At 38.2% G+C, this 69237-nt stretch overlaps 2 protein-coding genes across 5 annotated transcripts; both read left to right on the top strand.

The window, feature by feature from the left end:
* The first annotated feature begins 17406 nt into the window (after nt 1-17406).
* Nucleotides 17407-42255, top strand: SLC33A1 (solute carrier family 33 member 1). Of its 3 annotated transcripts, XM_047875664.1 has the most exons (7): nt 17411-18775; nt 30899-31089; nt 36091-36275; nt 36549-36666; nt 39124-39339; nt 40414-40609; nt 41954-42255. In XM_047875664.1, exons 1-6 carry the CDS (start codon nt 18001-18003, stop codon nt 40579-40581), a joined length of 1653 nt encoding a protein of 550 aa, XP_047731620.1. In that variant the 5' UTR covers nt 17411-18000; the 3' UTR covers nt 40582-40609; nt 41954-42255. The 3 variants fall into 3 exon arrangements, with proteins under 3 accessions (XP_047731621.1, XP_047731620.1, XP_047731619.1); XM_047875663.1 differs by having other exon boundaries at nt 40414-42255; XM_047875665.1 differs by lacking the exons at nt 30899-31089; nt 36549-36666 and having other exon boundaries at nt 17407-18775; nt 40414-42255.
* Nucleotides 42256-53130: 10875 nt separating this feature from the next.
* On the top strand, nt 53131-67926 carry CC2H3orf33 (chromosome C2 C3orf33 homolog). 2 transcript variants are annotated; one of them, XM_047876368.1, is made up of 5 exons: nt 53131-53263; nt 55622-55681; nt 60044-60191; nt 63493-63653; nt 67111-67926. In XM_047876368.1, exons 1-5 carry the CDS (start codon nt 53150-53152, stop codon nt 67510-67512), a joined length of 885 nt encoding a protein of 294 aa, XP_047732324.1. In that variant the 5' UTR covers nt 53131-53149; the 3' UTR covers nt 67513-67926. The 2 variants fall into 2 exon arrangements, with proteins under 2 accessions (XP_047732324.1, XP_047732325.1); XM_047876369.1 differs by lacking the exon at nt 53131-53263 and adding an exon at nt 53322-53553.
* The last annotated feature ends 1311 nt before the right edge of the window (nt 67927-69237 follow it).

The raw sequence follows: 69237 nt of genomic DNA, 5'->3' as shown, positions 1-69237 counted from the left end.
GGTAAATTACATTGATGAGCTGATTTGTAAATGTCAAACCAGCCCTATATTCTTGGGACAAGTTTGAAGGAATCATGATATATTTTCCTTTTTATGTATTGGATTTGTTAAATCTTGATTTCAAATTTTTGTATCTATTTTAAAGAAGAATATTAGCTTGTAGCTTTCTTTTAATGTCTTTGGATTTGGTATCAGGGTAATGCTGGCCTCAGAGAATAAGGTTGAAAGTTTGTGTAGAATTTTATTTATTTTTAATTTTTTTTTTAGCATTTATTCATTTTTGAGAGACAGAGAGAGATGGAGTGTGAGTGGGGAAGGGGCAGAGAGAGAGGGAGACACAGAATCTGAAGCAGGCTCCAGGCTCTCAGCTGTCAGCACAGAGCCCAACACAGGGCTTGAACTCAGATCATGACCTCAGCTGAAGTCAGACTCTTAACCCACACTGAGCCACCCAGGCACCCCGAGTTTATTTGTTTATTTTGAGAGAGACAGAGACAATGCAAGCAGGGAATGGCAGAGAGAATCCCAAGCAGCCTCCACACTGTCAGTGTGAAACCAGATGTGCCATTTGAATCCTGAACCATGAGATCATGACCTGAGCTGAAACCAAGAGTTAGACACTTAACCGACTGAGCCACGCAGGCACTCCCTGAAATTTTACATAGAATTATTATTTCTAAAAGAGTTGGTGTGGAATTCATTTTATTTCTTTCTTACATGTTTGGTGTAATTCACCAATAAGGCCATCTGAGCCTGAAGTTTTCTTGGTAGTAAGGTTTTTAACTACCAAATAAAATTTTAAAAAGACCTAGGGCTGTTCAGGTTATTTTTTCTTGATTGGTCTTTGGCATTTTGTGTTTTTCAAGGAATTTGTCAGTTTTGTCTAAGTTGTCAAATTCATAGGCAAAGTGTTATTTGCAATATTCTCTTATTATCCTTTTGATATCTAGACTCTGTAGTGATGTCAAATTTCTCATTCCTGATACTGGTAATTTTGTTTTCTGCTTTTCCTCAGTCTGGTTAGATAGCAGTTTACCAATTTTATTAATCCTCTCGAAGAACAGCTCTTAGGTTTATTGTCTTTCTGCTTTCTATTTCATTGATTTCCACTTTAATCTTTATTATTTCCTTTCTTCTTCTTACTTTGTGTTTAGTTTGCTCTTTTCCTATTTTACTAAGTTGGAATCTGAGATCATCAATTTGAGATCTTTTCTTTTTCTTTTTTCTTCTTCTTTTCTAATATATGTAGCTCTATGTCTCTCCCGAAGAACTGCTCTACTGATATCCCACAAAATCTTATATATGATATTTTAATTTTCATTTGGTTCTAAATAGTGTCTAATTTCTCTTTTGAGTTCTTCTTTGACCCATGGCTTATCTAAAAGCCTGTTATTCCATTTCCAAACATTAGAGGATTTTTCAGAGATCTGTTATTGGCTTCTAAGTTAATTCCATTGTGGTCAGAGAATATATTTTGTAATATATTTTGTATGATTTGAATCCTTTTAAATTTATTGAGGTTTGTTTTATGGCTTAGAATATAGTCTATCTTGGTGAATGTTCTCTGTGTACTTGAAAAGAATGTGTATTCTGCTGTTGTCATGTAGAGTGTCCTATAAATGGCAAATAGGTCAAGCTGTTTGATAGTATTGCCCAAGACTATTAAATTCTTTTTTTAAGTTTATTTATTTATTTTTAGATAGAGAGAGAGCACAAGCAGAGAAGGGGCAGAGAGAGAGGAGAGAGAGAGAATACCAAACAGGCTCCAGACTGTCAGCGTAGAGCCTGATGTGGGGCTTGAACTCACGAACTGCGAGATTATGACCTGAGCTAAAACCAAGTGTCATACACTTAACTGACTGAGCCACCCAGGTGCACCAAGACTATTATCTTCTTGATTTTCTATTTGTTCTATCAGTTATTGAGAGAGGAGTTCTAAAATCTCCAATTACACTTGTGATTTTTATCAACTTCTTAGTTCCATCAGTTTTTGCTTCATGTATTTTGAAACTCTGTTGTTAGGGTCATAAATGTTTAAATTGTTATTGACCACTTTATCATTATGAAATGACGTTCTTTATCCCTGGTAATATTCTTTACTCTGACATTTACTTTGTCCAATATTAAAATAGCATGCCTGGGGTGCCTGGCTGGCTCAGTCAGAATGAGACTCTTGATCTCAGGGTTGTGAGTTCAAGCCCCATACTGGGCCTAGAGCTTACCTAAAAAACAAATGAAAAAAAAAAAATACAATTAAACAGCATGCCTGCTTTCTTGACTCATTGTTGACGTGGTATCTTTTGCAACTCTTTAACCTGTTTTTGTATTTATGTTTAAAGTGTTTCTTATGGGCAGCAAATAATTGGGTCTGGCTTTTATTGTCTGATCTGCTCATTTCTTTTCATTGGAGTATTTAGATCATTCACACTTTACATGATTATTAATTAATACAGTTATATCTATAATTTAGAGATTATCAAGGCAGTAGCTGGGGAAACTGAAGGGCTCATCTCTTTTGTTTCTTGTCTCTCACGGGTCACTGTCCTTTGATGCTTGATATCCAGTATTTTGAAACCATTGCTTCATATATTTTGTCTGAATTCTTGTTGTTGTTGCTGTTGTTGTTCCAGCAGGAGAGTAAATCCAGTTCCTGTTCCTCTATCTTTGCTGGAAGGGAAGTCTGAAAACCTTTTAATGAGTAATTGAAGCATCTGAAACCTACAAGAACTTCACCTGTCTCATACATAGTTTTGTCCGGGACGGGGGGGGGGGGGGGGGGGGGGGGGGGGGGGGGGTGACGGGACAACTTAGGCAACATAAATGAGTGATCCTAATACTTACAAATGTAATTTTGTGGTTTCTGGAGCCATTTTTTTAGGTAATAACATTGGATAAAATCCACAGATAGAAATTTTACATGACTTTTCAGATTTGGCGAGTATCGTATCATAAAATACTTATTTCAGGTACAATCCAAGGTCATTTCATCTTTCAAAATGTAAGATATTTTAAACCTCCCATTAAAAAAAATTAACTTTTAGGGGCACATGCGTGGATCAGTCACTTGAGAGTCTGACTTCAGTTCAGGTCATGATCTCATAGTTTGTGAGTTTGAGCCATGCATGGGGATCACGGCTGTCAGCCTGCTCCACATTCTCTATCCCCCTCTCTCTCTGCCCCTCCTCTGCTCGTGTGCACACTCTTTCTCAAAAATAAATATTTAATAAATAAATAAAAATTAAACGATTAACTTTTAAACTCATGAAAAATATTAGATGCCAACTTAAAATGTGGAAGGAAGTACATTGTTTTTCAAAATCCTTTTAGGGTGGAATGTGAGGGGTTTTTTTATTGAAGACAACTGTTCTAAAATGATTTTTTATTTTAATTTGTTTTAATTTTTTAAAATTTTGAGATAGAGTGAGAGAAGGGGAGGGGCAGAGAGAGAAAGGGAGAGAATCACAAGCAGGCTCCACACCATCATTGCAGAGCCCATTGTGGGGCTCAAACTCACAAATCATGAGATCACGACCTCAGCCAAAATCAAGAGTTAGACATTCAACGGACTGAGCCACTCAGATGCTCCAACTGTTCTAAAGTGATTTTTAATCATATATCCCTTGCTCAGAATCTTCTTAATAGTTCACCATTGCTCTCAGGATAAACTTAAAACTTCTAACATTATTTTGTCCTTGGAGACTTGGCTAGCCCCTGTTGACTGTATCCTGCTCTCTTACCAATGCCACCTCACTCTACTCTAGCCATATTAAACTGCTTTAGTTCCTTAAACAAGACATGTTCTCTCTTGACTCAGGCCTTTTGCGCATAAATATCTTCTGTCTAGAATATTTCTGTTCCCCTCCCAAAACTATGAAGGCTTGGGTTAGATGTCTCTTCCTTTTTGTGCTCTCATATCCCTTTCATTAGTACTCACCACCCTCTACTGTATTTACTTGTCTCTGTGCACAGAAAAAACCTGGAAGCAGTATCCACCAGTAGCAACAAGCAAACCTAGCCTCTAGATAGCGGTTTCTAAATACTATTCTCCCACAAGAACCAGGTCTTCTTGGAGAAAAGGTTAATTTAGGATCAAAGCAGGGACAGGATGACCAGGAACATCTTTTTTGTGTCAGGAAGTGAGGAAGTGTTCAGAGAATAATGGGGACATGTCAGTTTGGGGGAAGTCAGTTTGAAAGGACTTTGCTAGCCAAATCTGAGACAATGTATCAAAATAGTGACAGTAAACAAATTATACCCATTGATTAAATTATGAGCCCATCAGTCTCTGATGATATAAATAAACGAATGATTAAATAGAAAACCCTTGTGATAAATAGAATGTCAACTAATAAAACTCAAAAGAATAATTGAATTATAAAGTTATCATATTGCAACCCTCATAGAAATAATAAATTCAGTCAAGAAACATCAGTGGATGGTAAAACTTATGGATGAAAGATGGGTCACAAACAGGTTTTATTTACATTGTCTCAAAGTAGATCTCTACAAAATAATAATTATACAGGAAAAAATAACTTTATTATGGACAAAACTGAAGGCACATCCTTTCTCAAGTGATCAAAGTTAACATCAACGGTAGTGGAACAAATGGACATCATAACCCAACTGTGAGTAAACATCAGGCAAACCCAAATATAGGTACATTCCACAAAATAACGGGTCTACAAGTGTTCCAGTTATCTAATGGCTTGCAACAAACACCCGAAAACCTGGTGGTTTAAAACAACACTACTTTGCTACAATTTGAACAAGGTTCAGCAGGGACAACTCTTCTCCATCCTAAGGTATCAGCTGATACAGCCCAGAGCCTGGCTCCACTAGGCCTTAGCTAGTGTGGCTCAAAGGCTGAGAGCTAGAATCACATGAAGACTTTTGCACACTCACATCCATGACACCTGATCTCGAAGATTCAAACAGCTGAGGGCTGGAATGGCTGCAGCCCATCTGAAATCTCTACCTCTCTATGGTCTCTTCATCACCACAGCCTCAGAGTAACTGGATATCCTATACATGATCTCAGGACTTCCCAGGGAATGTGTGTATGTGTCTGTGTGTGAAAGAGAGCCAAATAGAAGATTATATGGCTTTTTCTACCCCAGCCTCATAAGTGACACAGGTCTACTTCTATTCATGGACTGAGGCACAGAGTTTGTCTGGATTAAGAGACAGAGCTCTAGAAGAACACGGGGAACTGGAAATGTGGGGCAATGCTGGGAAAAAATACAGTTAGCCCGATAATCTTAGAACATGAAGGTCAAGGGAGGGCTGAAGAACTGTTCTAGATTGGAGAAGAGAGCTGAGTAAATACATGCTCCTGGGTTGAGTCCTCTTGCTATAAAGGATATAATGGGATAATTGGCAAAACTTGAATGCCCTCTGTAAGGGAAGGGCAAATGGGAGCTTTTTGTACTGTTACTGCAACTTTGCTGTAAGTTTGAGAATACTTTAAAATTTTAAAAGATAATATACACCATGAAAGCTCCTTAAAAAAAAATCTTGCAGTTAATCCTTTCTTGAAGGAATGACTATATAATAAAAATAACCACCCATATATGATACATTCATATGTTTAAATATCATTAAAGCAGACCATTGGATATTATTATCATAATTATATTTTTATTGATTATCCCTGCTGTGCCCTCTGTCCCACTGTGCTCTTAGATTTTAGTCTCCTTCTCTTGTAGCTAAACTGACATCCTGCTGGGAGGAACTGATTCAGCCAAATCCTGTCCCGTCTCCACAGCTAGGAAATAGAGGGGTACAACTTCTATAAGTAAAATCATACAGTATTTGTCTTTTTATGACTGGCTTATTTCACTTAACATAATGTCCTCAAGTTTTATCCATATTGTAACATGGGACAAGATTTCCTTCCTTTTTAAGGCCAAATAATATTCTATTGTGTGTATGTATATACCACATTTTATCTATCCATTCATCTGCCAGTGGACATTGGGTGGCTTCTACCTCTTGGCTGTTGTGAATAATATTGCTGTTGGAGCATTTGTGTATTAAAAAAAAATAGGGGCATCCGGGTGGCTCAGTCGGTTCAGCATCCAACTTCAACTCAGGTCATGATCCCACAGCCTGTGGGTTCGAGCCCTGCTTTGGGCTCTATGCTGACGGCTCAGACCCTGGAGCCTGCTTCGGACTCTGTGTCTCCTTCACTCTCTGCCCCTGCCCCACTTGTGCTCCGTCTCTCTCTGTCTCTTTCTCTCTCTCTCAGAAGTAAATAAATAATAAAAAAAATTAAATATATATATATATATAAGAATGAAAGAAGTAACCATAAAACAGCTTGCAGTGAGGGTGAAGAAAATGAAGTCCTCCAGGTTTTGAAATGCAGTATGCTATCTGTTTTTATACAAGTAATGGTAACACTTTCCATGGAATTTTTACCTTAGGACTTGATAAGCTGTTTTCCTATATTAAAACCACTTATCTTGGGGCGCCTGGTTGCTCAGTTGGTTAAGCATCTGACTTCGGTTCAGGTCATGATCTCGCAGTTTGTGGGTTCGAGCCAAGTGTCAGGCTCTGTGCTGACAGCTCAGGGCCTGGGGCCTGCTTCGGATTCTGTGTCTCCCTCTCTCTCTGCCCCTTCCCAGCTCACACTCTCTCTCTCTTTCAAAAATGAATAAGCATTAAAAATTTTTTTAAAAATCACTTATCTTCACATAATGTGCACAAATTTAGTATTCTGGCAATAGGCATCATAATACTTATACAAATACAGGGCGTTCTACTTGTAACCAATAATTTGATGATTTTTAAAAATTGTTTAATGTTTATTTTTAAGAAAGAGAGACAGAGTACGAGTGCGGAAGGGGCAGAGAGGGAGACACACAATCTGAAGCAGATTCCAGGTTCTGAGCTGTTAGCACAGAGCCCGACTTGGGGCTCGAACCCACAAACCATGAGATCATGACCTGAGCCCAAATAGGAAGCTCAGCTGACTGAGCCACCCAGGCGCCCCAATAGTTTGATGTTTTTATGTTTTTATTTCAACATCTTCCTAGTAATCAGCTCTTCATTCAGAGCCTCGGTTCAACCAAGATGCCACAAATCTGAGCTGAGTAGAAGAAAGCAGCATGACCCAACTTTACTTTGGGCCTGTTACAAGAATAGATACTTTTCCTGAAAGGAGAAACTTGACAAAGTTTGCCTTTCCATACCTACTTCTATTTTATCTAAGATGTCTTTCCCTATTGGTAGTGTGGCCCAACGTAAAATTCCACTAGTTGTAAAAAGTAGGTAAGAAGTTAATTAGCATTTCAAAAGACTATAAAAATATGTGAAGGTGTATCTTAAAGACTCCCAAGGGAATTTCAGGGTGGGACGAACATGGCTACCCAACATAGTACTCATGAATGTCCTTCTTTTCTCCACTTCCCAACCTCTCCCTCACACATTTTTACCTCTTTCTCCAGCTTTCTCCACCTCTTAGCCACTTAAAATCAGCTTAACTTACATAGAATTAAATAATTTATATGAAAGCACTTTAAAATGATAAAAGACGATACAAACTATTAGTTACTTTCAGAATATAGTCCCGTGACTAGCACATTGTGAGTACCCAAAACAATAAAACCTTGGATTGCGAGTAACTTGCTCTGGAAGTATTCTGCAAGGCAAGCAGACATTTCTTACAAATTAAAAAAATTTATTTATTTATTCACTTTTGACAGAGAGGGCACGGGGAGGGACAGAGAGAGAAAGAGAGAATCCCAAGCAGGCTCCTCACTGACAGCAGAGAGTCCCATGTGGGGCTCAAACTCACAAACCCTGAGATCGTGACCTGAGCCAAAGTCAGCCACTTAATGGACTGAACCCCAAGATGCCCCCATTTCTAATAAATTTTAACTTGATAAAGGAACGGTGTCTTGTAATACAAATAGTATGTGATACTGAACATCACATGATCACAACTGAGCCAATGGTTCTTGAAATCTGCTTTTATATACAAGTGCTTTGAATTACAAGCATGTTTCCAGAATGAATTATGCTCCCAAACCAACGTGTTTACTGTATATGATTGTGGAATCATTTACTAAAGCATTATGTACTCTGTCCTTATTTTAAAAATCATGTACATTAAAATATGGCAAGATATGGGGAAATTTTTATAGCAAAATAACAGGCATAGTAATCGCTAAAACATTATTGAAATTAAGACAAACATCAAGACCCCAATCACGAAAGGGGGAGATAAATTTTAAAAATTAGTCACTACAAATAGTTAATAAACATAATATGCTACTTAAAATATTTTGGTATCATTTTCCCAGTCTTCTGAAAATCCCATAAAATAACACAAGAAAAAAATTTAGAAGTAAAACATGGCAATATTGGAAAACCAGGTAGGATGTCATAAGCAGAAAAAAAAAATTGGTTGGAGTGCAAAATGGCACAACCACTTTAGAAAACATACTGGTAGTTTCCTATAAAGTTAAATATACACATATTATACAACTCAGAAATCCTATTCTCGGTAATTGCCCAAGAGAAATGAAAACTTATGTTTACACAAAAACCTGTGCACAGTGTTTATAGTGACTTTATTCATAATTGCCCAAAGTGGAAACCGTCCAAATGTCCCTGAACTGGTGAATGGATAATAAACACATGCTGTCATATCCATACAGTGAAATACTACTCAGCTAAAACAAAAAAAGGGGGTGAGGAGAGGGGAGAACTGTCAATACAGGTGACAACATAGATGAATGTGTTTTGCTAACTTGAAGAGGCCAGACTCAAAAGGCTACATATTGAGTGATTCCATTTATATGACATTTTAGAAAAGCAAAACTATAGTGAGAGAAAACAGATCAGTGGGGGCTGAGGGATGGGTGGAGAGATTTCCCTCAAAAGAGCACAAAGGACTTTTTGGACTGGTGAAAGAAACTATTCCATATTTTGATTGTGGCAGTGGTTATATAACTATTTGTCAAAATAGTTTATCAAAACTTACAGAACTGTAAAGTAAAATTTTACCGTATATAAATTAGACCATGGTAAACCTGATTCTACCTTTCCTCCCCACCTCCCCGCAAAAAAAAACAAAAAAACAAAAACAAAAAGAAACCAAGCAATGAAAAAATTCTGAGGGATGTATAGAAGACATAATTCAGATGGTAGTGAGCTGGGAAACAAGTCAAGAGATCTGCAACCACACATAAGTGTAGGAAGGAACCACTAGATGGTGGTGTTCATTTTTGTATCAGAGCCCAGGAGAGACTTGAAGCTCGAAGATCACAGGCCTGTCATTGGAGCTGTTTTTTGGAAAATTTCCTGTAATTGATAGCTATAACTCCTTGTGTCTGGCCTTGACTTGCATTGGTTTCTGTGTGTTTGCTAAGCCATTTCTCTGAGCCTTCCACTGATTCCGGGGGGCCATCAATATCTTTCCAGTAAAACTCTCTCTCTGCTTTTGTTTTTGTTTTTTGAAACAAACTGAAAAGCACAACGAATAACAGCTGTTAACCAATGCATTTTTTGCCTGTTTTTCTTCATTACAGAGAATTTTGAATATGTACAGAATAAATAGAACGGTAAAATGATCCCCCAATAAACCCATCAGCTTTAAGAGTCATCTTAAAGAGTCAGCTTTAAGAGTAATCTGCTGCTCTTAATTCATCAAATTTCCAACCATCCCAATCCCCGTGCAAATAATTTTCTACAATCATTTTTAATGAGATAAAATTTACATATTTTAAAATAGACTTATTTTTTAAAAATGTTTAATGTTTATTTTTGAGAGAGAGAGAGTGTGTGTGTGTGTGTGTGTGTGTGAGCCAGGGGAGGGACAGAGAGAGGGAGACACGGAATCTGAAGCAGGTTCCAGGCTCTGAGCTGTCAGCACAGAGCCTGACACAGGGCTTGAACTCACAAACTGGGAGATCATGACCTGAGTGGAAGTTGGACGCTTAACTGATGGAGCCACCCAGGCACCCCCAAAATAGACTTACTTTTAAAAGCAGTTTTAGGTTCGTTGCAAAATTAAGGAGAAAGTACAGATATTTCCCATATACACCTGTCCCCACTCATGCATAGCCTCCACACTCCTCCCCCACCCCATTAACAACATCCCCCACCAAAATGGTTCATTTGTTATAACTGATGAACCTGCACTGAATTTCATTTTCACCCTGCCGAGGTCCAGCCCCAGCAGGTCCAGGGGTTCCCGAAGGATGAACAGCGTCGGCGAAAATAAAAAAAAAAGGACACAGACAACAGCAGTGTGTTAGACTGGCCGCTTTATTGTAGCAAGCGTGGCATTATATTTGTTAGCAAATTCCTTGTAGCGTGCAGTTATCTATGTTTCTTGGCATTACCTAATTCTAAAAATGCTCCTTTGTGTAGTCACCCATTAGGGAACAACATAGTTATTTTCTTGTAACATTCCCTCCTACCCTTTCAAGGTCATCTAGCTCTCAACACCTCAAGTGGAATGTCTTACAAGGACATGACTTCTAAATTGTTCCTTTGTGCCATTTGCGGTATGAGGGACAAAAGTATTCGCTTTGGTCTGGGGTGCCAGGAGGGAGCCAAGAGGGCACTGGGAACCCACGCCTTATGTGCTCCCAGAGAGACAATGTATACCTAGGAACTAATGAACCATTCTGTACCTTAACCCACCAGGTCCAGTTATCATCTGGAATGCCTCCTGGGGGCCAAGTGGGCCTAGGGGTTGGAGTAACTTGTATCCATAGATATATTCTTTTGTTGCCGGAGTGGGGGTTTCGAATCCATTGTCCCCCTTCCTTGGCTGGGAAATATATGGGGCTATCCTTCCTTTAGGTAGAGGAGTCTTCATAGGGGGTGGCAAGGGCTGGATGTAGGGCCATAATTTCCCTGCGGAATCTTATTTCTTTCCCCAGTGGTTCTTTTCCCAGGGGGCCCGTCGTGGGCAATTCCCCAACCAACAAATCCCCAGGTACTTTCATTGGTAGGGAGGCTGCCCCGACCGACGCTAAGGCCAAATTACATAAAAGCAGGAGTACAAGAAGCTTCACTGTCGGGCCGCCCTGCAGTCCCCATCCGTCCACCACCCGGGCCCTGCCATCAGGCTGGTTGGATAGCTCGGCTTCCAGCATCACCCAAAGTTCATAGTTTACATCAGGGATGACTCTTGGGGTGTACTTCCATGGGTGTGGACAAATATTTACTTTATGTAACCACCATTATAGTATACAGAGCAGCTTCACTCCCCTAAAGATCCTCTATGTTCTACAACCTATTCATCCCTTCCTTACCCTAAGCCCTGCCAAAGTGCACAAATTTTAACTGTACACTTCCAATTTTTCTTTGAAGGACTTGGTTTAGAAATTCCCAATAGCATAGAGCAAAAAGAAAAAAAAATTTTTTTGAGAGAAAACTTAAGAGGTAAATCCAGTCAACAAATGAAAAGTTTACTAGGATTCTCAGGAATTAATAAAGAGGAAAAAAAGAATGGAAAAACTGAACATAGTTTGAAAGACAATTTCCCTTAATTCAAGAAAGATTTGGAACTTTATTCAAAGGCCTAAAAAGTATTTATTAAGATTAATAGAAAAACATACATGCACATACCTTCATACATCATGGTGAAAATTCTGAACTCTAAGAAAAAGGAAATTCCACAAACTTCCAAATGGAAAAACAGGACACCACTGTAGGGAAAAATAGGAATACATAGGCAGAGAGGGAAAAGATTAGGACCTGATGTCCCTGTGTGGGAAAAGCACATATTTTGGCACAATGCTGCGAGTGTCTGACCACAGCAAACCCCCTCGGGCTTAAGGTTCCTCTTAAGCAAGTAACATACACCACCTACTCCCCCTCAGGTTTCCCTCAGGAATTTGACAACAGACCTAAGAATGGCCATAGACCACCCCTCATACAATGGAAACGAGCCACTCAGGAATGGACAAACCGGCGCCTAAAGTTGTCCAGCCAATGAGGTAGGACCTCAGAAGGAACAAAGGGGAAGGGAAGAGGGGGGACGACCAGAACCTTATAAAACAAGAACCCTTGTCTATTATCGGTGGGCATTCACTTTCCAGTGTCCCCTCTCTGTAAAGAGAGCTTTCCTACTCTTCTTTCAAATCTTCTACTCTAATAAACTTTTGCCTACTGTTCATTTTGTGTCCACCTCTTCATTCTTCCAAGTGGCAAGTCAATGAATCCCGGGTCCTGAGGTAAAAAATCTTGCAACAATACCAGAAAAGGAACAAAAACTGTGTTGATATTAACTAACAATAATAAAATAATATGAAAACATTTTTTGATGTAATTTATACCTTATTTTTGAGAGATTCAGCCTCAGATCACAGAAAAAAATAAATGAAATTTTAAAAAATGTATACATATATAATAAATGTGAACATATGCTTTTACCATTAAAAAAATACAAATTAAAATAACACCACATTTTTGTACCTGTCATATTGGTGAAGGCTGAAAATTTGATATATAAAGGGTTAATGAGGGAGTGCCTGGGTGGCTCAATCAATTAAGCCTCTGACTCTTGGTTTCAGCTCAGGTCAGGATCTCACAGTTAGTCAGTTCAAGCCCCAGCATTGGACTCTGCACTGAAAGCATGGAGCCTGCTTGGCTTTTCTTTCTCCCTTTCTCTTTGCCCTCCCAGCTTGCTCTCTCTCTCTCTCTCTCAAAAAATAAATAAACATTAAAACATTTAATTAATAAAGGATTAATGAGGATAAGCAGATGGAACTAACCAAAGTTAAACAGTGTAAACTGGCAAAAAAATTTTGTAGGACTATTGACAATATTATCACATTTAATTTTTAATTTTTTTTTAATGTTTATTTTTGAGAGAGAGAGAGAGAGAGACAGAGTGCAAGCAGGGGAGGGGCAGAGAGTGAGGGAGACACAGAATCTGAAGAAGGCTCCAGGCTCTGAGCTGTCAGCACAGAGCCTGACCTGGGGTTTGAACTCAAAAACTGTGAGATCATGACCTGAGCCAAAGTCAGATGCTTAACTGACTGAACCACCCAGGTGCTCCTTTATCACATTTTAAAAATACATTTTCACCCAGAAATTTTACTTCTAAAATATATACATGTATGTGTATATTATATATTATTATTGTACTGTGTGTAAATGCTATACATTAGATATATATTATATATTATATATTATATATTATATAATATATACTATATTATAATATACATATATATACATAATTTGGAAGGGGATAGTGAAAACAAATCATCAAACTAGAAAGAACCTAAATAGACAGTATCATCAATTTGAGACTGGCTGGAAATTGTAACAAATCTATACAGTGGACTCTGATAGGACTAGAATGAACCCTGTGTTCACTCTCTGGTCATTCAAGCATGTGCAGTGGCGAAGGGCAAAGTAGGGAGTGGAGCAGTTGAAAGCAAGAAGGGACCGTGGCTACCATCAGGAGGGTTTGTGTTGGGCAGTTTCACCAGCTTTACCAGAACACCCCGATCAGGGTAGACCAGGAAAAAGAATGACATTACCAGAAGTGAGTGAGCACTGAGCACTGAGTATGCAAAAAGAATAGCTATGCATCACAGTGCAGGCTAAAGGTCCCATGCAGTATCAGTCTTGTTTTCATAGTGAGAGCTGGTCCACATTTGCTGAGGTACACTGAGACCCTGGTGGGGAAACATGTCCAGGTTTGCAGAAGAGTGTCTCAGCCTGTCCCACAAGACTACCACAAGGTCTTCTGAGAAAGAAATAGCGATTTGGGCATGGCTTAGCAGTAAAGACTTGTCTCTGCTCCACTGGCATCAGCAAGCATAGCTTAACTTGGGGCTGGAGGATTCACTTCCTAGATAAGTCACACACATGGCAACCAAGTTGGTGTTGCTGACTGGGAGTTCAGCCAGCAACTGAGAGCCATGGGCTTTAGGTCCTGTCCAGATAGTTCTTCCCTTAATGCATGGTACTCAGTTCCAAAAGAGACTGTCTCAAGAGACAGGAAGTGGGAATTGCCAGATTCTTAAGACCTGGACCTGGAAATTAGTCCAGCATCACCTCAGCTGTATGCTATTGGTCAGAGAGCCTAGATCCTAGGGAAAGGACACAGACTCCACCTCTCAAAGGGAGAAACGAGGGCGCCCGGGTGGCTCAGTCAGTTGTGCACCTGACTTAGGCCCAGGTCTTGATCTCATGGCTTGTAAGTTTGAGCCCCACACTAGGCTTTGCACTGATAGCGTGGAGCCTGCTTTGATTCTATGTCTCCCTTTCTCTGCCACTTCCCCGCTCACGCTCTCTCTCAAAAATAAACAATAAAAAAATTTTTTTTTTAATTTTTAACATTTATTTATTATTAAGAGACAGAGCGTGAATAGGGGAGGGTCAGAGAGAGAGGGACACACAGAATCTGAAGCAGGCTCCAGGCTCTGAGTTGTCAGCACAGAGCCCAACACGGGGCTTGAACTCACAAACTGTGAGATCATGACCTGAGCCGAAGTTGGACACTTAACCGACTGAGCCACCCAGGTGCCCCACATTAAAAAAATGTTTTAAAGAGAGAAATGATAAAGACTTTGGAAGCTATGTTTTAAAACTGCCACATTATGGGACGCCTGGGTGGCTCAGTCAGTTAAGCATCCAACTTTGGCTCAGGTCATGATCTCACCGTTCATGAGTTCGAGCCCCACATCAGGCTCTGTGCTGACAGCTCTGGAGCCTGCTTCGGATTCTGTGTCTCCCTCTCTCTCTGTCCTGCTCTTGCTCTGTCTCTCTCTCAAAAATAAACAAGCATTAAAATAAAATAAATTTTTAAAATAAAACTGCCACATCAGGTTAAAGGAAATCCGTTTGTTATTTATGGATCCTCTAAAAAGCCTTGAGGGTTTAAATGCAGAGAACGTATTACGTATGACCACCTGACTTACTATGTGTAATATCTGGCATCACATTACAGTGTCTCTTATACCTTAGTTAAGCCAAGATCAGACCATATTCCATATCAGAATTTCCTGACCCATCCCTCACCTCAACCTGTTTTTGGTTAAAACTCAGCTCCTATAGAAGAGCACTTGACTGAAAAGGATTTGGTCTCTTTTGATGCGGTATTATCAGCTGAATGTCAGCTTTGGATAGCCATATGGTAACATTTAAAGCTCTGGCATGGGGGAGGGGGGTGCCTGGGTGGCTTAGTTGGTTAAGTGGCAGACTTTGGCTCAGGTCATGATCTCACGGTCTGTGAGTTCGAGCCCCGCGTCAGGCTCTGTGCTGACAGCTCAGAGCCTGGAGCCTGTTTCAGATTCTGTGTCTCCCTCTCTCTGACCCTCCCCCGTTCATGCTCTGTCTCTGTCTCAAACATAAATAAACGTTAAAAAAAATAAATAAACGTTAAAATAAATAAATAAAATAAATAAAGCTCTGGCTTACGGCACCTAGCTGGATCAGTCAGTAGAGCATGAGACTCTTGATTACAGGGTCTTGAGTTCAAGCCCCATGTCAGATGTGAAGTTTACTTAAAAACAAACAAGAAAACATCCAGGGCATCTAGGTGGCTCAGTCTGTTGAGCCTCACACTCTTGATTTTGGCTCGGGTCATGATCACCAGGGTCATGGGATTAAGCCCCAAGCTGGGCTCTGCATTGAGTGTGGAACCTAGGATTCTCTCTCTCTCACCCTCTGCCCCATTTAAAAAAAAAAAAGAAAAGAAAAGAAAAAGAAATCATTAAAAATAAATAAATAAAAATGGAATAGAATTATGACTACCCTGAGATCCTAGGGTAAAGAATACAGAAGAAGCTGTTTTTCAATATTTAAGTGGATGGAGACAGTATGAATAATTTCTAACATGAGTCTTGAACTAGAAATAACTTCTATTTACATATCTTAGTATTAAACTTTCTAATACATTAATCCATCACCCAAGTTATGTACCATGCATATGTACTTTAAAAAAATATTTCAGAAGTTCCTTGACCTTTGAAGTCATTCTTTGAAGAATCTAAGTTCATAAACTATTCCTTAAAGAGTTGCAAAAAATTTCTTGAAACATTGCATGAAATTAGTTTTCAGAAATGTAATATTTGTATAGTTTGGTTTCCTGTCTAAACAGGCTACATTTAACAAATGTGTAACTTTTTGTATTAAAATTTTAATGTCAGTCTTCAGGAAACCAACCTTTTTCTTAATAATTTTGAGATAGAGGGGTGCCTGGGTGGCTCAGTCGGTTAAGCCTGCAACTCCTGGTTTCAGCTAACGTCATGTTCTCAGGGTGGGAATTCAGGCGCTGCATGGGACTCTGCGCTGACAGTGCAAGCCTGCCTGGGATTCTCTCTCCCTCTCTCTCAAAATAAATAAACAACAAAAAAATAATAATCTTGAGATGGAGAAGTTATTGCAACATTTAACTATATTTGGGAGAGGTGGGCAATAACATGTTTTATCTTTTAAATGGTTTGAGGTTAGGTTTTTTTTTTTTTTAACGTTTATTTTTGAGACAGAGAGAGACAGAGCATGGACGGGGTAGGGTCAGAGAGAGGGTGACACAGAATCTGAAACAGGTTCCAGGCTCTGAGCTGTCAGCACAGAGCCCGAGACCGGGCTCGAACTCACCGACCGCGAAATCATGACCTGAGCTGGTCAGCCGCTCAACCGACTGAGCCACCCAGGCGCCCCAGGTACGTTTTTTTAAAGTACAGGTTATTTTTGTTTTTAGTATTAGTTGCCCAATAGAAAACAATATGTACCATAAGTAAATATTTTATGTAAAATTTTATAGGCATTTTCAATGCGTTACAAATAATGCTATTGGTTCCCTAAGGTTATTTTCCCTTATCATTTCAATAATGCATACATATTGAGTTAACATGAAACAAAATTTTAATATTTGGCTCTTATAAGACCTTTTAGGTCGCTCAAAATTAAGGAAGATGTTATGGAATCTTATAATTCCAACCTGCCCAATGTAACGAATTAATTATTCGGCCCCCGTTCCACTACATTTCTTCCACTGCACTGGAAGAAACGCAGTACAGAGAAACCCAGCACCTCTGAGCAGTTTCAATCATTCCATAAATATGCAGGCACGCACTTCTCCATTAGCCAGGCCTTTTATTACCCTTTTTGGGGCACCCTTGCCTGCTGATAAAGACATTCGTAAACTTCAGCCCTTCTCCACCCGTTTCTGTCTAGCCCACAAAAGCAAGGACCCCACACAATTACCGGCCCAAAGCTTGGGCATTGCCTTTCCCCACCTAATTACAAGCCCCAGCGCAACCGCGGCAACTTCAGAGGCAGCCTGCGCAGGCCTGGCTCAACCAGCCCTCACTCACGTGGCCGCGCGGGCCCAATGACCGAGGCCCACGCTTTCCAGACGGCCGCATGCGCTCACAGAGCAGAGCGCGCGCTGCGCCCCGCCCAGGCCTCAAAGTGCTCCAGCGTTAATCCTCCCATGAGGTCCCGATCGCCTGAGTTTCGGGTTCCTACCAATGGTTGTTTCCGAACTCGGTCTCGGGAGCATGCCCTGATCGGCTTGCTCTGGAGGCGGGGACAGGACTCATTTGAGCCTAGGACCACTTCCTGAGGCTCAACGCAGGAAGTTACCTGATCTCGCTGGAGTCCTGTAGAGAAAGTGCTGTCAGCTGCAGTGGTGGCGGCGAGAACTGGAGGTGGGTCGGGAGACTGGCCGTTCGGTCTCGCTGAAGCTAAGGGCCCGTTTCCATCGTGGCACCACGGCCCTCTCCTCCAGCCTCGAGCCCGGCGCGGATGCCGGGGGGACTCCTTCAGGCACCTTGACGCCGTTGCGAGGGCCACCTACCTGGGCATCGCCTGGGTCTCCAGCCAGGGGACTGGCTCCTGGGTTCAGTACTCGGGGCCACTGTAAGAAGTGCCCTTATCGCCCCTCGCTCTGTCCTCCTCCCTGAACCATCGAGGCCCTGGTCCAGAGCGACAGCCTTGGACCCGGGGCTAGGAGGATCCAAGACGCTCAGTCCCGGCACCCCACAGACGGGGCTTTGCATCGTCTCTGATATGTCACCCACCATCTCCCACAAGGACAACAGTCGGCAACGACGCCCAGGGACTTTCAACCACTCTCTGGATATGAAGAGCGGTCCTCTGCCGCCAGGCGGCTGGGAGGACAGCCATCCGGAATTGGTGGGTGGGGAAGGGGACAAAGAAGCTCTTTTGCGGGATACCGGCACTGGTGACTTCTCAAAACCCCCACGGAGCTGCCGGGCGGAATTAAGCAGCATTTTGCTGTTGCTTTTTCTTTACGTGCTTCAGGGCATTCCACTGGGCCTGGCAGGAAGCATCCCACTCATTTTGCAGAGCAAAAACGTTAGCTATACAGATCAAGCTTTCTTCAGTTTCGTCTTTTGGCCCTTCAGTCTCAAATTGCTCTGGGCCCCGTTGGTTGATGCAGTTTACTTTAGGAACTTTGGTCGTCGCAAATCTTGGCTTGTCCCTACACAGTATATACTGGGACTGTTCATGATATATTTGTCCACTCAGGTGGACCATTTGCTCGGGAACACTGATGGCAGAACCCCCGATGTGATTGCTCTCACTGTGACATTCTTTTTGTTTGAATTCCTGGCCGCCACTCAGGACATCGCTGTGGATGGTTGGGCGTTAACTATGTTATCCCGGGAAAACGTGGGTTATGCTTCCACTTGCAATTCAGTGGGCCAGACAGCGGGCTACTTTTTGGGCAATGTTTTGTTTTTGGCCCTTGAGTCTGCCGACTTTTGTAACAAATATTTGCGCTTTCAGCCTCAACCCAGGGGAATCGTTACTCTTTCAGGTAGTGTATTTAAAACTATTACGCGGTGAGGATTATTTTACGTTTACGAATCCTTTTGACAGAGGGTGTGACGTTGGAGGGAATCTCATAATTTAATTTACTGGAGATGATTTGGGGGGAGATTACCCGAGGTTAAGTTTTCTACTAAAATGAGCTTGAGCCAGAATGAGTACATCAGAGCAGTCATAATTGATGAATACTGGGCAATGAGCAGGGAGAGGTAGCTCATCCAATAACATTGTTGTGTAATGGCAAACAAAACTCTCAAGCCTAGGGAGCTGCTATCACTTGACTAACACACAGATGCACATTTTTTTTAAAGTTTGGCTAGTGTGAAGGCATGAATCCAGCCTGATTCCTGTGGTTCACATTTCCCTTTTCTCTTTTGTTCGATTGAGATTTCTAGTTCCTTGCTTTCTGGTTCATTTCTGCCGCTACTCTTATACCAAGAGCCCTCTTCTAGCCTTCTGGTGAATAGAATAGGGTTAATTTATTCGTCATTAATGAGTTGGCTGAGTGACAGAGTTCTGAGGGCCTCCTGTGAATTAAGTAGAGTCCAACCCACAGAGATGGGAGAAGTGAACATTTAAGGGGAGCTCAGGGTTGCCAGCCACTAACTGCTTGTGAGAGTCAGGATTCAAACTGCAGCTTAACAGTTGACCCTGTTGAATTATAAGCTTCCATGAGGTGGATAAGTGGAATTCTGGAATGCACAACACCAGGCATGGAGACTGGGTTTGGAAGATGAGAGAAAAGTTGTGACCTAATTAGTAAGATTTTTTTTTTGAATTGCTAATAAGAGTTTGAAGTTTATTCAGTAAGCAATTTTGTGTAAGTTCTACAAAATTTCCCTATTTCTTCATGAGTAAAATACATGTCCCTGGAAAGTTTTCTTTTCTTTTCTTTTCTTTTCTTTTCTTTTCTTTTCTTTTCTCTTCTCTTTTCCTTTCTTTTCTCTTTCATTTTTTTTTTTAAAGCTGTCCTAACAATTAGGAAACAGAAGTAAAATTATCAATAGTAGGAATAACCAACATCAGGAATATGGTATTACCAGAATTCCTCATTCTGGTAATGATGACAGATTTCAGAGATTCTCTTGAGATTTAAGCAGTTAAACTTTCTCTCATCTTCCCAGTACTAACTTAGGGATTCCTAACAGTGGAAATGTCAGGGGTAGTTGTGTGGTGAGGGAAGTGTAAGGGTTGTGTAATAAATTTAGGGAGTGTGGAGGATGGAGGGATTCACAACTGCACTACTCATCTCTTGAAATCTTACACACTCCCTCTGTACCCATAGGCCCTATAAAGGACCCCCTTTTCTTTTTTTTTTTTTTTAACATGTATTTATTTATTTATTTAGACAGAGTGTGAGCAGGGGGAGGGGCAGAGAGAGGGAGACCTAGAATCTGAAGCAGGTTCCAGGCTCTGAGCTGTCAGCACAGAGCCTGACGTGTGGGGCTCGAACTCACATACCGCGAGATCGTGACCTGAGCTGAAGCTGGACACCTAACAGACTGAGCCAACCAGGTGCCCCAGGGACCCCCTTTCTACCTCCTCATTTTGCGAGTGAGCTACTACTACTGATGAAATGATCATTATACTTTTTCTTAGTTGGTTTGAGGCCAAAAATGGTTGAGAGATATTGCTTTGAGCTTAAACAGATTTGTCTCCAAGCGTTCTGGAGTCCCGCTTCTGTTCTCTGGATAATTCTCTGCCTGGAAATACTTTATGAGTCCATTGTATTAGCACCTTACTGCTTTTTGTGCATCATTTCATTTGGTACTGGGACTGTTCATGTCACCAGGAAGGACTAATGAAATGATGTGTTACTTAACATGGAAAAGCCTCAGAAGAGAAATCAAGATTTTAGAGGCTGTGGAAAATAAATTACTAACTAGGCAAATTAATGCTTTTAAGTATAAGAGTGATTGATAAAACATCATTCCAGGAATGCCATTATGCATTCAGGAGCCATGTTAATTTTATCTTTTCTTGGCCACAACTCTTCCCCAATGGGAAGATCAGAATTGTGCTGCCATTGGATTTTTTATTTACACTGATTTGTTACTTTGAATAGCGGTTTGTTCTGTGGAATTTGAACTTTGATATCCAGGAAATTGTAAAAATAGCTTACTTTTTATTTTTTTAATTTTTTTTTAACATTTATTTATTTTTGAGACAGAGAGAGACAGAGCATGAATGGGGGAGGGACAGAGAGAGAGGGAGACACAGAATCGGAAGCAGGCTCCAGGCTCTGAGTGGTCAGCACAGAGCCCGACGCGGGGCTCGAGCTCACGGACCGGACCGCGAGATCATGACCTGAGCCGAAGTCCGACTGAGCCACCCAGGCGCCCCGCTTACTTTTTAATTTAACGTTTTCTGTCTGTAGTAGACGACTGTGTTTAGTTCAAACACTTAAGAGTTAAGGTGTTAAGAGTTGAAGAGTTTTCGTTCACTTTTTTATTATTGTACATATCATATTTATAGTTTTGATCTTTCTGGAATGTAGTAACAGTATAACTAAAAAAAATGTGTTTTTTTGGAATTTTAAGAGCATAGAAGGAATCCTGAAGGAAATAAAATTGCTTAGTTATTAAAAGAAGAGCCAAACACTGAGGCAGATGTTTAGAAAAATCAGATAATTACAAGGAGGCATAATTATTTTTTAGAATTTTAAAATACATTCTCTGATTAAGACTTTGTTTTGAGTTACAGATAAATAGAAATGGAATATATTGAGAAAATCCAGTTTTTGCCATTTAGAAAGCAGCAATCTAAATAATAAATTTAGAACATGAAGGATAAGATGAGAATGGAATCCTTTGGAAACAAAGACTTGATTATGCAGAGGTTGGCTTTTTGGCCCCTTCAGGGATCCAAGGCAGTCCTGAACTCAGAAGTGAGCTTTTACTGTCCTGCCCTGTTTGGTTTTCAAGGATTTTGGGGATCCAAAAGAGACATCCTTTTAAGTTAGAACAGATGATGAAAGTAACCCAGAAAAACACAGGGATTGGAACATAGTTTTATGACTTGAAAAGATTGTATATTTCAATTTCTTCTCTTTCTTTCTTTCTTTTTTTTTTTTTTGTAATTTAGATTCTGATTTGTATTTGTGGAAACTGATATTTTTAATTGAGGTAAAATTGTTATATAATAATATTAGTTTCAGGTGTACAGCATAATTCAATTTTTGTATGTACTACACAGTGTTCACAGTAAATCTAGTTACCATCTCAATTCATTCCTATAGATAAAGAAACTAGGTCAAGCGCCTAGTTGGAGGTAGAGATACAGGATTCCCCCCACTATCTGAACATAGAGCATTCTTAGGAAACTTGAAAGCCAAATCGTGTAAAGCAGAGTATCCACACTTTCTTTTACAAAAGACTTAACTAGTGTCTTTCTTATAGTTGTTAGGAAACTAGGAAGAAACCTCAGGAAAAACCTTAAAACCTAAATACAATTTGTGCTGATTGGGCTCTTCTACTAGAGAAAAGTAGCACTCTGACTGCTGATGTCTAAAAACATCAGCCCAATCAGCCCTCTTCTGGAACGTCTGATGGTCTAGAAATGACAGATTAAAATTTTTTTGTTTTTTTAAGTAACGTGTAGCATTTATTCACTCAGTGCCTATTTGGTGCTAGCGATATGATAGGTGTTAAAATTTGATGAATAAGACCTGGAAATTCTCTGCTCCCAGGGAATTTGTAATGGGAATTTACAAACCAAAATGATGGACAGTAGAAGTGAATCAAGTGAGTTGGTACAGGATGTACGGTTTGAAGGGGAGAGTGGTAACCTGAAAAACTCATGCCCATGTAAAGATGCAAGTTTCAATTTCAATAAACTCTTGTCTTGTGGCAATAGGATCCTACAATTGCTGGATCTTATCAGTGTTCAGAGAAACTAGAAATCCCTTTTTTATTTTGTCATTTAAAAAATGATTAATTAGATTCATATGAATTCTGTCTTTAGGCCAGATCCAATCTGTGAACTGGTAGTTGCAACCCATTCCTCTAGAAGCAGTGGTAACAACAATGAATAGAAGAAGTGATTGGGATAGGGAGCAAGGTATTTGAGTTTGGGCAGGAAGCAGATTAGTCTGATACTGGAGAAGAGAGCTAAACATATTTAGAGCTTATGGATTGGTTTGTCTATAGGTAGGTATGCACAGAGGAGTCAATCAAAAAAAAAAAAGGAAATGTTTTGAAAAAAATGATGCTGAAAGAAAACTAATCAAACTGGCAATGAATATAGTTAAAACAGTATTTGTAAGATACTCCTTTGAACTAGAAGTGAGTAGGACCAATTAATTCTTACTTAGTGACAAATTTCTTTGCTTTCTGAAACAGGACTCATTAATACATTTTGTGTGACTAGAAATGCTATTTAGAATGTGGACAGGACCAACTGACCCATTTCTAGATAGACCAGTTATTTTTAAATAGGCTGTAGTACATTTTTTAGCATATATATCTAGACTTAAAATATTTTCCTGCATTTTCAAAAGATAAAACTGTGGAGGTGGAGAACAGATAGGCAGTTGCTAGGGATGGTGGGTGAGGAAAAGGTGACTATAAGTGAGTGACAGCATGAGGGAGTTTTGGGGAGTGATAGAAATGTTCCATATCTTGATTATGGTGGTAGTGATTTAAAGTTTATAGAACTGTACACCAAAAAATTTTAGGTTTACTGTATAATCATTTAAAAAGTAATATTTATGGGCACCTGGGTGGCTCAGTCCGTTAAGGCATTGGACTTCAGCTCAGGTCACAGATCTCATGGTTCATGAGTTTTAAGTCCCACATTGGGCTCTGTGCAGATAGCTCAGGGCCTGGAGCCTGCTTCAGATTCTGTGTGTCCCTATCTCTCTGCCCTTCCCTGCTCACACTCTGTCTCTCTCTTTTCAAAAATAAATAAGCATTAAAAAAATTAAAAAGTAATATTTATAAAAAGTAAAAAAAATAAAATCCTTGAGATTAGTCCCTTTTTGCCTTGAATGGAACACGTCCATAAATCTGGTGGATCGTACATCTCCATACACACAAACTGAGCAGATTTGAACTTATTTTCAAATGTTAGGATGCTAGTAATAAAGTGACATAAGTGGAGGAACACTGGAGATAGTAGATTTAGGAGGGATTAGATATTAAAAACTGGAGCCCACACCCCAGCAAGGTCTTAAGAGCCTTTTTTCTTTTTAAAACAAGGCAAAGCTGTGCTTTTTTTGTTCAGTAAAGAATTCTGGGATTGGTTTTGTATGGAAAAGTCAATTTACAAAATACACTCCAAACCAAAAAAATATGTGATTTTATTTGGCATATATTTTACTCTGAATTTCACTTCTGATTTTATTGAAATTTATGTAGAGACCAATTGAATTAGTCTTTACTATAAATTTATTAATGAAAGAATCAAAGAACCTCACTAATTACCGGCAGTTTCCTACCTTCATTTAGTATTCCTGAAAAGTATAATTTGAGAAAGCAAAAGAGACTTACCTTATAAAAGATGTTCTTTTCCTAGAAAATGAAAAAAAAAAAAAATATATATATATATATATATAAAGCCCCCTATTTCACCTGGTTTTTTGTTTGTTTTTTAAAGACACAATCTTGGGTAAATCTGGCATTTTATACATGATCTTTCTTTAGTTTTTTTTAATGATTTTGTTTTTAAGTAATCTCTACACCCAATGTGGGACTCAAACTCACAACCCTGAAATCAAGAGTCACATGCTCTACCAAATGAGCCAGGCAGGTACCTCTGTACATGTTCTTTAATTTCATTCTTTTAAATAATTCATATCCTTTAATTTGGGCTTTTTATTTTACATTGTATATACTATATTAGTATAGGAGGTCACAAGAATAAAATTTATACATGAGTGTGCATGCTGTAACTTTAAAGAATGGGGTACATATTCAAAAAGCAAGATATTAGTTACCTTCCACCATTTCTATTCCTTGGTTTGGTGTTATCTATTATTATTTTTTAAATTTCATTCTTTCCCTTCACTTTTGAACACAGTCCTTACTGGCTGAAGTCCAATGGTGATCAATTAAAACTACAGCATAAGTGATTTCAACATACCTAAAGACTTCTTTTTTTGATTGCTTTATATTATCTTGTATTTGAGACCTATATTTCTTATTCCTACCCCAGTTTTATAATTTTTGCTTCCTTAAAAAAACAAAAAAGAATCTTTGTGTTCTTAAATTTCCCATTAATTTAAAAAAAATTTTAATTTTAAAATAATTATAGATTCACAGGTTGCAAAGAAATGTTTAAGGAAATCCCATGCACCCTTCCCTAGCCTCTTCCATTAACATCTTACATAACTACAGTACAATCTCAAAACCAAGAAATTGACATTGGTGCAATCCATACCACTATTCAGATTTTACCAATTATACATGTACTCATTTGTGTTTGCTTTTATGTGTGTGCATGTGAGTAGTTCTGTGTAATTTCATCATGTGTAGCCTTGCATAACCACCATCACCACAATGAAGATACTCAAATATACCATCACAAGACTCCTTTGTGTTGCCTGTTTATAGCTATACCCATTTCCTCCTCTCCATCCCTAACCCCTGGAAGCTACTAATCTGTTTTCCATCTTTATAACTATGTTATTTCAGAAATGTGATGCAAATGAAATCATTTGGTACATGTTCTTTGGAGATTAGCTCTCTTCACTTAGCATAATTTCTTTGAGGTTCATCCAGGTTGGTACATGTATCAGTGATCTGTTGCTTTTTATTGGTGAGAAGTAGTCCATTTGTTAGACATACCATGGTTTATTTCACCACTCATCCATTGAAGGGGATTTGAGTAGTTTCCAGTTTGGGGCTATTTTTATGTGAAAATAAGTCTTCATTACTCTGAGATGAATGCCCAAGTATGCAAACGCTGGTTTCTGGTAAGTCCATTTTTATTTTGAAAGAAAGTGCCAAACTTTTTTCCAGATTGGCATGGATACACCATTTTGTCTTCCTACCAGAAATATATGAATGATTCTGTTTCTCTATCCTTATCAGCATTTGATGTTATCATTATTTTTAATTTAAGCTGTTCGAATGTACTCTGCATCTCATGTGGTAGTTTGGAATGTTCGTTGTCTACTGTTTTATAAATGTCTAAATTCAGCTTACAAAAAATGATTTACGGGTGTCAAGATATAGGTTAAACAAAAGCTGAATGCCAGAACCTATCATAGCATCAGAGTAGAGATATATGTATATGTGTAAAATAGATTTTGTGCCTGACCAGAACATATTTTAAAAATTAAAAGAGTGATTCACTTCCATCCATTCAGTGATAGAGGCCCAGAGTTAGCATGAGATGGGAGCACTGAATCTATTGGCTTCTCAGCCTCAGCCTTGAACCTTGGGCTGAGTTTGAGCCCAAATGTTGGGACAAGATGGCTCAAAATAGCAATATAGCTGCTTAATCCAATGCTTGATTGAAGAAACAATCTCTTCTACCCCAGAGGAAAATCTAATGCTGGAGTTAATGAAAAGGTATGTGATCTCAAACATGGCTTCATTTTCCTAAGGGGTTAGGAAAACTAAGGGATTAGGAAGGTTTCAGAATCCGCTTTGTATTTTGAGTTTTGCATTACATTGCTGTCTTTTAAAAAGCCTAATCCCCAAATCAGATATGACTATATTGTATAATCAAATAATATTTTCTGGGAGGGCCCTACGACAGCATGGATATTTTGAGCAAATGTTTCAGAGAGAGATTTGTGGCATGGAAAGGTCAGTTTCCACTAAGAATCAGGTGGTGACCCAGGGCCAAATACACTATTTCTACTTCAGTTTCCAGCCCTGTGAAAATGAGAGCATTGGACTGGATAATGGGTGTCTACAGTCCCTTCATGCTCTAACGTGTGAAATAGAGAGCTGTGCCAAAAGCATGAAGGTGAAAGGAAGGCCTGACATTTAGAACAAAGTTGAAGTTTTGCTTTCCTGTCACTGACTTCTGAAGGACTTAGGTTAACTTCCATAGTATGAGAGTTGGAGAGAGAATCTCATCTGAGACAAGGATGGTTGTATCAGACAATGCTACTTACTTAATTCTTCTATTTCTTCTGATGATGGCAGAGTGAATCTACACCTAGTCCAAAATTGTCTGGGGACCTAGTCCAAAGCCTTGAAAATGTAAAAGCTTTTGAAGTCTGATATTTTATCTTAAAAATTCTTGGAAATTTTGCCATCCCTTTTTTTTTTTTTTTTTCATTAAAAAGGCTTTCCTTTAGGGGCGCCTAGGTGGCTCAGGCGGTTGAGCATCTGAATTCAGCTCAGGGCATGATCTCACGGTTTGTGGGTTCGACCCCACATTGGGCTCGCGGCTGTCATCCTGTCAGCACAGAGCCCCCCTTCAGAATCCTCTGTCCCTTTCTCTCTGCCCCTTCTCCACTTTCTCTCTCTCAAAAACAAAAAAAAAAAAGGCTTCCCTCTAAACTGTTGAGTAAAATGAATTATTTAGGAAGATGTACCATGTTTATTTATTCTATGGCTTTGCATACCCTTTGCCATACTGCCATATGGGGAGATTGGAAGTGAGGACGGGGAATACAAGTAGCCAGGTTAAAGAAGCATACTGAAGAATCTATGTTCCAGACTTCTTGGAGCTAAAATGGGTATCTTCTCAGGCATATCTGTTGATATGAAAGAGCCTAATTGCTGTAGATAGGTGTATCTGAGCATCTGGGTAGTAAAATGAGAGATATTATTGTTTTAGAATCAGATCTAATTTAGACCCACCTCTGGCACTTTGTGGACTGCGATTCTGTTTCATTGTGTATAGAGTGAGAATAAGGGGCGCCTGGGTGGCTCAGTCGGTTGAGCGTTCGACTTGGCTCAGGTCAAGATCTCGCAGTAGACGAGTTCAAGCCCTGCATCAGGCTCTGTGCTGACAGCTCAGAGCCTGGAGCCTGCTTCCGATTCTGTGTCTCCCTCTTTCTCTGCATCTCCCCTGCTCGTGCTCTATCTCTCTCTGTCTCAAAAATAAAGACAAACATTAAAAAAAAATTTTTTTAAGTGAGAATAATACTACTTGTCTTGGAGGGCGACTTTAAGATTTATTGCATTCTCCTATGTTTTGCTTTGGCATAGTAGAAACTTATGTGCTAGGTATTTATATCCTTCTTGGTTACTGGTGAATTGGCACATGCTCTTAAATTTTGCATTTATGGAAGTACTAGATGAGATTTAGTGGCCACTTAGAATATTTTGTTTGTCTTATAGGTCTTTGCCCAAAAGTCATGTTTATGAAATATGAACATCAGCTTTGATATCTTAATCATACACACACACACACACATATATGAATGAAATTTCAGTGATGAAATATTTAGATTATTTTTGGTAACAATATCTTTGCAATGGTTGGTATATCACCCTATGGATGTTCTCTAGCATCAAAGCAATGTTAATAAATAATAGCCTGTAGCCTAATGATAATTACTATTTATGGTAATTATGTTCATAAAACTTAATATATTTTCTGGCAGTGGCTAAGCCTCTTTTTCTGAGCTGTTGGCTTCATTCTTCTCTCCATGTGAGCTATTGGGAAAGCCTTTGAATTAGGGCTCTGAAATGACATGTTCTCACTACTTCCTCCTTTCTATGTACTGTTATTTTATTCAGAGAGCACAAAGAAATTAGAAATAATCTTATCTGGGGGGCCTGGGTGGCTCAGTAGGTTAAGCGTCCAACTTACACTCAGGTTGTGATCTTGTGGTTCTCGAGTTCGAGCCCCATGTCAGGCTGTTTATTAACAGCTCAGAGCCTGGAGCCTGCTTCAGATTCTGTGACTCCCTCTCTGCCCATCCCCCACTTGTGCTCTGTCTCTCTCTCTTTGTCAAAAATAAATAAAAAACATTAGAAAAAATAAATAAAATGGATACCTTTGTGTTTAAGAATGTTTCATATTTTTCTTTTAACATCTAAAATTAATTATAAATTTCTCATGGTGGAAAAAAGAATTGACTCCAAAAAACAAATTTCCATGTATGTGTAAAGACTTAGTTTCTTTAATTCTCATAATTTGAATAGCATTGTGGAGATTGAATAATTAGCCAATTCTAGTGGATTCTTATTTCAACATTAACTTTAAAAAAAATCTTTGTGCAGGCAGTGTGAAATAATTGAAAGAGTATGAAACTCCAATTCAGAAGATTTAGGTTCAAATTCTGCCTCTTAATTATTTGAACTTTGGCAAAGATTTAAATATTCTGAGGTTCTTTTCCTCATGTGTACCCACATAATAATAATGCCTGCTTTGCTTGTCTCACATGTTTGCTATGAAAATCAAATGAGATAACATAAAGAAAGAAGCATTTAAGTAATAAGGTGAGGGGCGCCTGGCTGGCTCAGTCAGTAGAGCAGGAGACTCTTGATCTTAGAGTTGTAAGTTTGAGCCCCACTGGTTCCACACTGTCAGTGCAGAGCCTGCTTGGGATTCTCTCTCTCACTCTGTCCCTCTGCCCCTCCCCTGCTCGCTGTCTTTCTCTCTCTCAAAAATAAATTTAAATAATAAATAAATCTTTTAAAAAATGGTAAGGTGAAATTGGTCTAAACAGATAATTCCATATGCCTGGGGTGCCTGGGTGGCTCAGTCGGTGAAGCTTCCGACTTCAGGCTCAGGTCTTGAACTCACGGTCAGTGAGTTCGAGCCCCACATTGGGCTCTGGGCTGACAGCCCAAAGGCTGGAGCCTACTTCAGATTCTCTCTCTCTCTTTCTCTCTCTCTGTCTCTCTCTCTGTCTCTTTGCCTCTACCCTACTTGCACTCTCTATGTCTCTCTCAAAAATAATTAAACATTTAAAAAATTTAAAAAAAGATACATAGGTAAAATGCTTAGCACATTTGTGACACATGCGCACTTAATAAATGGTGCCTCTAATACTACTATTACTTTTAATTATTACACAGAAGCTTCCAGAAATTATTCATTCCCTGTGCTTAATTTGTTAAAAAAAAATGGCTAATTGCCCAGCTGTCTCTCACTGAAACAACCCAAACAGTACTCTTCATTTGTCCCCATTGTGCATGTACAAGTAATGAGGAAATTCCTTCTGTATCACACTATTGAAGCCTATTTTCCTAAACAGATAAAAACATTAGAAAGTTTAAAAATAAAAGTTGGAAAATGTAAATGAGCATCTGTTATCTAAGTTGTCACAATTCAATAAAGAACTGAAATGGCTTCTGTGCTTAAGTATGACTTATGTGGAAAAGCATACAACTCAATCTAAGGATTTTGAGTTTGAGCCCCACGTTGGGTGTAGAGATTAAATAAATAAACAAACAAACTTAGAAAAAATAAGTATGACTGATGGATCATATGGTATATGAAAATCATCGGTCACCCCAGCTCACACTTTCCTTGAAGAAAATGACACGATAGGCTTTGGTTTCATTCAGCCCACAAATATCTGCATTCCATTTCTTTTTCCTTGTTAGACATCACTGTTTATTTTGTCTATATAATATATGTTCAACAGAGCCAGGACTGTTTATCTGCTATGCTTGATATGTTTGTTGCCTTGAACACCTAAGTATTGTTTTGTTTTGTTTTGTTTTTTAAACATTTACTTGATGGGGCTCCTGGGTGGCTCAGTCGGTTGAGCGTCTGACTTCAGCTCAGGTCATGATCTCACGGTTCATGAGTTTGAGCCCTGTGTCTGGCTCTGCAGACAGTTCAGAGCCTGGAGCCTGCTTCAGATTCTTTGTCTCCCTCTCACTCTGCTCCTCTCCCACTTGTGCTTTGTCTCTGTCTCTCTCTCAAAAATAAATATTAAAAAAAAAACCCACTTAATTGAAGTAAAGTTGTATGCAGAATTATTTAGTATCAACGCAGATATGTCAGTTCAAAAGTTAGTTAACGGGTGCCAGTTGAGTGTCCAACCAGCTCACTTCACGATCTCATGAATTATGAGTTTGAGCCCCGCATGGGGCTCTGTGCTGACAACTCAAAAGCCTGGAACCTGTGCTTATTCTGTGTCTCCTTTCTCTCTGCCCCTCCCATGCTCTCTCTCTCTCTCTCTCTCTCTCTCTCTCAAAAATAAATAAACAAAAAAAGTTAATAGATTTTAACTTTTTAATTTCAGATTTCCTTTTTTTCTGGGGAACTGTATTTTTGATAACAACAACTCTAGTTGCCCTTCTGAAAAAAGAAAACAAAGAAGTATCAGTAGGAAAAGAAGAAACTCAAGGGATCACAGATACTTACAAGCTGCTTTTTGCAATTATAAAAATGCCAGCAGTTCTGACCTTTTGCCTTCTGATTCTAACTGCAAAGGTAAGAGATTTATAAAGCAAAATTTACCACTCTGCTAGAATTACCAATATCATGGAATATTTCCTTTGCCTTTTCATATCGTAAGTCCCTTCCTGCTACTATTAGAATTTAACAGTATAAAGCAGTATTTTCTGTTTGTTAAATTTGTTTTAAAAGGTGTGATGATATCAAATGTAATTTCAAAGTAAGCTAACTCTCTTGGGATCTTGAAAAGAATTATGCCAATTTGAAATACTTCTAATAAATGTGAAATTTTATCTAATGAATGATATTGCTTGGTATGGAAATGAATGCCTTGAAAAAATAATAGTTCACTACTGTTATAATGAACATACATTTAGTATAAGAAGTATCATAATTATTTACATAGAATGTGATCTACAAAGATATGGAAATATATAAGCATTAGAAATCTATTTAAAAATCAGTTGACTTATTTTTTTTAATGTTGGAAAGAAGTATACCATAAATAAATGGGCATTTTGGTGACTTTTATTTTACTCTTTATGTTTTCTGTATTAAGATGTCCTAATTTTATAGTCCAAAAACATTTTTAAAGATATTATGCTAGAGGAAAGGAAGTATATTTTGTTATAGTGAAATATTGGTAGTGTTAGAATTAATATTCCTAGAATCTGAAATCAGTTATAGGAGTTTCATATTACATATTTAAAGCTATCTACATAAAGAGTTTATAGGTGTCTTTTGACACTCCTGAAGTAAAATCTGGAGCCTCATTGTTTTTGAAATAGTGAATTTTTCCTCCTTCCTAATAGGGAGGGTTACATTTTAAGGAAACATTGGGAAGGTTAAACTTAAGATTCAACTTTAGGAAATAATGAAAAGTTCAAGGAAGATATTATCTAATTACATCATTTAGAGATAATCATTGGTAACACTTTGGTATATTTTCTTCCAGCACTCTTTTTTCCGTGTGTGTATACTTTACATATGTAAATATAATTAATGTTATAATCAACAAATTAATAATATAGATGTGTATATATATATATATATATATATATACACAAATACACATGTAAATAAAAGGAATTGGATCATATAATATATAATTTTTATCTCATTTTTGTCTTATTACTCCATGTTCCTTATCATTAAATAATTTTTGAGGGGTGCCTGGGTGGCTCAGTTGGTTAAGCTTCTGACTTCGGCTCAGGTCATGATCTCATGGTTCATGAGGTCGAGTCCTGTGTCGGGCTCTGTGCTGACAACTCAGAGCCTGGAGCCTGCTTTGGATTCTGTGTCTCCCTCTCTCTCTGCCCTTCTCCACTCATGCTCTGTCTCTCTCAAAAATAAACATTAAAAAAAATTTAAAAACATTTATTTTGAAAACATACTTTTTTATACCTATGTAATTGTTATAGTGTATCGATTTCCTGCAATTTACTCATTTTTCTGTTGTACATTTAATTTGCTTATTTTATTTTAATTTTTTAAAAATGTTTATTTTTGAGAGATTGCAAGCTGGGGAGGGGCAGAGAGAGAGGGGGACAGAGGATTCAAAGTGGGTTCTGTGCTGACAGCAGAGAGCCCAATGTGGGCCTCAAACTCACGAACTGTGAGATCGTGCCCTGAGCCCAAGTCAGGCACTTAACTGACTGAACCACCCAGGTGCCCCTAATTTGCTTACGTTTTTTAATTATAAAAACGCACTAGTGAGTATTTTTGTGCATATACATTCTGAATATTTCCTTTCAGTGGATTCTTAAATAGGCAATTAGTGGATCAGTGAATATGATTGCTAAATTGCTTTTTAAAAGATTATAGTTATACTGTTGCCAGCAATGTATAAGAATCTTATGTCCCCCTTTTATTTTTTAAAAAAACTTTTTTTTAAAAATCTTTATTTATTTTGAGAGAGAGACAGTGTGAGCAGGGGAGGAGCTGAGGGGAGGGAGACACAGAATCAGAAGCAGGCTCCAGGCCCTGAGCTGTCAGCATAGAGCTCGACGTGGGGCTCATACTCACGAACTGTGAGATTATGACCTGAGCAGAAGTCAGACGCTTAACCGACTGAGCCACCCAGGCGCCCCTTATGTCCCGCTTTTAAAGTAAACCTGGCCAAAAGTAACACCTCTTCTAACTTTTAATGTCTTAGGATAGTTTTCTCTGCTTTTGAATTTTGTAAGCATTGGAATATCCCATATGTATTATGTCTGGCTTCTGAATTCTTCCACTTAATGTGATATTTGTGTAATTTATCCGTATTGCTATTTATTGCAACAGTTTGTTCATCTCATTGTTTATAATATTCCACTATATAAATATGCTACAATTTATTTATCCATTCTATCACCAAAGTTTAGTTATTTCTACTTTTGGACCATAGTTATTTCTACTTTTGGACTGTATTTTTATTAAAAATAAAAATAAAATATGAATATTCATAAAAAATATACATTACTTTTGGTGAACATGGATGCACATTTATGATAGGTAAATACCTAGGAATAGAATTGTGGGGTCACGAGAAATGCTTTAGTATATACTGCCAAACAGTTTTCTGAAGTGGTTGTTTCCACTTTTCCCTACTGCCAGTGGTGTAAGAGAGTTCCAGTTGCTTCACAGCCTTGAGAAGACATATTTTGTCCTTTCAAATCTAGCCTTTCTGGTGGGTGTGTAGTGGAATCCCATTTTGGTTATAATTTGCATTTCTCTGATGACTAAAGAAGTTGAGCATCTTTATATATGGTTATTGGCCATTTGAATATCCAGAGCTACCTTATTCTTTAAATTTGTAGAAGTTTTATATATGCTGGGTGTTTTGTTAGATATTTGTACTACAAATATCTCCTACTATAGCACTTTTAAGATAGAGTAAATGTTGAAGTTAGTTTGTATATCTAATATTTACAAAGACAGTGGGTGAAATAGTGAAATCCTTTTCTGGAGTTAAGTGAAATTTCTTTGACCTTTAATTCTTCCATGGTGAAATTTGCCCTTTGGCTCCAGAAGTTAAAGTGCATACTATTATAATTCCTTTAAAAAGTGTTTTTTAGGGGGCGCCTGGGTTGCTCAGTTGGTTGAGTGTCTGACTTCAGCTCAGGTCATAATCTCACGGTTTGTGAGTTTGGGCCCTGCATCAGGCTCCGTGTTGACAGCTCAGAGACTGGAGCCTGCTTCAGATTCTGTGTCTCCCTCTCTGCCCCTCCCCCATACGTGCTCTGTCTCTCTCTGCCTCTCAAAAATAAAGAAAACTAATAAAAAAAAAAAGTTTTTTAGTATTGATTCACACTTACTGAAAATTTGTTTATATAGTTGAAAGACTTCCCGTATATCGTTACTCAAATCCTCTAATTGTTAACATTTAATTCCACTTTCTGTATTCTGTAGATTTATGCTCTATCATATATTTCTTCTGAAATATTAATTTGTACATATTATGTGCCCCTTTATCCATAAATGCCTTGAGTATGTATTTCCTAACAACAAAGGTTTTCTCTTCCAAGCCACAACTTAATTAAAAATTTAAAAAGTTTAGGGTGCCTGGGTGGCTCAGTTGGTTAAGCATCCAACTTGGGCTCAGGTCATGATTTCACGGTTCGTGAGTTTGAGCCCTGTATCAGGCTCTCTGCTCTCAACACAGAGCCTTTTTGGATCCCCTGTCCCCCTCTGTTTCTGCCTCTCCCCCACTGATTCTCTGTCTCTCTCAAAATAAATAAATAAACTTAAAAAAATTAAAAATAAATAAAAAGGAAGAAATTTGAAATCGATATAATACTATTATCTAATCACAATCTATATCCAAATTTCACCAGTTGTCCCAATAACAGCCTGTATAACTTTACTTTTCCTGGTCAGGGCTCCAGTCCAGATCACACAGTGGATTTAGTTGGCATCAGCCTTTCCTTGTCCTTCATGACCTGATATTTTTAAAGCATACAGGCCAATTATTCTGTAGAATGGCATTCCATTTATGTGTAACTGATGTTTCTTCATATTGAGGTTCATGTTATGCAAATATTGATGACTTCAGAGAATTACATCAGGAGCCTTATCATGTCCCTTTATCCCATTAACAGTTATTAACTTTGATTACTCAGATAACCCATTGTAAAGTTACTATTTTTCTTTTTGTAATTAAAAAATAATTTATGAAGAGATACTTTGAGACTCTCTAAATATCTTATTTCACCCCAAACTTTTACTCACTACTTTTAGCATTCTTACTCTGTTTGTTTTTGCTTTTTTTTTTGGTTTTTTGGTTTTTGCTTTTTAAAAAATTAATCTATAATTTTTCTTCCCTCTTATTTAGCCCTTCAAGTATAATATTTTCTTGGAATTACTTTTGAAATGTTAAATATTTTTGGAAATTTTATTGTGATTAGTCAGAAATCATCAAAATGTATTTGTGTGGCAGTGATGCTTCATTTTATTTATTTTTATTAAAAAAATTTTTTTAAGTTTATTTGAGAGAGAGAGAGAGCATGAGTGGGGTAAGGACAGAGAGAGAGAGAGAGAGAGAGAGAGAGAGAGAGAATTCCAAGTAGGTTCTGTGCTGTCAGTGCAGTTCCCAACGTGGGGCTTGAACCCATGAACCATGAGATCATGACCTGAGCCAAAACGAAGAGTTGGACACTTAACTGACTGAGCCACCCAGGTGCCCCAGTGATTCTTCATTTTAGCCAGATTTTATTTGGAGTCAATTAAAAGCTTTTTTTTTAAAACTTAAAACATAGAGATCAGTAAGTTTGGGTTTGAATGTTGTTTATTTTAAGACATTAAAGTTTTTGAAATTTAATAGTAATTACAAGCATCTGCATTTCCTAAAAGTGATGAATTTTCAGTTGTTTTCACCAAATATTGTTAGTAGACCACAGGACAAAGTGTGCCTTCCATAATTTGATTGTTGTACCAGATAGAATAATCTATTTTCTTGTAAATCAGTAATGACATTGAGGTCTCGGAGAACTTACATATGCTTGGGGGAAAATATTTTGTAAGTTACAAATTAAAATACTTTTTGTTTTTATATTGCAGATTGGTTTTTCAGCAGCAGATGCAGTAACAGGACTGAAATTGGTAGAAGAGGGAGTACCCAAAGAACATTTAGCCTTATTGGCAGTTCCAATGGTTCCTTTGCAGATAATATTACCTCTGATTATCAGCAAATACACTGCAGGTCCCCAGCCACTAAACATATTTTACAAAGCCATGCCCTACAGGTAACAATGAAATAAAACCTTACTATGTAAGAAAGGTTAAATGAGTAATATTCGTCAGTATCATTAATGCCTGTGTGTAAAGTATATATGAAAAAGACTTGAAAAACGTCTTTAACTGCAATATCATTTATATGCACTTTTACCTCTTTTTAACTTCTTAACAGGTTTTAGATAGCAGGCTTCTTTCACATAGTAAGCATACAGATTTCTGTTTTTGTTACTATTTTTTAACGTTAATGGAAGTAAACTCCATGTGTCTTTCTTTGTCTATAGATTATTGCTTGGATTAGAATATGCTCTACTAGTTTGGTGGACTCCCAAAGTCGAGCATCAAGGAGGATTCCCTGTATATTACTATATCATAGTGCTGCTGAGTTACGCGTTACATCAGGTAAGTTTGCCGTGGTTTTCTCAGGAAGTAAACTGTTTTTGGCAAATAAAGAAGACATTTTTCTACAGTTGCCTTGAAATAATGATGATAAATTTTAAGACCGAACCATGAATCTGACACTGAAGAAATTATTTAACAATGAACTTTAAACCTAGTGGCTTTTGATTTATTGAGCTCTATTTGTAGAAAGTTTCTTCCTCATTTTTTTTGTCCATTCAACCAGTGTTTCTTACATTACAGAATTTATTCCAAAGCCAGTAATTCTACCCTTGCTAAGTATCCCCCAGTCCGTGTGTAAACTTGGGTTCTTTATTTCTTCTATTCCACATGCCTTTTCTTTCTGAAAGTACTGAGAAATGATGGCTACTGAGCTAGAAATCCCAGGTTTTCAGTTTAGATTCTGTATTGAAAATTATGACTGACTCTTTGTGATGTTGGAAGTTGTGTGTTAATATGCTTTCTCTTTCTTTATTAGGTATGTTTTGCCATCACTAAACTGTAGACTCCCAGCAGTAAACTTTGGGACTTGACTGCAGTTATTACCAATGTATATTTAAGAGTCACTTTGGATTTTTCTCTGGAACCTAGTTTAAATTCTTTGAAAGTTGTATCTATAAATTCTTCTCTTGTTTTTTAACTTAAACCTAAAATTATGGCTACCAAGTTATCTCAATAATTTTTTGCATACAGTTCATTTAGGAGAACTCCATAATGGATCTGTCCAACTAACTGTATGTTTATTTTTAGTTATTTATTAAAAATTTTTTTAATGTTCATTTACTTATTCTGAGAGAGAGAGAGAGTGTGTGTGTGTGCTAGCAGGGGAGGGGCAGAGAGAGAGAGGGAAAGAGAGAAAGAATCCCAAGCAGGCTCCATGCTGCCAGTGCAGAGCCCAGCGCAGGGCTCAAACTCACAAACTGTGAGATCATGACTTGAGTCGAAACCAAAAGTTGGATTTTGGCACCCCAAATAACTGTATGTTTAAATAATAACTGTAAACTAATAACTGTAAAAATAAATAACTGTATGTTTAAAGAAGTACTTTAAGGAGCACCTGGGTGGCCCAGTCAGTTAAGCGGTTAAGCGTCCCACTTCAACTCAGGTCATGATCTCATGGTTCGTGAGCTCGAGCCCGAGTCAGGCTCTGTGCTGACAGCTCAGAGCCTGCAACCTGCTTCAGATTCTGTGTCTCCCTCTCTCTCTGCCCCTCCCCCACTCAAACTATGTCTCTCTCTCTCAAAAATAAATAAAACATTAAAATTAAAGTAGTACTTTAGCTTAGTAAATGTTTCACTCTGTGTGGAAGTAAAGGACAACTACAGTGAAGTAATCCAAAATCATTTGTTTGGCTTTGGATTTCATAAAAAAAAATTTCTAAAGTGTTGATTATTCAGACAGCCGGATGCTTTCTGGGAAAACAGTACAATGCCACGTAAATTTGAGAAATAAATGATACATGACATAACTTTTTTTATGTAGCATCTTAATCATTCTTTCAACAAATATTAATCGGACACCTATTCCATGCCAGGAACCATTCTAAGCACTAAAATATAACAGTGTATATCCCTGACCTTAGGGAGTTTATATCCTAAAGGCTTTCAGAGGCCTATAGTGAAAGAGACCTATTTATTTTTTGTGAAACTTAGTGTTTTCCATCTTACTTGTCTTTCGAACTCCTTTTTCTATGAACATCCCATGAAGCAATATTCGAAGGAATGCAGTTTTGGAAACATGGTTTGTTTCCATGTTCCTAAATGGAGGGTTAATTCTTGCCTCTTAAGGAGATTTTTCTCTTTAGTTTGTCTTGTGAGTTTTGTAATGTCATTTTTCTTTCATGGATATAAAATAAAATTATATACATATGTATGTATATAATTATATATTCGTGTTCCTTTGGATATTTGCTTACATGTGTAGTATACATATATACATATACATATATATATATGTATATGTATATATGATGTATTTAGAAACAGTACAAACATGGGGTTTTGCTAATTGCCATATGTATCCTTGGATGGCACCCTATCTGTCATTTTCTCTCTTGCACCTTCCTTGACTACTTATTGTAGAATTAATAAGTAGACTATTAATAAGTAGAATTAGTAAGTACACTACTTATTGTAGAATTAATATCTCATTTATTTGGTCCCCAGTAGCACAAAGTGTGTACTTCTACTTACTTACTGTATTTCATCATAATTATTTATTTCTTATTTTCCTAGCCTAGAACAAGTTCTTCAAGGGCACAGACAGACTGTTGTCTTATTCATCTTTTTATTGCCATGGTCTGACCTGCCCTATAGTGGGTACTAAATAAATCTTTGTTGATTTGAGTTTAATACGGGTCATGAAAATTAACTTTTAGGTTTGTGATTTTGATGTTCTTAATTCAGACTGTAGTTTTATAAGGTCTGATTATGCTAAAGATGTTTTATATTTTCCCTGTAGGTTACATTGTATAGCATGTATGTTTCCATAATGGCTTTCAATGCAAAGGTTAGTGATCCACTTATTGGAGGAACATATATGACCCTTTTAAACACTGTGTCCAATCTGGGAGGAAACTGGCCTTCTACAGTAGCTCTTTGGCTGGTAGACCCCCTTACAGTGAAAGAGTGTGTAGGAGCATCAAACCAGAATTGTCGAACACCTGATGCTGTTGAGGTAAGTATTTTGTAACTATAGATAAAATTAAGCTAATATTAAGATATTGATTTTCAGGGGTGTCTGACTGGCTCAGTCCATGGAGCACGTAACTCTTGATCTCAGGGTTTTAAGTTTGTGCTGCACATTGGGTGTAGAGATTACTTTAAAAAATAAAATCTTAGGGTTGCCTCGGTGGCTCAGTTGGTTAAGCATCTGACTCTTGGTTTCGGCCCAGGTCATGATCTCACAGTTCTTGAGTTTGAGCTGCACCATGGGGCTCTGTGCTGGCAGTGCCTAACCTGCTTGGGATTCTCTCTCTCTCTCCCCACTCACCTGCTCACGCTTTCTCTCTCTTTCAAAATAAATAAAATAAAACTTTAAAAACTAAATAAAATCTTAAAAAAAAAAGGAAGATATTTTCTTATTTTGCCTCTAGAGGTACTATGTCTTTTAAAAAAATTATGTCTGGGGGTGTCTTGGTGGCTCAGTCCGTTAAGCAAACAACTTAGGCTCAGGTCATAATCTCACAGTTTGTGAGTTCAAGCCCCATGTCAGGCTCTGTGCTGACAGCTGAGAGCTTGGAGCCTGCTTCAGATCTGTATCTCCCTCTTTCTCTGCTCCTCCCCCACTCATACTCTGTCTCTCAAAAATGAATAAATGTTAAAAAAATTTTTTTTTTTTTTTAAGTATATTTTGAAGGGTAGAGCCTGTGACTCTTGATTTCCGGGTCATGAGAGCCCCACATTGGATTCTTTAAAATATAATAATAAAAAAAAAAATAAGGGGAGCCACCCATCATAGTTCTTGAGTTCGAGCCCTGTATGTGGCTCTGTGCTGACAGCTCAGAGCCTGGAGCCTGTTTCAGATTCTGCGTCTACCTCTCTCTGCCCCTCACACTCTCTCTCTCTCTCTCTCTCTCTCTCTCTCTCTCTCTCTCAAAAATAAACAAACATTAAGAAAAATTTTTAAAAATAAACAATACTTAAAAAATATTTTTTGTTAATCTCTTAAATTACAAAGTAAAAACATCTAAATTGCTGAATACTTCCATTTTGAAACTGTGGAATATTTATTATAATTTTATTTTTGCAGCTTTGCAAAAAACTTGGTGGCTCATGTGTTACAGCGCTGGATGGTTATTATGTAGAATCCATCATTTGTGTTTTTATTGGATTTTGTTGGTGGTTCTTTCTTGGTCCAAAACTGAAAAAATTACAGGATGAAGGACCATCTTCATGGAAGTGCAAAAGAAGCAACTAATGCATTCACTACTGGACATTCTAGGAAGGTAACTGCAGTTTCATTTTAATTCAGACAGCTATGATAATCAGTGTACAGGAGTATAAAATGTTATTTTAAACACAGAAATTATTAATATAAAATGCCAAATGATTAAAAAATAGAGACCTCTCTGTATAGTTGATTATATTTTCCTTGCCTTGTCAATGTATTTAAAGTTTACTTAAGGTCAGGACATTGGTTCTAAAACAAGTTTTCTGGCCTTGTTATTTGATTTATATCTTTTTAATTTACTGACCAAAGTATGTTTTAACCTGCAGTGCAGTAGTCATGGGTGACAACCATGCAGTCAAGTATTGTTATCAGTACCTATCATTGAGCTATATTTAAAATTTTGGTAAAATATATTAAATAGAACAAAGCTTGATATCCAGGTACTAATTACAACTAGTCTGGCCTTGTTGGCAGTTAAATCTTACTTTGAATTGCAAATTGGTTAAATTCTATGTGGAATTTGCTGAGAAGAGAATGTAGACTACTGAAATGCCTTTTTAGTTGTTATTCTTCTGACTATAACCACATTGTACTAATGAATCTGTGTTAAAAAGACTCTTAAATGTATTTACTGCTTTTGTAAGCGTTAAAGATTTATAAGAAGATTATTCAAACTATTTTTTATAAAATGAAAGCTATGATTTTTAATTTAATGATTCCCCTGTTCCCCTTTTTTTGGAAGCTATTTTGATTCTGTGTTAACTTTTACCCTAAAGCTTACATATGTTTTTTGTCATAAGTGCTTCATGGCATACAGACAGCTCATGAAGGGATCCAATTTAGTGTTGTATGTATGTTCATGGCAAAGTTTTGAAAATAAAAAATGTTTTTCTTCAAGCAGTTTTTTTTATTACTGAGAGGAAAAAAAAACAGTAAAGCTTTCCGATTAAGTAAAATGTAAATGAGTAATTTAACCATAATTTTAAAGACTAATGCTTTAGAGAGACAAAGACATTTTGTGCCTTTGACAAGTTAAATCGTGTTGTAGAAGATGGTTTCTCAATTAAGCACTTTACTAGTGAGAAAACACCTCACAATTTATATGAAATCAGGTACTGTATTTCCACTTATGAAAACACAACTATCTGTTTGTAAACTGTAATTTCCAGTGGAGGATTGGTATCCCAGGAGAATTATGCTTTTGAATATGTTAGCAACTCCCAACATATTATGTATACCCAGTAATAAGGTTCTTTGCATATTTTGTGTTGTGTATTACTCTGACTCTAGAGATTATGTAAATCCTTCCAAAGTTATAGAAAAAGAAAGATTGAGTTTTACTTAATTTTGTGTTTGTGGGAAAATACTAATTTTTGATTTTGTTAATTTTATAACATAGGTTGAATTTTAGAGTGGGTTTTTTTATAAGTAATGGAGGATAAAAATGGGTGGGAGAAAATGGCACTCAGCATCTGAAGAAAGATAGAGGCAGTGACCTCTAGAACTCATGCATTGCCATTGGAAAGCCTGTGTTGGGCATCGATGCCAGATCCTGAAGAATCACCTGGAAAAACATCCTAGAAACAAGGAGGCTACACCAAACCATAGTCTACCATACTTTGTCACATGGGTTGTCCATTATCATGTATTATAACCAAAATGTTTACTTGAATAAAGAAAAAAACCCACTTAACTCTCAAATGTGAAATGTATTTTACTTTTTAATTGTTGGATTAATAAGGTCACATTGCCATAATTACCTTTCATTTCTTACCCATTCCTAAAATTTACATACTTTCAAACATACTTTGAAGTCGACAAATCTTTAATGACTTGAAGTATTAAAATATATTTTAAGCCTTTAAGGTGAAAGCTATTAATTGCATTTGCTCTAGAAATGAACAATTATTTTGGATTATAGTTGTTTGGTTATTTGGGTACATGCTTGTAATACATACCAAAAAATGACTTCTTAATAGCTATGTGCAACTAGGTTGTATACATTGATCACTGATGGCATCTTATAAATGATCTACTTGAATCTGAGGATCTGTTGATGTTAAATTGGTAGTATTAGAAAAATACTACCTATTTTTCCATATCTTTTTCTTTACTGATAGATCTGATAAACTCTGCCCACAAGTATGAACATTAACTTTTCCAGTTAATATATTATATATTTACTAGCTAATATTCTTATAAATCTGGTAAGATTAGCTAAAATTAAAACCAAAGCTTCCTTCCTTTGTAGTTAATTTTGCCTGATTAATCATAAAAAAAATTGTTCAGCACCTAAAACCGATTCGTCTGTTTTTTTAACATTAAACTTTTGAGATGTAAACCTATTGTTTGATTTAATTCCTTTATTACAAGGATTTTTACCCTAAACATGTGTCAGTGGGGTCTTGAAACCCCTGAATTGCTAGCAAAACTGGATATGTAATTTTTTGTCTTTCTGAAGAGAGCTCTTGTTAAAATCTTAAATGCTCTGTGATCCAAAAAATTGTAAAAGCTATGCCTTATTGAATGTGAACTGACTTTGAATTGTAAACATAAATTTGAAATAATAGTTTTGAAACTAATTGTTTAAAGCATCCCAAAAACAATGTTAAAAGAAAAATCTATGATGAAAACTAGAAAATGTCTGCATTTGTAGTAGTGAACTTGAAGGGATTACTGGTAGGGGAGGGATATGAGGGTAAATATAACCCTAAGAAAAGATATTTCCTATTAATTTAACCTTTTTTTCCTATGGATAATTTCTATTTGCCCTGTTAACAGATACCCAAAAAGTATGTTGTTTTATATTAAATGGCTGAGATAATATTTAATCATAATTTAATATAACATAGGACCAGACTTGTGTTTTGTATTTTGGGGGGATCATGTTTTCTCATGTGGTTGAAAGAATGAATAAAACTATAACACAGACTCTGCTAAAAATACAGAACCAATTTGTTGGGGACATTCCATGCATATTTCCAAAATGTATTTTACCTTAGTATTAGAGAAAGAAAATAAATGTTAAAAAATGATTCCATTTTAACCAGGATTAATATATTTTCATTACAGAAGAAAGGTGATAGAGTGCATTGTACTAGTGAGACTCTTTTTAACCAATGTCTTTGGTGAATAGCAAGGCATAATTATTTGATTTTTCTCTTAGCAGATTTTAAATACCAATTATAGACCTTGCTTTTGTTTTTGTTTTCCACTACAGCTTAATCTCTGCCTGATTTGACAGTGCCATTTTTTTTAATTTAATTTTTTTTTTTTTTTTTTTTTACATTCTTGAAAGAGAGAGACAGAGCACAAGTTGGGGAGGGGCAGAGAGAAGGAAACACAGAATCCGAAGCAAGCTCCAGGCTCTGACCTGTCAGCACAGAGCCCGATGCGGGGCTTGAACCCACAAACTGTGAGATCGTGACCTGAGCTGAAGTCGGATGCTTAACCGACTGAGCCACCCAGGTGCCCCGACAGTGCCAAATTTTTAATGCAACCACTATTTAATTTGGGAGTAGGTGCCTTTCCCTTTCCTACCTGTCAAAACTGCTATTAGAATCTTCATTTTACTCCTTTAAATTGTGAGCAAGATAAATGGGCCTGGAGAGTTTATGTTTTTTCCTGGAATTCTGTTTTGGTAGAGGCAGGTCCTATATCAGGACAGTATAGTTAATGTACAGTACAGGACTCATGCCAGGACTCATGCCATCTCCTTATGTGAATAGAAACATTTTTATTTGTCAGATTATAAAGTTTGCTTTTAAGGAGGTTTTAGTTTTTGATTTTGTTTATTGTGGGATGGTGAACATTTTACAGAAAGCAATACTTTTATGTAGTAAAATGAAAATTTTATGATTAATTTCTCCTTAAAGAATTTTGCCAAGTACATAATTTTAAAGGTTATATTAAAATATTAGCGATATTACTTTGCATGATATATGAAGTCTTGAAGCATTGAGAAAAAGGTTGCTACATTTTACTAGTTTTTTATTGGCACTATAAGACATAATTTTTTATAACAATTTTGTGTGAAGAGTAACCAATAAAATGACTGAAATGAACAAGGTACTGGTATAATTTTTAGGGAATTATCATAAGTCTCTCAGTACCCTAGTCAATTACAATTAATCAGTCACTATTATAAAATAAATTTAAATTATTAAAGCCTATTCTTATTTTCATCAAAATGACCTTATATGTTGGGAAAACTTTTTATAGCCTTATAGTTAATGAAATTGAAATTTTTATCACATGCATCTATAAAACTAGGAAAATATAAAATTGGGACAAAATTTGATATTTTAAGAAGTTAGTTTGGCATATTTGATAAATTGATAAGATTACCACTGTCAAGTTATATCAGTGACTCGATATCTATTGTTCCTCAGATATTGCCTTTGCAAGAATTAGTGTAAAACTGAAAACATACTCAGTGTTGAAAGTGGTCATTGTTGGGGTCTTTATGAAATAATTGCACCCATGTACAGTTGTGAATTAAAAATGCACAGCACAAAATCATTTCTATTGTTATTTTTAGAAGATCTAACATTAGTTTTTATAGTTTAGCATTATTTAAGTGTTTTAGTATATGTGAAATGTTGATTTGGTTAATTTATTTTCAAATGTATAATAATAAATATTTATTAAATATTTATGCAATGTTTAAATATTTGAAGTATATTTGAAATAAATTCTCCAGATTTTTACATAAAGGATTACTTAAGTGCTCAAAATAATTGTTTCACAGTTGATCTCTAAAAAATAAAACATTAATGAAATATTCTTGTTTTCATTTTTATTAATAGCCAAATTTACCTGAAAATCAGTAATGTTAAAATTATACCAGATTAAAATTATGTAATTAAAAGCAAGGTAATTTCAAGAGGTGTACACCTACCACCAAACCTTTTTTTTTTTTTTTTTTTTTTTTGGATGAAGCCAGCCTGAATTATTGTATCTTCCATTAGTAACTTGGGTAAAATGGAGAACCCGTGGAGGTACAACACTATATGGATAGTTTGGGATTATAGGGAATTTCACTGGGAAACTTCATTATAAAATATCTTGTTTTTTAAACATTTGTTATTGGATATTGGCTTCTTTAGTAGCTACAATTTTGAAGAATTTATTGAAATTAAAAAATAGTTTGGGATGGTAGAGAAGATATTTTATTTCTTCAGTTAGAACTTTCTAAGCAAATTTTACTGCAACTTGTGACCTGTGCTGAAAGAAGCCTTTGAGGCTAAATTGTGAATGAATAAATAGTGAGAGACATCCAGAATGTAGTAGTCTGCTAAGGGCCACCATAACAAAATACTACAGACTAGGGGGCTTATTAAATAACCAAAATTAATTTTTCTCACAATTCTGGAGGATGATCAAGGTGGCAAGGTCCAAGATCAAGGTGGCAGAAGGTTTGGTTTCTCCTGAGGCCCATCTCCTTGGTTTAGAGACTGCCTGCCGCTTTCTTGCTCTATCTTTACATGACCTTCCTCTCTGCCTGCACATTGCAGGTTTCTCTTATAAGGACACCAGTCCTATTGGATTATGGCTCCTTCCTTATTACTTCATTTAACCTTAATTACGTCTGTAAAGACCCTGACTTCAAATATGATCACATAGTGAGTTAAGGTTTCAACGTATGAATTTTGGGAGAACACAATTTAGTCCATAACACAAGAGATCTTTATTTCTCTGGTATGCACATTTCAAGGCAGGGGATGAGATTTAGGACCATGGACACATCTGTGGGTTCTAAATCTGGTCTTGACCCTGAAGACATATTTACATTCCAAAGGATAAGAACCCAGGATCCTTCCCAGGAGTATTTGCTTATATTAAGGACATAAGAAGTCTTCCATACAACTGTCCTATATAGTCACCTGGATTCATATTTTGAGCCTCCTCAACTACAGCACAAACCCTAGTATATTTAGTCTCTTAGTCTGATAAGCTGTTACCACTCTGGCTCTCACTGGTCACCATACAGGTGAAATAGGAATGTGGGGAACCAGTGTGGTTATTATAAGTAGTAATTAGATCTATTCCTGCTTTAGAAACTGTGTACTTCCAGTACAATGTGAATAAACCTAACTTGACAGACATGTTTTGTCTGAAATTATTGAAATTGTGTTCTGTTTAATTCATTTTTTTTGGTTATATATGTTCAGAAGCTTGGGATAATGAAAGTATGGGTTTTATTTTTAAACAATTAAAACAATTAAGTTTTATTGTTTTTTTACCCTATTGACTATTCTTTATTTTATCTTTTAGTATTTTTAACACTTTGTTTATATTTTTAAAGATTTATATTTTTAAGTAATCTCTATACCCAACATGGGGCTTGAACTTACAATCCTAAAATCAAGAGTTGCATGCTCTAATGACTGAGCCAGCCAGGTGCCCCTATTTTATTTTTTATTTTTAAGTTTTTAAATTTTATTTATTTATTTACATAATCTACACCAATGTGGGGTTCAAGCTCATGACCTTGAGATCAAGAGTTGCACACACTTCCAACTAAGCCAGCCAGGTGCACCTTTATTTTTTATTTTTAATTCCAGTATAGTTAACAGTGTTATATTACTTTCAGGTATACAATATAGTGATTCAACACTTCCATATATCAACCATTGCTCATCAAGATAACTGTACTCTTAATCCTATTCACCTATTTCACCCATCCCCCATCTCTTCTGGTAACCGTCTGTTTGCTGTCCATAGCTAAGAGCTATTTTTTGGTTTGTCTTTTTTTTTTCTTTTTCATTTGTTTTGTTTCTTAAATTTCACATAGTGAAATCATATAGTACTTGTCTTTCTCTGACTTACTTTGCTTACCATTATATTCTCTATCTCCATGTTGTTGCACATGGCAGGATTTTGTTCTTTTTTGTGGCCGAGTATTCCATTTCAATTTTTCATTATCCATTCATTTATCACTGGACACTTGGGCTGCTTCCATTATTTGGCTATTGCAAATAATTCTGCAATAAACATGGGGGTGCATTTTTCCTTTTGGATTAGTGTTTTTGTATACTTTGGGTAAATACCTGGTAGTGCAACTACTGAATCATATGGTAATTCTATTTTCAAATTTTTGAGGAATCTCCACAGTAGCTGCACCAGTTTGTATTCCCACAAACAGTATGTGAAGACTTCTTTTTCACATCCTCACCAACACTTTGTGTGTGTGTGTGTGTGTGTGTGTGTGTGTTTAAGTTAATTTCTTTATTTTGAGAGACACAGAGACAACACGAGTTGGGGAGGGTCAGAGAAAGAGGGAGACAGAATCCCAAGCATGCTCTGGGCAGACTTAGGGCTCAAAGTCGTGAAACCGTGAGATCATGACCTGAGCTGAAAACAAGAGTTGGACACTTAACCGACTGAGCTACCCAGGTGCCCCACTTGTGTTTTTGAAAGTCTGGGTTTTAGAACCAAAAGTTCGGTCTCGAGTGATTAGATGTCTCCTTTTATATTTTCTTCTAGTTTAAATGGGCAAATTTTCCAAGTAGTTCAATTTAAAGTGCTAATAGGGGCACCTGGGTGGCTCAGTCAGTTAAGCATCCGACTCTTGACTTAGGCTCAGGTCATGATCTCACGGCTTGTGAGTTCAAGCCTTACGTTGGCCTCTGTGCTGACACCACTGAGTCTACTTGGGATTCTCTCTCCCTCTCTTTCTGCCTCTCCCCCATTTGTTCATACTCTCTCTCTCTCTCAAAATGAATAAATAAACTTTAAAAAATGGTGCCTTTAAAAAAAAGGCATTATTACTCCTGTGGGTAGAAGATATTTTAAATCTAGAATTTCAGTTGTGAGGTGTGAGCGAAAGCAAAAATTGGGTTTATCTGAAGAAATCAGACCCTGTAAGTCAGGAAATAATTGAAAAAGCATAAAGAAACAACTCTGGGTTTAAAAAATGGTGAAATAATTTCAAAATAACACTTTCACAGTTTTTTTGAACATTTTATATTTTATTAGGTTAATAATTTCTGACAAAAGAAATAATAGAGGTTTTGTACTTTTTTGGTCATTCATTTCTCTCTAGTCCTCTAAAGAATAAAATTTTTTTAAGATTTTATTTTTAAGCAATCTCTACACACTGTGGGGCTCAAACCTACAACCCGGAGATCAAGAGTCACATGCCAACTTATCCAGCCAGGAGCCCCCTGGTTATGATTGTTAAACTGAGACTTGAAGGATAAGGGGGAAGGGGGCAGCTTGAGAGGGGCTGGAGGGTGAAAGGAAAGGCTTAGGGCATTGTAGGCAGAGTGAGCAGTAAATGCAAAAGCTCTAAGGCAGAGGGATGAACTTGGCCCGTGTGAAGAAGAGGGAGGTCAATGTGCTCAGTGTGCTTGAGGTAAAATGAGTGAAGTAGGGGGTAGGAAAGAAGAGCTTGAGAGAGAAGCAGAGCCTCGATTATGTAGCACCTGTACATGAACCTACAGTTTTGACATTACTTGAAGCATAATGGAAAGCCATACAAGCAGAGGTAATAAACTAAAAGTCTGTAGTCTCTGCCTCAAGATAAATTCTTTACCTACCACAGTGTTTTGCCAACAATTTTAATTTCAAAACAGGGTGACTTCATATGAAAGTCCAGATCTGCAGCTTTTCTTGAAAAAAGCTGAAGATCTCTCCCTATTGGACTCCCAACTTTTTGGTGGAGGTTGGGTGTAATGCAGTGCTGGGGTTTTGGCGGGCAAGTGCAAAGGAGGCAGAGAGGGGTTGGAGTTGAGGCTATTTTTAAGGGAGTGATTATAATGCTAAACCAGAGTCCAAGCTGGTTAAGATGGAAACTGAAGACTAGAGGGGGCTGATGAATAGGACATCGTGGTTCAATGGACTGATCATTTTACTGAGCTCAAAGAGCTATTGCCATAAGGGGTATTTTCTCGAGTGAGCCAGAAGAACAGGAGGTTGTGGTGGGAGAGGGCAGTGTCAGGGCTGTGACTGCAGATGTGGCGATTTCTGGTGAAGACAAGACCCAGAGTGTAACCATGGGAAGAGATGGCTGAGTTGGGGTAGAGGAAAAAGTCACTGGGCATGAGACTTGAGAGATCAGAATAATAACAGGGATTGAAATGAAGAGAAAGACTTTAAGTCAGCTGCTAAAGTGTTCAATGAATAAAAGAGAGTGACCGTGGGGCACCTGGGTGTCTCAGTAGGGTTAAGCATCCGACTCTTGACTTCAGCTCAGGTCATGATCTCACAAAGCGACCAAGAGATCACAAGATGACAGCCTCCATCACTCCTGACAGTCCTGAAGAGGGTAAGAGGGCAAGAGGTATTAGTAGCAATGGCAAGGAAGTTAGTGAGCTCACCTCCTGGTCCTGAGGTACACACGTGTTTTAGTCATCTTAGGCTGCTGTAACAAATTACCAGAACCTGGGTGGCTTAAACAGACATTTGTTTCCCACAACTGGGAAGTTCAAGATTAAGGGGCTGGCAGATTGGGTCCCTGTTGAGAGTCCTCTTCCTGGCTTACAGACTGTCACCTTCTCTCTGTGCTCACATGGGTGGAAGAGATGCAGATCTGGTCTTTATTCCTCTTTTATAAGGACTTAAATCCCATCATAGGGGTTCCACTCTCAAGACCTTATCTGAACCTAATTACCCCCCAAAGACCCTACCTTCTAACACCATCACATCAGGGGTTAGAATGTCACATATGAATTTTGGAGTGACATAAATATTCAGTCCATAACACAGTGGAATGATTGACTTTGACTGGAAATCAATGCTAGAAACTGAGATGTTTTTGTGAGAGGGGGTCCTCATTAAATATTCATTTTTTTCTAATTCTTTGGGTTCTGGGAACATTCACATTAATGTCCAATTAATTTCTTTTTAATAATCATTCTGCATAGTTAACATAAAACTTCCAATAAAAGTCTTACAAACTCTGTCTTTGTGTTTACGGTATTGTGGGAAATTGAGGGGCGGGCAATGAATCTAAGTGTGGCTTTCATGCATACCTCTCTACTCATAGAAGCAGCATATCCAGAGAGGTCATCAACAGCAAAAGGAGCAGGAGTCCTTGGTAAAGCTACCCCAGGAGAATGGTAAATCTCTCAATCTGCAGAAATCCTGCAGCGGTCAGGATTCTCCCATCAATCATTAGCGGGATGCTGCTGAAATATTGAAAGGGACACCTTCAGATATCTGGAGGACTTGGAAACACCCAGGTGACTGATATCTGGGTTACAGAAAAGAAGACTTTAGGTTGGAAAGTAGGGATGTTGGATAGAACTGTCTTCAACTAGGACAGGAGAGAGAGCAGAAAGCATGTAGAGACAGGACACTGAAACAGCAAAAGAAGAATTGGGAACAGAATTGCCCATGAAGGAATCTTAGTTTTTCTACTTTTGAACTAAAGCTATTCAACATCTCTTAACACACAAAGCTGTTGTTTTTATTTGAAATAGTGATTAAGGATTTTGGTTATAGCATATCTTTTTTTTTTTAATGTTTATTTATTTTGAGAGATGGGGAGAGGGGCAGAGAGAGAGGGAGACAGAGAATCCTAAGCAGACTCCTCACTGTCAGCCCAGAGCCTGTCTTGGAACTGGAACTCATGAACTGTGAAATCATGACCTGAGGCGAAATCAAGAGTCCAACACTTAACCGACTGAGCCACCCAGGTGCCCCTATAGTGTATCTTTTTAGTTGGCTTTCCCCCAAAACCATGTGCATTGCACCCTCTCTGAAAATTTATAGGGATTGATGCGTTTTAGCTGATTGCCTTTATGGGAAGCAGTGTCGTGGTCACGTGCACAGACTGAGCCAATTCACTGAGCTGAATCCCAGCATAACAGCCCAGCTCACCACTTCCTAGCTGGGTGACCTTGGCTACTGGCTTAATCACTCTGCATATTTACTCTTTAAAGCCGGTATTAATAATAGTGTCTATCTTATAAAGTTGTTGGGAGCATCAAGGGAGCTATTTAGAGAAGTATTTAGAATGGTGCCTCACACATAGTAAGATCTAAGTGTTAGCCAGTAATTTACTTTCTATTAGCTACAGTACTGAGGCAATACATTCCTTGAAGGTACTACTCATAATATGTGTGTTAGGAGTACAACATACTCCATTTTCACTTCTAAAAATAATATGTGCATAAAGAAAAGTAAAAAAATTCTAACAGTATATTGCTCTGTCCAATATGGTAGCCACTAGACACATGTGACTATTGAAATTAATTAAAATTAATAAAATTAAAAATTCAGTTCCTGGGGCTCCTGGGTGGCTCAGTCAGTTAAGTGTCTGACTTCAGCTCAGGTCATGATCTCACAGTCTGTGAGTTCGAGCCCGTGTCAGGCTCTGTGCTGACAGCTCAGAGCCTGGAGCCTGCTTGAGATTCTGGATCTCCTTTTCTCTCTGCCCGTTCCCCACTTGTGCTCTGTCTCTGTCTCTTTCTCAAAAATAAATAAACATTAAAAAAAAATATATATATATACATACATATATATGTATATGTATATATGTATTTATGTGTATATATATATGTGTGTGTGTGTGTGTGTGTATACACACACACACACACACACACACACACACACATATATCAGTTCCTGAGACCCCTGGCTGGCTTAGTCTGAAGATCAGAGGACTCTGGATTCTGGTCATAAATTCGAGCCCCAGGTTGGGCTTAGAGCTTACTTTAAAAAAATAAAAATTCAGTTCCTGAGTTGTACTAGCTACATTTCAAGCACACAAGAGCCACAAGTGGCTATTAAGTTTGAAACCGAACAACGTAGATATACAACATTTCCATAATTGCAAAATGTTCTCCCAACCATTCCTACCCCAATCCCTCTCTCCAGGGGCAATCACTGTTGTAGGTTTCTTGCATAGATTTCCATGGTTCTCTCTCTCTCTCTCTCTCTCTCTCTCTCTCTCACACACACACACACACACACACACACAATTTTTTTACACAAATGTTACTATACCATTTACACTATCCGGCATCTAATTTTTGTTTTAAAATATACTTATATACTAATTAATACTACTACTAATATACGAAATATACTAATATAGTCAGCTTTCCGTATATATTTTAATTAATTAACAGTTCAACAATTTAGAGCACCTAATAGGATTACCAAGGAACTGTGCAAATTTTAAAGCACAATTCAAACATAAGAAATATGCATCTTATTATATTTGGGAGCAGGTGAAGGAATGAACTACTTCAATTTCCTTTCTGCATGGCAGAGGAGATTCGGTACCCACACTGAGGCTGGGTTAACTGAAGTCACAAACTGATCCTCTTCCCACCAGCATGGCCGGGAAGCCTTCAGCCCCCGTCCCTGTCCCATAAAAATGTCCGGCGCAGTGGGAAAACCCTGCATAAATGCTGGGGGAGGGGGGTCACTGATACGGGAGGCCCACCTCCAGGGGAAGAGGGAGAGAACAGCCAGTCGTAAGGCCACTCTCAGGCGACGCAGACGAGGACCCCACCGTCGACCACCGTGCGGCTCCCCTAACAGCTTGGGGAGCCCGGATCCTGGCCGTCCGCCCCAGGAGCGCGGCGCCCCCTGCCGTCCGCCCGAGGAGCGCGACGCGGGCTCGCGGGAAGCCGGCAACATGGCGGACCGGCCTCAGGCCCCCGCCTCGCAGCCGCCGCACCCGGACGGAGCGGCGCCCAATGTGGTGGCGCGCGTCTCGAAATGGGCGGACGACCACCTGCGCCTCGTCCGGGTATCGCAGACCGGCCGGGCAGGCGGGGGGCGCAGGGTCGCGCGGAGCGAGCCTGAGGGAGACGTGGCGCGGGCAGGCCACGGGCAGTGGAGCCCGTCGGGGCCGGACTGGGCGGAGGGCCACGTTGCCGGGGTCGCGAGTGCGGGGCGGGCGGTTGGGGAGGGAGCGCGGCCCGGCTGGGCTCGGTGCGTGGGGATGGCCGCGGTGGGCTGGAAAGACCATCTCTAATTACTGCCAGGGCAGTGCTGGGCCCCGGAGATACCTCAGAGACCAAGACGCAGCACAGCTTGGTGCGTCCCCCGAAAGCAGTTGGGGACACAGCGCCCGGAGACGACGGGGTGGAAGATAGGGCACGTGGTCCTACTGTAGGCCTTGTGTTTTAAGTGACGTGAGAGGGCACTGGAGTTCGACCAAGAATGGGACATCTTAGGTGTCCAGGCAAGACAAGATTGTGGCTAAGACCCTGGGGATGGTGTGGATGATTTAGGTGTGGGGTGCAAGGAGGAATCAAGGGGGCTGCCCACTGGGTGGATGGTGGTGAAAGTTGTTTCTGTGGAGGAGTGGGGGCCAGTGATTTGTTGGGAAAATTCAGAGGACCCTTTGGACATGTGAACTTGGAGGTGGAGATGTGTGAACTTGAAGATGGTTATTAGAATTCTAAACGGAGTTGTAGATATTATCTAGGCAACTTAGATATAGGAATCTGGCATTGAAGGGAGATCGGAACTGGACATTCAACTTTAGGAATGAACTGCCTAAATCTTAAGTTTAAAGCTTGGATGACATCTTGGAGCAAGTCAGAAAAGCTGTGGAACAAGTCCTAGAATTCAGACATGGGACCTGAGGAACACTGAACATTTAGAATATGGGAAGTGAAAAGGAGGAGATCAGCAAAAACTGGGAAGAAACAGTGGAGGAGAAGGAAAACCAGGCGTTCTAGAAGTCAAGTGAAGAGAATTTTCAGAGAGAATGATTAGCTTTGTTACATCCTTCTGAGAAGTTGAGTAGGACCATCAGCTTTGCAAAAGCTCTGCAGCCAAGCAGCACAAGGGCCAGGGCTATGGCAGTTTTCATTCACCCCTACAGCTCCTGTCCTCGGAGTATTGCGTGCCATTTACTAAGTACTAGATACATATTGGTGGCATTAATGAATGATAGATTAATGAATGAATGAATGATATAGGTGTTAATTGGCAAGGCCTGGGTTCTTCTAGTGAAGCAAAAATTGATGCATGGGTCATTTCAAATTAAAAAATGACTTCAACAGATTGAGAGAGGAAACAGTTTAAATTAGCCCACAGATAACATTGTTCCAAATATCTCAATCACAGAATGTATCCTAGTGTTCATTTTCTTTCTTTTTCCTTCTACAAATGCAAAATCCACAGAACAAAAAGCATTGTGTATTGGTAATTACAAAATTTCCATTGCCTTATTTTCTGTTTGCCTGATGTTTAAAGCATTATCAGAGTTGTATCTGTCTTCAACACTAAGACCAATCTTCGTATCTTCATTTCTTTCCTTGCATATAATTTTCAGGTTCATTTCTTACATACCTAGTTGTATTTATTGAAGGAAAGCATGTTAGATTATCACTCTTGTTGAGGCAGTTGCAGCGTTCTTTTTTTTTAATTATTTTATTTCTGAGAAAGAAACGGAGTGCGAGCAGGGGAGGAGCAGAGAGAGAGGGAGACAGAATCCGAAGCAGGCTCCAGGCTCTGAGCTGTCAGCACAGAGCCAGGCACAGGGCTCAGACTCTCAAGCAGTGAGATCATGACCTGAGCTGAAGTCGGGAAGTCGGGAAGTCAGACGCCTAACCTACTGAGCCACCCAGGTGCCCCGCAGGGTTCTTATTTTTAAATTAAACTCTCTTAGGTCTGTTTCAGCTTAAATGGAGCACTTTAAAAACATTGATAAGTTTTTCCCAACTGTTCATCCATATATACATCGAAGACATTGTATTGTAACGTTTTGGTGGCAAATTTTTTTTTCAAAGATTTAAATTCCCACTCTAGGCTCGGGGTTATGCTAGTTACTGTGGGCATTATTCAAGAAGTATTAGACTGATTCATGCAGTTAAGGTACTCACGGTTAAAGTAAAAGGCAATAGAGAACAATACAATGTTATGTATATAATTACTATACATGTCAGAGTGTTTGGGAAAGAAACGGGAGATTACTGAGTAGGTAGGCAGTTAAGGAAGTTTTTTTTGGAAGAAATGGGCCTTTAGTTGAAGGATGTGTCTTATTTGGACAGATTATTGGGAGGACAGTCTTCTTTTTCCCCCCTTCTAATTACTACTTTCACTATTATGAATAATAACTAATGAGAATTAATCATTTAATCTTTTTCTGAAGAACATCAGCACCGTAATGGCCATAGCTGGAATAATGTTACTTCTAAGAAGTATTCGGATGGTAAGTTAAAAAATGAAGAAGGCACTGTGAACTGTGATAAACAAGAGACAGTTAATTTCTCACTTCAAAACAGTTTTTGTCTCAAGCTGGGTATCATTTTGTTATTCATATTAGAAGTTTTAAGTATTATTTTAGAACAATGAACATATTTAAAGACCTTGATTTAAAAGTAACACATTCGCAGGATTTTATGGAAAGTAATTGCACAGTCTATATTTTCATAATCACGTCTTCATGCTTAAAAAGGAATCTGTAAAGGATTTGGTTTGCTAGAATGCTATAATCACTAAATTTGCATTTCAGACATTGTGGAATGTCTCAAAAGTGTTTTGTATAGTGGTTTTAGATTTAGATCACAGTCGAATTATGTCCTTTAGCACTGAATAATTTATGCTTTCTCTGATTTGCAACAATCTAATATCTGTTCAATGAATAAAGCAGGGAGTATGATGTAAAAAAAAATAATTTATCCTTTCAGTTAGCGTATTTTTTTGCCCTTTCAATAATTTTTTAATAATAGATACTGTGGAAATCCATTTAGTAATTCAAGATTTAGAAGTATTTTTTATATAACTGATTCTTGTCATTGGGTGTAATTTTAGTGTCATGTTACAATCTGGTATGGGTTTATATTTATTTCCTGTATTTATTATCTCTATATTATTTTATATTATCATTGACTACACAGTGTTACTCTACTATACTGTATCTTTTCCATCTGTTGCCTTTTTCCCCTGACTCCAATGTCAGAACTTTCATCCTCTTTATTAAGTGCCCTGCATTCTTTTTTAACCTTATATCTAATAATCGAATAGGCTTTTTCTTTTAACACTTCCATGATTTTGTAAGTCATTCATTTTTAGCTTATATATGTTTTTAGAATGGAACTTTGGAAACTAGTTGTTTTCATTCATTTCATTTTTTCTTTATCTTACAATCTGTATTCCATGACATTTGTATTTTGAAGGTTTCAAAATTGTCAAAATATTAAATGATCTGAGTAAGAGTTGAGGTAAAAATACAGGGGGCCTGGGTGGCTCAATCAGGTAAGACTCTGACTTTTGATTTTGGCTTAGGTCATAATCTCATGGTTCGTGAGATCGAGCCCAGTATTGGGCTTCTCACTGACAGCACAGAGGCTGCTTGGGAGTCTCTGGCTCCCTCTCTCTCTGTCCCTTCCCTGCTCATGCTCTCTCTCTCAAAATAAATAAACTTGACAAAAAAAAGTGTTTAGGTAAAAATAATGCTGAGGGGTTATTTCTCTTGTTAGCCCTTAAAAATTACATGAATCAGTTATAGATGATTTTAAGTTACACAATATTAGGTATGTTATTGATTTATGAAAATTATGCATTAATTAATACAAATTTATATTAGTATATTATGAAGTTATTCATTTTAGACTTTAGTTCTGGTGTCTTTTTTTTGGATTTTTATGGCTTTTGATAATAGTGACATGTGATGAGAAGAGCAGGCTAAGAAGCTAGAAAAAGAACATTGGAACTTTAGAGAACAAAAAACTCAGTTGTGTAACAGTTGAAGGAATTTGGCTACAAGTAAGAGAAACCCCAACCGACAGCGGCTTAACCAAGTAAAAAGGCTTTTTCCTCATGTCACAAGATGCCTGGAGTGATTCAGTGACAGAGGCTTTTAGGTGTATGATTCTCTGTGCCTTTCCTCATGGTACAGAATGGCTACTCTAGCTCCAAATAGCATATTCTTGTTCAAAGCAAAAGGAGAGGGAAAAGGAAGGTGCGAGCCACCTCTCATGAAGAAAGCAAAAATTTTCCCAGAAGCCTTCAGCAGACTTTTGCTTACATCCTTATATCGTGTGGCCACCTCTAGCTGGAAAGGAGTTGGGAAAGCGGCCATTTAACTTTCCCATCCCTTCCAGTGCCTGCTGATAAGGGAGAGAGGCTTGAGAATGAATATTGCATTAACCAACAAAGGGCCTGCCACAGGGAGCCTTAATAGTTCCCCTTCAGTGTCCTTTTTGTATTGCTGTTTTTCTCTCATTTTTCTTCCTCCTGAGTTTACCAAGCTCTCATATTCTTTCAATTACTGGTAGACAATTCCAAATTTCATATTAAAAAAATAAAAAAAAATGATGATTGAGTTTAGTACTGTGCTAAACACTTCATATACATAATTTCATTTAAAATCATTTTTTAAAAGTGTTTATTTATTTTGAGAGAGAGAGAGAGAGATCGCACACCAGCAGGGGAGAGAATCCCAAGCAGGCTCCTCACTGTCAACACAGAGCCTGACTCGGGGCTCAATGTCATGAACCGTGAGATCATGATCTGAACTGAAATCAAGGTCAGATACTTAACCGACTGAGCCACCCAGGTGCCCCTACGTAATTTCATTTAACACTTATAATAATCCTATGAAACCGGTATTCTTACACCCAGGTTTTATAGATGAGGAGATGGATGCTAAAAAAAGTTAAATTTATTTTCACAAGATCACCCAGCTAGTATGTGGCAGAACTGGATTTCAAATGTCATATTCCTGAATTTGAAACTCTTACTATTTTCTCTTCACAGAGCTTCCCGCTTTTGTCTGTTTGCCTCTAAGACACTTCACCATCTGAAGCTTAGGGACAGCATCCTTGTCAGTGGCATCATCTTTCTGCCTCTTCTGGAAAGCAGACTGTTTATCACAGGCTCAGGATTCACTTCCTTTAAAAATATCTTCCTCCGGTGTTCTTATCCTTTCCATTTTGACCTGTTAGCACTTACACTTTATCTTAAACCTCTCTATGTATTGCTCTGCAGTTGTATTCTGGTTTTATGTATATAGTTAGTTCATCTTCCAGATAGTGCCATGTCACAGAAACACAGCACTGAACTTTATGTTGTTGAGGGATTATTGGATCCAGAAAAGGTAGATACAGTGGGATCTGCCTTTAAATGTTTTTCACATATTCCTTGAGTATGAACTCAAGGAAATAGAACATTGGGTTCTATTTAGTTTCCTCTTTAGCTAGCTGCTTAATAATTTCTAAAACTCCAAAATTTCTAAAACTCCAAACATCAAGGCACTCTGGTGTCTTTTTTATGTGTGTCCTTTAATGAAAACACCTAAAAATTAAAAGGGATGGATGTTTAGTAATTGAAGACATCTTTAATGATCCTCTCTACTTACTGTCTGTCTCCCCTGTGCAAAATACTCTTTTTTGAAAAAAAATTATTTATTTTTGAGAGAGAGAAAGAGAGAGCGAGCAAGCATGAGTGGGAGATGGGGCAGAGAATCCCAAGCAGGCCCTGCGATGTCAGGAGCTGGGCAAGGGGCTTGATTTCATGAAACATGAGATCATGACCTTAGCTGAAAACAAGAGTCCGAGGCCCAGGAAACCCAAGAAACTGAACAACCCAGGCACAGCCTACCCCCCGCCCCCACTGGTGCAAAATAATCTTAGTTTTCTCATGTGATGTGGTTTCCAGACTCTATCATCTTTTTTCTCCTCTTCTAGCTTTGTTCCGGTTTGTTTGAGTCTTTTATGAAACGGGTACCTGGCACAGCATAGTATATTCCACTTAGGGCCTGATTTAGAGCCATCCCTTCCTCACCTCTCTCGTTTTGGATCCTGTTCCTTATAATGTTGCTTGGTGTTTGAACTTAGGTGGGCGCAGCGGGGAGTGTAGGGGAGAGGGAGTTTGTGTTTTGTTTTGCAGCTTTGTCACACTTCCACTCATTTTGAGTTCACAGTTAACTAAAGTTTCTTAATCTTTTTAATCTATGCTATAATTAGTTTATTCTCTTATCCTTCATTAGTTTTATCCCATCATCCTAGTTGTCAAGATCTTTTAAAATACTGACTCTAACCTGTAGTATTTCACATTTTTTTTTTTTAGGTGTTTATTTATTTTTGAGGGAAGGTGGGGAGCGGCAGAGAGACAGTAGGGGAGGGTCAGAGAGAGAAAGAGAGAGAATCCCAAGCAGGCTCCACACTGGCAGAGCAGAGCCCAGTGTGAGGCTTGAACTCATAAACCATAAGACCATGAGCTGAGCCAAAACCAAAGGTTGGACGCTTAACTAACTGCCATCTTGGTGCCTCAACACTTTTTTTTTCAAAAGATTTTCTTTTTAAGTAATCTCTGCACCCAATGTAGGACTCAAATCTTCAAGCCTAAGATCAAGAGTTGCATGCTCCGCTGACTGAGCTAGCCAGGTGCCCCCTTCCTATAAACACTTTTGATTAAATCACACTAAAATATTAATATATAAAATTAAGGGGTAAATTAAAAAATTTCAGGGGTTACGTCTTCTTATTAAATATTTAGGTAACAATTTGACATGCTTAATGTTAAAATGAAAATAATAATCAAATGTTATATTTTTTTTATAAATCAACAGACATCAAAATTTACAAGTTCTTCAGATATTCCAGTAGAATTTATAAGAAGGAATGTTAAACTACGTGGACGATTACGCCGAATAACTGAGAATGGTTTAGAAATTGAGCATATTCCCATTGCTTTACCTATTATAACTTCATGGAAAAGTAAGTAAAGTACAAGAATAATACAACTGTTTTAGTATTTGTTAATTAGAAGTTATTTGTAAAGTAGCAAACAATGTCATTTTAAATTTTAATAACTTTCCACTGTCTATGAGAGAAAGTATAAACTCTTGGTTTTAAATACAAGGAACTATTTAATTGGTCTCCAGATGTTCTTTACTTCCCCCTCCTCGTTTTATTCAACCATTCAGTATTTCATTCAGGCAGTCAAGCATTCTTTCCACAAATATTGAGCAACTGTTATGTTCTAGGACCTATTGTAGCTACATGGCACTGAGTGAAACAAATAAGACTACCCTTTGGAGCGTACAGTCTAAGTAGAAAATAGACAACAGACAAATGAAAATTGTCCTAAGAGCTATGAAGAAAAGAGCAAGATGCTAGGATGAACATTACTGGAGGTCATGTGAATGGGGAACCGATACCTGTAAAGTGGTCAGAGAAAGCCTCATGGATGAGTTGTTATTTAATCAGAGACCTGAAGAATGAGAGGGGGCTGGCTAGGCAGAACGTGTATGGGAATGAGCATGGCTCTTCTGAGAAGCCATATGAAGACTAGAGTGCTGGGGCCTAGGGAAGAAAGGGACAAGAGTCACCAAAGGAGACTGGAGAGCCGAACAGGGGCTGATGTCCCCTGCTGCTTTCCCATTTCTCCCTGCTTTGTGTCAAAGACCCCACTCACACAGACCTTCCTGCCTGCTGCTTATTTGTGTTCTCATGCCCCTGGGCACAGTTTTCCCAGAGTGCCTTGGCTCCTGTTGAGCTCCAGTTCATTCTTTAGTATCCAGCTCAAATGTCAGCTCTTCTGTGAAGCTTTCCTTAACTCTGGAGCTGAATTAGCCTCTTTCTTTACTACACCCACAACAGTGGACACACACTGTGGTTACAGTACTTAAACACATTTTCCTATAGTCATGTATTTTAGGTTTATATCCTCCACTAAACTGAACCCCATGTGGGCAGGGACCTTTTCCTACCTATCTCATTATTCACAGGCCCTAGAAAAATAATTGTTAGCCAATGGAGACTTGGCAAAGCTTGTTGAATAAATTTAGTTTTACTTATACATTCAGTTTATATTTTAAATACATTTTTAAAAAGTTTATTTGAGAGAGAGAGAAAGAGGGAGAGGGAGAGAGAGACTCCCAAGCAGGCTCCACACTGTTAGCACAGAACCCAGCGTGGGGCTCGAACTCATGAACTGGGAGACCATGACCTGAGCTGAAACCAAGAGTGAGACACTCAACCAACTGAGCCACCCAGGTGCCCCTAAATTTAGTTATATTTAAAGATCTTCTTGGGGTGCCTGGCTGGCTCAGTCGGTGAAGCATCCAACTTTGGCTTGGGTCATGATCTTGCCATTCATGAGTTCGAGCCCTGCATCCGGCTCTGTGCTGACAGCTCAGAGCCTGAAGCCTGCTTCAGATTCTGTGTCTCCCTCTCTCTCTCTGCCCCTGCCCTGCTCATGCTCTGTCTCTGTCTCTGTCTTTGTCTTTCTCTCTCTCAACAATAAATAAAACAACTTTTTTTAAATAATAAGGAGCTTCATAATATTAATTTTATGAAGGGGTTCTTATTTTTTAAAGTTCGTTTAAAACATTTTTTTAAATTTAATTTTTTTTTTTTAATTTGTTTTGAGAAAGAGAGAGGGTGCAAGTGGAGGGAGGGCCAGAGAGAGAGGACAGAGAATCCCAAGCTGGCTCCACATTGTCAGTGCAGAGACTGATGAGAGGCTCGAACTCACAAACTGGGAGATTGTGACCTGAGCTGAAATCAGGAGTTGGAATTTAACCAGCTGAGCCACCCAGGCTCCCCACATTTTTTTTTAAGTAATCTCTACACCCAATGTGGGGCTCGAAGTTATAACCTTGAAATCAAGAGTCACATGGTTTTCTGAGCCAGCCAATTGCCCCAGAAGATTCTTTTCTACCCTCAGATGAATGAATTTCACCTGTTCAAGGAGATATGCCTATAAAGGAATAAGATTGATTCCACCCCCCAAACATACCTACGTGATTGATTCTTTTAATAAATCAAACAGAATTTAAACAATTTGAGTGACTATTGTTCCCTAAAGAGAGATTTATTTGTTGACCATTTCAGTCTAAGCAGGATTTAGACTTCATAAGTCCTCTACCTTCTAAGTTGTTGTCATTATGTTATAATAATTTAAATCACTTCTCCCTGAAATAGTAATGACTCTTCAGTGCCCAGGCAGCAAAGTTGCCACCTGGGTTTGTCCAGGCTGTACCTTATACTGCTCTGGGGATGATATTCAGTAGGATCTGCCCCCAGAGGCCCTGCAGCGCCACGGCACTGTAATTGCCATCTGTGCATATTATTATTATTAAAAATGTTTATTTTTTTAATTTATTTTTTTAAAGATTTTTTTAACGTTTATTTTATTTTTGAGAGAGAGAAAGACAGAGAGCAAGCACAGGAGGGGCAGAGAGAAGGGGAGACACAGGTTCCGAAGCAGGCTTCAGGCTCTGAGCTGTCAGCACAGAGCCCAACGCAGGACTCAAATTCATGAGCAGTGGGATCATGACCTGAGCTGAAGTAGGACTCTCAACCCACTGAGCCATCCAGGCGCCCCTCTTGATTCATTTTGAGAGACAGAGAGCAGGGGAGGAGCAGAGAGAGGGAGAGAGAGAATCCCAAGCATATTCTGCACTGTCAGTACAGAGCCCGATGGATGTGGGGCTTGATCTCATGAACCGTGAGATCATGACCTGAGCCGAAATCAAGAGTCAGATGCTTAACCGACTGAACCACCCAGGCGCTGTTTTATTCATATTTTTATTAATGGGTTCTACATCCTGTTCTGGAGCTTACTGAAATGGGGGTTTTAGATTATTCCATCTGTTGTATGCTTAGGTTGCTTTAAAAGAAAACTTGAGGGGCGCCTGGGTGGCTCAGTTGGTTAAGCGGCCGACTTCAGCTCAGGTCATGATCTCGCGGTCCGTGAGTTCGAGCCCCGCGTCGGGCTCTGTGCTGACCACTCAGAGCCTGGAGCCTGTTTCAGATTCTGTATCTCCTTCTCTCTCTGACCCTCTCCCGTTCATGCTCTGGCTCTCTCTGTCTCAAAAATAAACGTTAAAAAAATAATAATTAAAAAAAAAAAGAAAACTTGAATACAGATGTAAATGAGCCTGCAATCTAGAGTGTCTGGGTGTTTATAAATAAACATGTTTGATTGTTTGGCATAGGGGGAGCGTGACCTTGAAATTCATTTTTGCAACATGGTATTAAAGCTACATTCCTTTCTACCTAAACTTTTTAGAAGAGCCATGTGGTGTTTTGCTGGTTAAGCTGGCAGGAGTAGAACTCACTGAAACCGGGAAGGTGTGGTTACAAAAAGAGTTAAAACCTTCCCAGGTGGTATGGTTTCAACTTCTTGCAAAGGAGAATTCAGCACTTATTTGCTATCTTCTAGTGAATAAGGTAAGTAGTATGAAGAAATAATGAGCAATATTTTATTCTTTTTATTTATACATAAACATTATTAATTAGAGCCTTGAATATATAATGGGACTGAATTTTTGCTTTTCTTAATTGGTACTCATAGTGATTATGTATAGAGAACCAGCTGTTTCATATATAAATTTTGTTATAAAATGTTACTTATATGTTTATTATAGAAAAAATAGACAACTAAGAAAATGGAAAAAACTTAAAATCATTAATGACTTCAGACGTTGATAATTTAAGGAGTAGCTTTACAGATTTATTTCTACATGAGTATATTATATCCCCCTTGTTATTAGAAACCACTTGTTGAGTGGGTTTCCTGTCAACTGGAAACTACAAAGAGTAAGTGTGTTTTCTGAAGGTTAATACTGCTCAATCTTTGAACTCTAATGTTGAGTGTACTTGCATACTATTAATGATCAGTAATCAGTCATCTGAAGACTTTGCGTCAGAGTTTTCCTACCTTTATGATTGGCCATGACCGCTGTGTAACTAGCCTCATCAGTGTTGCTGTGCCACTGTCCTGAGTCCTTGCGTGTGCCTTACTCCACACTGCTTTTAGTGGAAGAGTACTGGAAAAAGAGTGTAGAAAATTAATAGTTAAAATGTGATCACAGGATTAAGAACAGTTTTCTTATTTCTAAAGTCTCTTATTATGTAACAAACACAAACAATCTGAAGAAAATATAACTTCACATTAAAGTGATTAAAATTGTAAACATTTTAATTTTTTAGAGCCTTTGAACTGTTAATAGATAGCCTAATGAGACCCATTAATTTCTGTATGTCCAAGTCATCTTCAGTTCTTTCAAAATAAGAATTATCCAACACTGATCGGTTGAAGCATCATATGTTTAAAAGTAAGCTGGGAGGCAGGGGGGCACCTGGCTGGTTCAGTCGGTGACACATGTGATTCTTGATCTCAGGATTGTGAGTTCAAGCCCCAGATTGGGTGTAAAGATTACTTTAAAAAAATCTTAAAAAAAGAAAAAGAAACAATATCTTCTCTTTTAAGTTGAGGAGTGTATTTCATTTATCCTCAAAACCATTGTTCTGGAGTCCTTGTTTTTACTCCCATTTACAGGTGGGCCTCAGGGGAACCAAGTGATAGAGCCAGTATTCAAACCCAGCGCTTTCTGGCTCCTGAGCTTCTACTTCACCTTATATACTTTAGTTTATATTCCTTCCTAGGTGACCAAACTATGCAGTATGCATATTGTGGTAATTTACATCTGTTGAATTTTACTAATGTGTCAGATTGAATTTTAGTTATTCTCATTTTGGTGTAAGGGAATGAGCTCTTAAAGTTTAAAATATTGAGGGGCGCCTAGGTGGCTCATTCAGTTCAATGTGATTTTGGCTCAGGTCATGATCTTATGGTTCCTGAGATCAAGCCCTGAGCTGGGCTCTATACTCACAGTTTGGAACCTGCTCGGGATGCTTTCTCTCCCTCTCTCTGTCTGCACCCCTCCCCCGCTTGTGCACACGTGCTGGTGCTCTCTGTGTCTCTCAAATAAACATTTAAAAAATTTAAAAGATTGAGAAAAATATGATAAATCCTTTAAAACTATATTTATGAACTCCTTATTTTTTTAAATGTTTATTTTTGAGAGTGTGCGAGTTGGGGAGGGGCAGAGGTAGAGGGGAACAGAGGATCAAAGCGGGCTCTGTGCTCACAGCAGAAGGCCTGGTGTGGGGCTCGAACTCATGAACTGTGAAATCATGACCTGAGCCAAAGTCAGATGCTCAACCCACTGAGCCACCCAGGCTCCCCATGAACTCCTTATTAGTATGACTCAGAGTTACTGCATTTAAGGGAAAAAAGATTACTTTGTTCCTTTGGATAGTCCTACTTTAAACCTGGGGTTTTCACATTTTTAGAATTTAATACTTGTCTAACAAAGCTATTCAGCTATTAATACTTTGTTAAAATTGATCTTGTTAGGTTAAAATTTCACAAGGACTATATAAATAACTAAATAGGATTTCCTTTTTTAAAAGATTAAAAAAAATTTTTTTTTATTAAAAAAATTTTTTTTAACATTTATTTATTTTTGGGACAGAGAGAGACAGAGCATGAACGGGGGAGGGTCAGAGAGAGAGGGAGACACAGAATCAGAAGCAGGCTCCAGGCTCTGAGCCATCAGCCCAGAAGCCCGACGCGGGGCTCGAAGTCACGGACCACGAGATCGTGACCTGAGCTGAAGTCGGAGGCTTAACCGACTGAGCCACCCAGGCGCCCCAAGATTTTTAAAAATTTTAAGTAATCTCTACATCCAGTGTGGGGCTTGAACCTACAACCCCCAGATCTAGAGTCTCTCCTCCACTAACTGAGCCAGCCAGGCACCCCAGCAGGATCTCCTTTATACTGTAAATTAGTGGGGAAAAAAGTCCCATTTATCCGGTTTCATTAGGAAGTAAGGTTTTCCATGAAGGAAATTTCTTTATGGATGAAGATTCAAGGTCTGGGACTATTTTAAATGTTAATAATTTTGTGGGAAGTCTTTAACATTTTTTTTAAACGTTTATTTATTTTTGAGACAGAGACAGAGCATGAACGGGGGGAGGGTCAGAGAGAGAGAGGGAGACACAGAATCTGAAACAGGCTCCAGGCTCTGAGCTGTCAGCACAGAGCCTGACGTGGGGCTCAAACTCAAGGAGATCATGACCTGAGCTGAAGTGGGATGCTTAACCGACTGAGCCACCCAGGCGCCTCATGTGGGAAGTCTTTTAAAAATGCATTTACAGGGGCGCCTGGGTGGCTCAGTCGGTTAAGCGTTCGACTTCAGCTCAGGTCACGATCTCACCGTCTGCAAGTTCGAGCCCCGCATCGGGCTCTGGGCTGATGGCTCAGAGCCTGGAGCCTGCTTCCGATTCTGTGTCTCCCTCTCTCTCTCTGCCCCTCCCCCGTTCATGCTGTGTCTCTCTCTGTCTCAAAAATAAATAGACATTAAAAAAAAATTAAAAAAAAATGCATTTACATGCCAGTGCCTTCCTACACAGTGGAATTCTGAACCTAATCTAACAGTTCAGTGATGATTCAGTTTATTTTGCATTTTATACTTTTTAGTTTCTTTTGCTGTGGCCTTCTGTCTTTTCGCCTATTTTGTGTGCTCCTTTACTCCTCTGAACAACAAACAGATCAAGAACACTTCTTATACTTTATTACTTCTACCTTCTTTGGGTTAGATGACCAGTGAGTCTGTGAAGAACTATTACGTTACAAAAGAGGCAGGTAACTTTGAGCAAGAATCTCTTTTAGTAATGAAATTCTTGGATTTAGCATTAGCTGTTTTGAGCTCTTGGGGACCCTTTTGCTTCCTGTTTTTTGGGTTTTCTCTGGAGGAAAAAATGCTGAACGACTGATTTTAAGTAAATGAATAAATTACTAAATTCTTAAGTAATTGGTTTGTTTTATTTTTTATTCAAGGGTAGATATTTTAGTGTGAGTCTGAATGAAGAAATTTTGAGAAGAGGCCTTGGCAAAACTGTTCTTGTTAAAGGGCTAGATTATGATTCTAAAATCTATTGGACAATTCACAGAAACTTACTTAAAGCTGAATTAACAGCGTTAAAAAAAGGAGAAGGAATATGGAAGGAAGAATATGAAAAAGAAAGTTATTTGGAAAAATTGAAAGGCTCCTGGAGAGAAATATGGAAAAAAGACAATTATTTAAAAAAAATTGGATCAGATTTCAGTTTGAAAAATGAAAGTTATTATGACAAACTTAGAAGGACTTATGAAACATGGAAAGACCACATAAATAACTACTCCTTAATACTGAAGTTCAGAGAACTTATGAATCGCATACATTTTCGTAGAAAAGGGTGAAATATTCTAAGAGGCCTGGAGGTGACCTACTCAGAAAAGAGTAAACTATGTAAATATATGGATATTGAGTTGAAACGGAAATTCCTCCAAATGATCAAAGTTGCATTCTAATGGTATTTAAATATTTAAGAGATGATTATTTTAAATGTCATATCAGAATTACTTAAGCAAATTGTGATTAATATAATTAATATAATATGCTTTTAGGAAAAATGAAATACTTTATAAAGTTACCAGGATAAAGGATGTATATCTGTAATGTTAATATTTGAAGACAGAGTTTAACTATTGGACACTGTATTATTTTAGTTATTTGGGGCAGCCATATTTAATTTTTGTTCAACGAGAATATTTTGTTTACTTTTCCAGTTTTATCAATTTTGATTACGTATAATAAAGGAACTCTATGCATCATGTCTGAGGCTACTCTTTTCCCAAGTGTCTTCTAACTGTGAATTTGGGGCAAAGTTTTGAGAAGGTCACTGTAGATCATTTCTAGTAATAAAGAATGGCTAATTTCTACCTATTGTTAGATGAAGAGGGTAACCCTCTGGACAAAATCATGAGGATGATGATAATGACAGAAAACAGCTAAAAGCATATTCCAGCAACACCCAGGGAGAAAACACACAACCAAGGTCTCCTTACATTTTACTTTTCTTGTGTGTTGATATTTGTTAGTTCTGTCCATGAGACAGTTTCTTCTCTAGCACAATTTGGCCATGCTTATTCCTTGAGGGTTCTGTAGGGGCTCTCTATCATAGTCCCCTGGCTTGGGAGATTCATACCTCTTTCTCTCCCTTCCTTCTTAACTCCCAAGGCAGTTTAGTCCATAGCCTTTAACTCTTGGATCACCACCACTTGGGATGGAAAGGAACATGAGTTTGCTTGTGGAAAGTGACTGGGCTTACTCACTCCACTCATGGGTGTGTGTTGTGGGGACTATTAGCAAGTCGGCTTCAGTCCTGCCACTTTCCATGGTGTCAGTTCCACTTGCAGGAAACTCATGTATTCTTAAACGAAGTGATGGGAATGTGGGCCACTCCCTCTCTCTTGCTTCCCTTTTTATCATGCTTCCTTCTGCTTGTCTCAGGTAAATGAGGTGCTAGAAGGCTGTGTAGCTTAGCAAATATCAGAAAAGACATAATCACTATTTCCTAACATAGTGGAAACAGGATATATGGCACTTTCAGTCTTGTCGAAAAGGCAGTAAAGTGCTCATGTCAAATCTTCCTCTGTGTGAACAGGAGAGGGAAGAGATGGTTGCTGCCCCACGAATTCTAACTGTCCAACTCTTACTTATTCCAAAACCTCTTACACCTTTTGGTCCTGAAACCTTCTAAATCAGCTTGATCTTTCCCAGCACTGGGAAAGCCTGGGGAATCTGCTGCCTGAAATGCCATTTTTAAAAAACTTGACTTAAAAATAGGGCCACGGACCTCAACAGTTCTGCTGTCTCTTACTTATGCCTGCTTTCTCACGTCACGCTGAGTGTAGTAAAGCTCCCGGTCAGTACCTCACACCAACCTGGTACACTTGCAAAACCGCTTAGGAGAATTAACCACATCTGAGGTAGATAATATGCCAAGAGTTTTATCATCTGTATTTCTCCAGCATCATTTGGTTCCTCACCAAAGTGAAGTTTGGGGGGAGAGGAAAAATAATTTTCCCTCTACTCTTCTAGGTTCTTGGCTGAGACACACCTGTAATAAAAAGACAGATTAA

This window comes from Prionailurus viverrinus, chromosome C2, assembly GCF_022837055.1.
Source record: "Prionailurus viverrinus isolate Anna chromosome C2, UM_Priviv_1.0, whole genome shotgun sequence".
In the NCBI taxonomy this organism is placed as follows: domain Eukaryota; kingdom Metazoa; phylum Chordata; class Mammalia; order Carnivora; family Felidae; genus Prionailurus; species Prionailurus viverrinus.
Note: the sequence above shows the minus strand (reverse complement) of the source record. Positions and strands in the feature narration are given on the sequence as shown.

Coding starts and splice junctions, on each gene's coding strand:
- SLC33A1 (XM_047875664.1), top strand. CDS start 18,001: ATGTCACCCACCATCTCCCACAAGGACAACAGTCGGCAACGACGCCCA. Junction 31,090..36,090: donor TTCTGATTCTAACTGCAAAG/GTAAGAGATTTA, acceptor TTTATATTGCAG/ATTGGTTTTTCAGCAGCAGA. Junction 39,340..40,413: donor GAACACCTGATGCTGTTGAG/GTAAGTATTTTG, acceptor TTATTTTTGCAG/CTTTGCAAAAAACTTGGTGG.
- CC2H3orf33 (XM_047876368.1), top strand. CDS start 53,150: ATGGCGGACCGGCCTCAGGCCCCCGCCTCGCAGCCGCCGCACCCGGAC. Junction 53,264..55,621: donor ACCACCTGCGCCTCGTCCGG/GTATCGCAGACC, acceptor CTTTTTCTGAAG/AACATCAGCACCGTAATGGC. Junction 63,654..67,110: donor GCTATCTTCTAGTGAATAAG/GTAAGTAGTATG, acceptor TTTTTATTCAAG/GGTAGATATTTTAGTGTGAG.